The sequence below is a fragment of the Eurosta solidaginis genome, chromosome X, assembly GCF_040869045.1.
Source record: "Eurosta solidaginis isolate ZX-2024a chromosome X, ASM4086904v1, whole genome shotgun sequence".
NCBI lineage: Eukaryota > Metazoa > Arthropoda > Insecta > Diptera > Tephritidae > Eurosta > Eurosta solidaginis.
Genome location: NC_090324.1, coordinates 206,660,206 through 206,732,294, shown reverse-complemented (window position 1 = coordinate 206,732,294; position 72,089 = coordinate 206,660,206). Strand labels below are relative to the sequence as shown.

The following is a 72,089-nucleotide window of genomic DNA, read 5'->3' as shown; positions in this document are numbered from 1 at the left end:
TACCACGCTGGTCACAATCGCAAACAAACTACGTTGGTCATAGCATTACGCCAATCCACTTACTCGGCCACAATCGCACACACACTACGTCGGCCACAGCATTACGCCAGCCACTACGCTGACCGCGAGCGCACCACGCTAACATAGTACGTAGACCACATCACTACGCAAACATACGACGTTTGCTACAGCATTGCGCCAACCCACTACGCTGATCGCTAGCGCCAACATACGACGCGGACCACAACAGCGCTACGCAAGCACATTACGTTGGTCACCTGCACCACGCTGGCCGCAACAGCACTACGCACACATACTACGGTGACCACAGCAGAGTCACGCAAATACACGACGTCAACCACACTAGGGTTGCGTACATACACGCCAACGCAAGGCGTCACCGAAACACGTTTTAGACGCACTCAGGCAACGACCAGCCGGGCGTCCTAATGGGACGTTCCTAAAGGGACACGCACGCCGACGCAGTGCGTCACAAAACACATTTACACACACACAAGCAACGACCATCGAGGCGTCATAACGGGACACGAGTCCAGTTGGCCAACCACGCAGTATAGAGCAAGCATACAGTGAAACGAAAACAACAAATATTTCTTCTTTTGATTACGTAAAATTTTTCATTTTAATTATAGTGTACATACATATATAGAATTAGAGAAATAAAGTGAATTTATATGAAAACGATTTGCACGGTGTCCCAAATTTACAAATTTATTGTAAGCGAACCTTGCACACGGCGAGTATACCCCCAGCACTTATTGAAGAAGCGCCTAGACGGAAAAGCTTCGTTACAATTGGCGCCGAGCAGAGACCCTGCAAATCGTTACCGCGGCAGAAGGAACATTCCTGACGCGAAACCTAACCACAAAATGCGACCATCGTCGATACCACGTGGTTAGAAACAATTTCAAAGGAGCAGCTGATATCCATCACACAGGAATTGGGTATTGAGCAGACAGGTACCACCCGAGAAATCCGAGAGCGCATAGCAGCACTGGCCTCAAAGGCAAATACGGACTCGGAAATCCACGGAAAATTTGTATTCCTACAAGCCACTTACAAGGAAGCTACGCAAATGACCGACGTAAATGAGGTTAAGACACCGACTCCGTCGAACGGAGGAGGCACACCGAAGGTCGCCGTTACAACAGTAGAACAAATTCAATTCGCGTTTCCTCCCAGGAATACCGTACCCACACAACCGTACTTACCATCAGGAATAGCGGTACCACCCAACGGTACATCTAGGCACCTCCCAGGAGTACAGTACCCACACAACAACACGTACCATCAGAAATTACGGCATCATCAACCGGCACATCTCATGACAGCACCAGCCATGAATTATGAATTATACATGCCAGGTAACTCAAGCACCGACCGTGGTATTCGCGCCCATCATCGACCAGGTAAGAAAGTGGTCCCTAAAGTATGAAGGTGGACGGGACCCGTTAGCGTTCATCGAACGGTTAGAGGAGTTAGCCGAAGTATACGCGCTAAACGTGGACCTCCTGCCAAAAACCATGCCCGAGCTACTAGGGGGCGCCGCGCTACAATGGTACCACAATAACAATGCGCACTGGGAGAGTGGAAAAGCTTCAAAAAGGATTTTTTACGTTTCTTCCTACCATTCAGGTACTTCGAGCGGCTCGACGACGACATACGCCAACGAAGGCAGCACGACAAGGAGAGGTATAAGGACTACGTACTAGGAATGCAGAGCTCGATGATACACGCAGGGTACACCAGCGAACAGCGGCTGGAACGAATCTTCTGTAACAGCCACCCCGATTACCAACTTTACATCCGTCGGAGGGACTTCACTAGTCTCGCAGAGCTCCTGACACTTGCCGAAGAATACGAGAACATACGCGAGGACTATCGAAGATCATCAGGCGGACATCACCACGAAGTTACGCGACACATCTCCAGTGACACAACCCGGGTGTCGCCATCAAAACCTGCAACACAACCACCACCACCACCGAACCTAACGAACCGCACGCCTCCAGGCAATCAGAGATACGACCCCAACGGCGTATGCAGCAGATGCGGCGAACGAGGACAAGACACCAATAGGTGCCGAAACCCACACAAAATTTTTTACTGGGAATGTGGCCGCAACGATATACGAACCAACAAATGCTGTCGCCGACGTCAGGAAAACGACAGAGGGCTCCACGAAGAAAAGGCGCCGTGAGCCCAAGGGACCTAGCGTCGAAACGGTAGAAACGATACCCAGGAACCAAGCGTTGAAACGGCAGTAACAATGCACCAAGAGCATGGTCGCCTCTACGCTGTAGCCAAGCTCGGCGCGGAATCAGCCGAGGCGGTCATCGACACAGGGGCATCAAGAAGTTTCGTCTCGAGCAGCTTAGCAGAACGTGTGGTGAACTCCGGAAGCAGAGAAATGGTGAGAGTGGCCATGAAAATAACGATGGCAAACGGGACTAGCACTACCATCTTCGACGCCATAAGGACTGAAAAGGACTAGGTACGCCTCAGAGAAGCGTCACTCCACACTGTTTTAAACGTCATGCCCGGAGCGATCGACGACATCATACTGGGCCTAGATACGCTAGGAAGCATGGGAGCCACCATATCATGTGGAGAAGGCCACCTCGTGCTAACCAGACCCCTTGCCCAGCACACACCGAATCCTGGAGCCGCGCCAGACTCTATTCAGAGAAAAACACCAGCAAGAACGAATATCGTCAGGTACGACAGCCCTGGGACTATTCCAAGTTCAATATCATCAAGAAAGAATATCGCTAGGTACGACAGCCCTGGGACTGTTCAAAGTACACCATCAACCAGAACGGATATCGCCATGTACGACAGCCCTGGGACTATTCAAAATTCAACATCATCAAGAACGGATATCGCCAGGTACGACACCCCGGGGACTAATCAGAGTATAACACGAGCGAGAAAGGGTAACGCCGGGTACGACACCTCTGGAGCCCCATCTGGAACCATTCAGAGTGTAACAGCACCGAGCAGTAGTAACTTCAAGTACGACGGCATTATGCAAAACAACGACGACGACATACAAGAAGAAGCGGAACGAGTGCGCGGTTTACTGGCAAAGGAACTCCGAAAATTCGAGAGCATGAGTGGAGTGACGACAATAGCCGCGCACAAGATTGTCCCGACGGACGAACGCCCCATCAAGCAACGTTACTTCTCACGCAACCCAGATATGCAGACAATCATCAACAGCGAAGTTGCCGAATTGCTCCAGAAAGGATGCATCGAGCCATCCTTTAGCCCACACAGCGCACCGATCGTACTTGCCAAGAAGAAAAACGGGAAGTGGAGGTTATGCGTGGACTATCGGCAGCTCAACGCCCGATCCGTACCCGACGCATACCCCTTACCCAGAATACAACACATTCTGGACAAATTACGACGAGCGAAGTACATCAGCAGCTTGGAATTGAAGAATGGCTACTGGCAAATACCACTGGAGCCCAAGAGCCGGCCCTACACAGCTTTCACAGTACCGGGACGCAGATTATTCCAGTGGCGCGTTATGCCTTTCAGCCTACACTCTGCACCCGCAACGTTTCAAAGAGCACTAGATCATGTTATTGGGCCTGAAAGGGAACCCCACGCCTTCGCATACCTCGATGACATAATCGTCATAGGATCCACTGTGGAGGAGCACAATCGCAATCTGAGAGATGTAATGCTACGACTAAAGCGCGCCAACCTCAGAATAAATCCGGAGAAATGCGAATTCTTCAAGAAGGAAATCCGATACCTAGGACACCTAGTACGCGAAAAGGGAATTCACACCGACCCCGAGAAAGTCACAGCCATCAAAGACTTGAAGCCACCAACGAACGTGAAAGAGGTACGCCAATATCTCGGTATAGCATCCTGGTACCGACGTTTCGTACCCGACTTCGCCACGATCAGCCAACCACTCACAACCCTGCTGAAAAAGGGCAAACACTGGAAGTTTGGGGCCGAACAACAGAAGGCCTTCGAGGTCTTAAAGCAAAAGCTCACTGAAGCACCGATACTTGCCTGCCCGGACTTCACCAAGACCTTCATCTTAAAAACGGACGCCAGCAATTTCGGGCTTAGTGCCGTATTGACACAGGACCTGGAAGGCGGAGAACGCGTGATCGCCTACGCCAGCAGGAAACTCAACAAGGCGGAAACCAACTACTCGCCCACCGAGAAGGAGTGCCTCGCGATAGTCTGGGGAATACGCAAGATGAGGCCATACCTGGAAGAATACCGATTCAAGGTAATCACGGACCATATGTCTCTAAAGTGGTTAAACTCCATCGAAAGCCCTTCAGGCCGTATAGCACGATGGGCCTTGGAGCTTCAACAACACACTTTCGACATCGAGTACAAGAAAGGGAAGCTGAACCTGGTAGCGGACGCAATATCACGGCAGCCACTGGAGACCCTACGCTTAGCAACGACAACAGAGCCACAATGCAAGTGGTGGCACAAGCGCGTCGGCGAAGTACGCACTAACCCCAAGAAATTTTCTGATTACATGATACAAGATGGGCAACTCTACCGCCATATTCAATGCCGTTCACACGATGAGGAAACGGTCCCTTGGAAATTTTGTTTACCAACACCACTGCGACAACGAGTGTTAGAAGAAAACCACAACATCCCAAGCGCTGGACACATGGGCATCCGCCGGACGGTAGAACGGATTGCCAACCGGTATTACTGGCCCGGCATGTTTCGGGACATCGGTCGATATGTACGGCAGTGCAAGAACCATTCGCCACGGTATGCGTCGATTTCGTCGGACCACTCCCACGATCCACACACGGGAACACGATGTTATTAGTATTTTTCGACCGCTTCAGCAAATGGGTGGAATTGGCCCCCATGAGGCGTGCGACAGCAGAGGACCTTCGCCGCACGTTCAGAGAACGCATCCTAGCAAGATTTGGTGCTCCCAAGATACTGATATCGGACAACGGCGTTCAGTTCACCAGCACAATGTGGCAGCGTTACCTCAAGGAAATGGGGATACGACAACAATTCACGGCGCCCTACACACCGCAAGAAAACCCGACGGAATGGGCGAATAGAACGGTAAAGAGGATCATAGCGCAATTCACTAAATCACAACACAACAAATGGGACGACTTTCTCCCAGAGATCGAGCTGGCCATCAACACCAGTGTAACCGCGTCCACAAGGTACAGTCCAGCCTTCCTCGTACAAGGACGGGAACCGCGATTACCAGGCGCATTGTTTGACGAGGTCAACTTGGGGAAGGACACAGCCACCACCACGGCAGAAGAAAAATCCGACAGAATGCAAGAGGCATTCAGAATAGTGAGGCAGAATATGGAACGAGCAGCGCCAGACCAAGCACGGCATTACAATCTACGGCAGAGAAAAGAGACCCCCGTAGTCGGCGAACTAGTGCTCGCAAAGGAAAACCATCTCTCCAAGGCCGGCGAAAATTTCGCGGCAAAGTTGGCCCCCAAATATGACGGACCCTACCAAATCCTAGGATATGTAACCCCAGTGATACTCAAAATACGACAACCCAACGGAGGAAAGGAAAAAACTGTCAACATCGCGGAACTAAAAGCATATCATACAGCAGAGATCATCGCGTGAAACCAAGCAAATTCAGGGAGAACAATTTTTATATTATTAATTAATATCAAGGACTATCAAGCGCCGGTCATTCCAACGCAAACCACCGAGGTGACAACATCGTTTTCTTTTGCTACGAATTTTTTTCACAAACCAATAATCTACAATGCAGAACTATAACGCTAGACTAACCAAGAGCGTCAAGCGTATGCGCCAGCGCTACGAGGAGGAGGAAGCAAAACGCCCGAGGGCCGTATTGCTGGAAGGAGTTACAGGCGCCGACGTCAGCCACATGCGTGCAAGTATACGCGCAAACAGGTACGCTGACGCCGAACACATCATTACACAATTAAACACTACTGGGGCTGACGTCAGCCACACGCGTGCAACTATACGCGCAAAGAGGTACGCTGACGTCGTACACGGCATTACACCATTAAATACTACAGGCGGCGACGTCAACAACACGCGTGGAACTACACGCGCAAACAGGTACGCTGACGTCGCAGGCATCATTAAACTACCACACATCACGGGCACCAATGACAACACCACGAACACCGAACCAGTCACGGCCAAGGCCCACAATAAGACCGGAGCATCGCCGATAACATTCACACTCGGTAGGATAGAAGTGAAGGCAGGGAAGTTGCCGGCAGCCATCGAGTTCCCCTGCAATGAGGACACAGCTCCACCGGAATAGCCAAAGTCGCCAAAAATTATCGAGCTCTCCTCGGATGAAGACACAGCCCCACTGCCGAGAGACACGCCTAAAATAATATTCCCGGCAGGACCAGGCGGCACACCCCTCTATACCACTGACCTCGACACTGTCAGAGAATCGAAATGGTTGACCGACACCGTCATTGACGCTTGGGCAAAGGGACTGGAAGAGCAACATGAGCAACAAAATACGACTCTCAGCCCGTTCGTGATCTGGCAGAAGAGTAACACGGAGGAAGACTACCAACGCATACGCCGATGGGTCTGGAACGTCGACCTGTTTGGCAAGAGTGCGGTCCTAGCACCCCACAACACAGCTAACCACTGGTACCTGCTCGGTCTGGCAAACGCAGCAGTCACCCACTACGTCACCGATACGGAGTGCTGGCAGGAACGATATATATGGGTAGCAGACTCAATGCACAGGGCCAAAGTTCCCCACGCAACCCAGGTTTGGGCAGATTTCCTCCGGTGGGAATACATACAGCGGTACGGACACGACGGTTTTAAAGCGCAGGAACTAATACTCGAGGTGCCCCAACAACTCAACAACAACGACTGTGGCGTCTACGTAGCCGAGAATATGGAGAGGGTTTTTCGATACACAGGGAGCGGAGAAGGAATGCTCGGACTGTGTAAACAGCCGTTCACGGAGGAAATGGCGAGCAAGAAGCGCACAGAAATGCTGGCACGGTTCCTACGAGATGGCCGAAAGCCCAAAGAAACCATACAAAACACTACCACCACATACCACTCTCACGCAGCTCCACAACTAAGCACAGAGGACAACACCCACCCCATAATACCGAACACCAAAACGAAGCCACACACGACAAGAGAACACCTCCACGTAATAACCGTCGAGGCTAAAGACGCAGATGGACCAATGCTGGACCAATTCCCGGAGATAAAGGGCAGGTACGGGACAAATTCCGACGCATCGCCGAAGGCAGAACCCACTCCCGAACACGATTCTTGACAGAGAAATACGACTACTGAATACCGGGGGCTCACTCTCCGAAGTAGGGGGGGGGGAGTGTGAGGACCAAATATAACACCATTAATTTGGCCCACACAAAACGACCCCACCTCATATTCGATACAGCACTAACACAACAGCCAGTCACAAAAGGCTATAGCAACAGACCAACCAACAAGTTCAATACAGCATACATCATATTCGATACAACACTAACACAAAAGCCAGTCACAACAAGCTATAGCAACAGACCAACCAACAAGTTCAATACAGCATTGGCATAACAGCCAGTCACAAAAGGCTACAGCAGCAGACGAACCAACAAGTCTCAGCAACACAACGGGCAAGCACAACACTTTAATGCCAACACAACAAACTAACAAATCTCAGCAACGCAACGAGCGTTCGCAAAATCGAACAGCAACCATTTGAGCCAGCAATACCAAACAAAGCAATAAAAGGAGCAACACAGCAGGACAGAATTTAGTTAGCACGGAGCTGTGGCCGTGACCAGAGCTACTTGTGGAGCGTCCCTTGAAGTTGTCGGTTCTACCATGCGGACAGGTCGTTTCAGAGAAGTAAGTCGTGGCCTCAAGTGGTGAATGTGTCGGTTATACCACCAAACACCGCTTGAGACTTCGCCAGCAACGGCACTACCACAGAAACGCGCAACCGCGAACAGGCAGCGTCCGCCCGCCTGCACCGACAGTTTGGTCACCGCACCACGCTGGCCACAACAGCACTACGCACATACTACGGTGACCACAGCAGTGTCACGCAAATACACGACGTCAACCACACTAGGGTTGCGTACATGCACGCCAACGACCAGCCGGGACGTTCCTAACGGGACACGCACGCCGACGCAGGGCATCACAAAACACATTTAGACACACACAAGCAACGACCACCGAGGCGTCATAACGGGACACGAGTAACGTTGGCCCACCACGCAGTATAGAGCAAGCATACAGTGAAACGAAAACAACAAATATGTCTTCTTTTGATTACGTAAAATTTTTCATTTTAATTATAGTGTACATACATATATAGAATTAGAGAAATAAAGTGAATTTATATGAAAACGATTTGCACGGTGTCCCAAATTTACAAATCTATTGTAAGCGAACCTAGGACACGGCGAGTATACCCCTAGCACTTATTGAAGAAGCGCCGGGACGGAAAAAGCTTCGTTACAGTAGGTGAAACATTTGTACCTTCGAATTTAGCAGGGATACATAAAATTTGAAATTCACATTAAAAACTTACATAATTGTTCCCAAAGACGGCGCGCTTGTGCGTAAAGGTTTAGGTCTTTGAAATTCGCATCAGAAAACTTAGATAATTGTTCCCAAAGATGGCGCGCTTGTGCACGATAATGATTACGATATTTGTATGAATTGTTCGAATTTACAAATAAATTTTCTATTAATTATAAACAAATAGAGTAATATTTGTTAACAAATATATGCCTATGCACTGCGGCTGATCCATACGAATCGATTCATATAACTTTTATATGATTTTACGTATGCTAAGTATACGAAACAGCCTGTCAATTGATTGTATGGAAATTTTGTTAGCGTATTAATATATAGATAGTGGGTAATATACTGCCTATGCAAGACGGCCGCTATGATGCCGGTTGCCGCTCTGACCTAAAAGCAAAAAAGTTTTTGGAAGGTTTTTTTGTTTCGTAATTAGCATAAAAGGCAATATAAAAAATGTAATGTTATATTTTTGTAACTTTTTCTTTTTTGTTCAGTATAAGATGTACTTTATTTAAATGAGGATTAAATCTGCAAATGCAACAACATTTTCGAGCAAAGTTGACATTAATTGTTAGAAATAAATTAGTTAGTTTCAACAAAAGTTAACTCATTATTTGTGATTTCATGTTTTTTTGAAAACAACTAAAATAAAAAACAAAGAATCTGTTAAATAAAGACTTATGTATTTACGTGTAGGTAAAATTTGCCACAAAAAATGGGCCGGACAAAAATTAATTCTTTTTATGATTTTTGGTACGCTATAAATTATTTTGGAACAATTTTTTAGGATTTTGGTAGAGGCTATTATAGGTAAGCGGCAAAAATGGGAAACCATATTTGTATGCCTGTGAAACATTTGTGCCTTCGAATTTAGCGGGGATACATAAAATTTGAAATTCACATTAAACACTTATATAATTGTTCCCAAAGACGGCGCGCTTGTGCATAAAGGTTTAGGTCTTTGAAATTCGCATTAGCAAACTTAGATAATTGTTCCCAAAGATGGCGCGCTTGTGCACGATAAGTATGCTAAGTATGCGAAATAGCCTGTGAATTGATTGTATGGAAATTTTGTTAGCGTATTAATATATAGATAGTGGGTAATATACTGCCTATGCAAGACGGCCGCTATGATGCCGGTTGCCGCTCTGACCTAAAATCAAAAATTAATTCTCATTATTTGTGATTTCATGTTTTCTTGAAAACAACTAAAATAAAAAACAAATAATCTGTTAAATATAGACTTATGTATTTACGTGTAAGTAAAATTTTCCACAAAAAATGGGCCGTTCAAAAATTAATTTTACTTAAGGTTTTTTGGTACGCTGCAAATTATTTCGGAACAGTTTTTTTAGGATTTTGGTAGAGGCTATTATAGGTAAGTCGCAACATTGGGCACCTATAACTTTTATATGATTTTACGTATGTTAAGTATGCCACCGTGGTGTGATGGTAGCGTGCTCCGCCTACCACACCGTATGCCCTGGTTTCACACCCCGGTCAAAGCAACATCAATATTTTATAAAAAAAGGTTTTTCAATTAGAAGAAAATTTTTCCAAGCGGGGTCGCCCCTCGGCAGTGTTTGGCAAGCGCTCCGGGTGTGTTTCTGCCATGAAAAGCTCTCAGTGAAAACTCATCTGCCTTGCAGATGCCGTTCGAAGTCGGCATAAAACATGTAGGTCCCATCCGGCCAATTTGTAGGGAAAATCAAAAGGAGCACGACGCAAATTGGAAGAGAAGCTCGGACTTAGATCTCTTCGGAGTTTATCGCGCCTTACATTTATTTATTTTTATTTAAGTATGCGAAATAGCTTGTCAATTGATTGTATGGAAATTTTGTTAGCGTATTAATATTAGATAGTTGGTAAAATACTGCCTACGTTTTTTTTTTCGTTTAATATACAACGTGAAATTTTCCGATTCAGTTACGTTGCATTTAAATAATAATAAACTAAGTTCAAATAAACGAATATATAATAAAGTAAAATAAGAAATAAATAAATTAGCATAAAAGACAATATAAAAAATTTAATGTTATATTTTTGTAAATTTTTTGCTTTTTGTTCAGTATAAGACGTACTTTATTTAAAATGAGGTTTAATCTGCAAATGCAAAAACATTTTCGGGCAAATTTGCCATTAATTGTTATAAATAAATTAGTTAGTTTCAACAAAAGTTAACTCATTATTTGTGATTTCATGTTTTTTTGAAAACTACTAAAATAAACTAAAATAAAAAACAAAGACTCTGTTAAATAAAGATTTATGTATTTACGTCTTGATAAAATTTGCCACAAAAAATGGGCCGGTCAAAAATTAATTCTATTTAAGATTTTTGGTACGCTATAAATTATTTTGAAACAATTTTTTAGGATTTTGGTAGAGGCTATTATAGGTAAGTGGCAACAATGGGAAACCATATTTGTATGTAGGTGAAACATTTGTGCCTTCGAATTTAGCGGCGATACATAAAATATTAAAATCAAATTAAAAACTTAGATAATTGTTTCCAAAGACGGCGCGCTTGTGCTTAAATGTTTAGGTGTTTGAAATTCGCATTAGCAAACTTAGATAATTGTTCCCAAAGATGGCGCTTGTGCACGATAATGAATTTCGATATTTGTATGAATTGTTCGAATATACAAAAAACTTTTTCTATTAATTATAAACAAATAGAGTAATATTTGTTAACAAAAATAGGTCTATGCACTGCGGCTGATCAATACGAATCGATTCATATAACTTTTATATGATTTTACGTATGCTAAGTATGCGAAACAGCCCGTCAATTGATTGTATGGAAATTTTGTTAGCGTATTAATATATAGATACATATGGTACTATTCTGAACTAATTTCCGTTTAAAAGAAGCAAGAGGGATGCAGAGGCTAACACCAATGGCCTTGAGCGGGTAATAATGCAGTTTTCCTTCAGATATGGGGATTTCCCTATTGTTTATTTTAAAATAAAGATATAACAAAACAATAAACATAAACACATAAGTGCCATTGTACTAAAAAGCATTATTACAAAAAAAAGGGCAGGTTTATTAACAAAATTTTCCAACTTTTACTAGAAATATCTTATTACCTGCATCTACGCACTTTTACAAAATCTTGTATATAAAAGATGGCGATTTAACCGTTTTAGTCCATTCTTACTGAAAATATTTCCTGTTAAAAGGCATACATGTGCACCAAATTTTTCGTCGAGTTATGGCTCCAGAAAAGTTGGGAAATGTACTGTAAGAAAGGGGCAGTGCCACGCCCATTCTTCAAGATTTGAATTTTTTACCATTTCTTGTTATAATGGTACAAAGCTATTTTTCGCTAAAGTTTAGCTTATTATTTTTCCAACAACCCTTTTTAAAGTCATTTATATAAAAGGTGACGTGGTATTTAACCAATCTTATCCATTTTGACTAGAAATATTTCAAAGTAAAGGGGAGTGGAAGTGGTGGTGCAGTGAAAGAAAAAATCTTAAATAAAAAATTTCTAACAAAACGTGAAAAAACCTCTTAGGGATTCGATAGCTCTGTGGTAAGTTCCCAAGGGGTTTTTTGCGCTCGTTGAAAAAAAGAGAAAAAAACGGAAAAGAACACACAGCAGATTAAATTCAAGAATTTAACAATTTAATAACTTTCACTTCAAAGCTAACTCACAATATGTAATTCAAAAGCTAATTCACAATTTATTTAATTATATACAGGTTAAGTAAAATCTTACCTATAACAGGGCTGATGGCTGCAGTTGTCACTGATGTTTCCAAAAAAGAAGTGAAAGAGTTTCTTTCTTATAAAACGCGTTCACCCCTCAATTCCGTCGGAAAGCGTTTTTGAGGGGTGATTGAACGAAAGTAAGTTAAATTGGAAAGTCGCGCACCAACACATACACATACGCCTGCACGGATATATATAGCCATTGGTGTTAGTGCGCGAAAGTAGATAGAAGCAAACACAGATAGTTTACATTAGGCTGGGTCACTATAGGCCGTGCTCATTCTTGGGCTTAGCTTTATGGCCTAAACATGCCGGCCCCCCTTGATAGAAGCAACATCGGTAGATTCCTGCGGCCATCTTCCCTGATCAACTTAATACTAACTAATATATAAATGAGCAAAATTCATGGATGTCCCAATAAGGGCAGCAGCATGGCGGTCTTTTGCTTGACACAGTAATTAGCATTCCGGTTCCATCCGTAAATCGTGGATCTGTAGTAAAGAAAAAATAAACGTTAGGAAATAGTACGTGGTTGAGTTCAATTTTTTGCACCTCTTCTCACACGAATGACACGTGAAGCTAGTCCGAGGGTTGGGGAGGATTTAGGAGCGGCATGCCCCAGACAAGAGCCAGCCAAATATACTGCTCTGCGCTAAAAAAGGCCAAACGTAGATGGCAATGTGTCCGGCAGTATCAGCTCCGGATATATATCGGCTCCCAACACGAGTCGAACCGGACTTGACACAAAAAATGTTGGATCGGCGAGCTGCATATTGGTATACGGTGTCGCGGCCGCGGGGTCGACATTCGCGCATGGACTCACACGGCCGTAGTTGGGAACGATCGTAGAGTGAATCGTGAGCCTACGGTTCTGCCCATGTTTACCCCTTATGCGCAAGAGGTACCCTCGTTGTGATCCGTAGTTTTCCTCGTCGAGGTGTAACTGTCGAGCCAGGTCGCGTGAAATTATCGAAGTTGTGGCGCACGCGTCGATGAGTGCGCGTATCAGGTGCAACCGCCCTCGCGCCTCGATTTTGATCACGGCAGTTGGCGATATTGATGTAAAGGGCCGAAGTTCTGCGATCTCCCGCGTGATTTGCCCCGTTCTCAAGGCAGCTGGCAGTCGTCGAGAGTGTCGGTCCAGCTGGCCCTGCGTACCTATTCTCTCCAACTCGTATCCTTGACGGGGCGGAAAGTCCGGGATTCCTCTCCTCGTGTGTGTTGACGCCGGTTCGGGCTGCGGAAAGTCCGTGATTCCGCTATTCCCTTGTGACGGTCTGAGCCCCGCTTCCTCGCTCTTTGATTACGTTGGTGTGTAGTTGATGGGCGGAAAGTCCGTGATTTCGGTCCATCTTTGCGGCGTTCGTGTGCGAGTGGGGGCCGGAACTTCCTTGGTCCCACCTTCCCCCTGGTGGCCGGGCGGAAAGGCCGTGATTCCGCTCCGGCTTCGTCCAACTCTCCTTCTTCTAGCTCGCGTGGCCCACTGTCAGTTCCTATTTCTGATGCTTGAAGAGACAGAATGTGTTCGTCTTCGCTATCCATCTGTACGCTCCATGGCCTGGTATCAACTTCCTGGGGTTCCGGATTGGCGAAGCTCTGGTGCAGCGTAGTGTAATGGTCCCCTTAGCAGTGGTGACAACGTCCTTTGCTCGTGCAGTCGGCGGTGCGGTGTGCTACTGATAGGTAGTTGCCGCAGTACCGTCCTAATGCGGCTTCCCTTTGCCTTTCCTCGGGCGATTTGGCTCGGTAGACCGGGCATAACCAGATCGGGTGTCGTTTGTCGCACAGGTGGCATGGTTTCAAGTACCGCTGGCCAATGCGCTCCGCCCTCCTGCGTAGAGTTGTATACCGGGTCATACTGGACCTGAAAAGGGGTCAGGGGTCATTGGTCAAGGTTTAGAATTTGAGGGGATTTCATCATGCTTGAGGGTAGTTGGGTGTCGAGAAGATATTCACAAAAGGTTGGCAACAAGCTACAATTACTTAGGCAGTTAGCTGCAAAAGCGCCTTGATGTTGTGGTTTTTTTTTTAAAACACAAATTCGATATACAACGTGGTTTCTGTGTAAATCATCTTTATGTCCACGCGATTTGTTTAAAATGGCAATTACTTTTCTATGACGCCTCGTGTGCGATCTGACAGATTTGGCTTTGAGTGTAGCCACGCGGTAAGATTTTGGCCGGTTGTTAGTGTTTTGCCGACAGATTGCGCACGGGGATGACTTTTGTGGAACGTATTTGGTTGTGTGGCCAATTAATCATTTTAAAGCAGCAATCGAGGATGCCGAACGTGCCATAGAGAACAGAGGTAAGTTTTATTTATTCCTTATTTTGAAATAACCATTGATTGATATTCCCTTATTTTTCATTTGTTTTCTATAAATTGTGAAGCCAACACCACGAGTTGGACGGAGGAAGGAAGCTACGGAGCCTGCATGAGGGGCGGGGACGGCATCGGTTGAGGCGTTCCGCCCATATACGCCGCTACATCTAACTATTCATTTCCGCCCCTAAGTTTACATTTGTATAGTGTAATCAACAAAAAAATATTGTAAAGCGAGATAAATTAATTGTACATTAACCCCACTATAAGAAATCAGGTGTATTTGATCTGGGTGGTAATAGGATATTTTGGAGAATATCATTTCTTTCAGGTTATAAATTACCCTTTTTCGCCATAAAAAGGGTTGAGCCATCTTTTGGGAACATTTTAATAACCTTTGTTCAAATCCGTAAAAAACGGCCCAAAAAAGAAGAAGGAAAGGAGGGAAAAAATGTGATTGCGTTTTTCCCGATTTTGTGCCGCTTTAGCATCTGGCAACACCATTCGGAAAGTACATGTGGATTTTTTTGTAAGTGTGAATTGTGTTATTGTAAAAGTGGATTGTGTTACCCTTCAATGAATTTCCTGTCATTGATGGAAAAAAACGAGGTACGCATCAATTGTATTTTTTATACACATTATTAATTTTCATTTTCTTTCTTCTCTTTTCAGGTGAGCTGCGTAAGGCTTGTTTTTATGCATTACAGCTACAGGAGTTGTGTGATTCGGAAGCATTTGATGCGCGCACAAAATTGGAATGCGAAGCTTATGTTGCCTGAATGCATGGGACGTTACATTTTGAGCTTCAACTATGGGCACTCTTACTTTGGTTGTTGTGCTTTCTTCCTTTTCGACGCATTATGCCGTGGTAAAAAATAGGTATCACAGTCTTCAGCAGGGATGCGTGTTGGTACCCGGGACATGTGCCCCAAGATTTCATACTCTGCTAAGACCCTATTGTATTCTGTCGGTAATGGTGGGTCTTTAGCTAAACGCGTTTCCATTCGGAAAAATTGTGAACATGCAATTTTTAATGAGGGACCTAATTGTTTATATTTTGGAAATTCCTGTTTAAAGGCAAGGATACAATATATTTACCCTCATCATTTTGAATCGTTGTGTTCTTATACAATTTTTCACAATACCTGTCATCATGATTATACGACTTGTTCTTGGGGACTTCCTCTGTTTCCAAAAATGATCGTAGCTCTCTGTCTAATTGCACTTCACTGACAAAGGACACATATTTCTCGCTGGGTGAGATTGTTTCGGTTTGGCCGGTCAATATCCAGCCGAACACCGTCTCTTGGGCTAGCAGTGTTCCTAACACGTCTTTCTTTATTCCCCTTAACATCACATGTGAATAAATGTCGCCTCCTAATATCAGGTCGGCTTGATCATTGACAAAAAAACGTTTATCAGCTAATACTAAGTTCGGGAAGGCCTGTATGGCCATGGCATCCACCTTGCATGTTGGTAGATTGCCAGTTAGTCGCGGCAGCACAAGCACGGTGGTGGCGATATTTATTGTCGGATCAATTGGAGGCCGTAGTTGTATATGACACGCCTCCTTTACTTGTGCTGACACTTGATTGGTGATGCCTGACACGTGCGCAAACATCCGCTGAGATGGCAAGTTTATGCGACGTTTAAGTCTCTCAGTTATGCAAGTACATTCTGACTCCGAATCTATAAGTGCCCGCTCGGAGAAGTTGGTGTTGTTGTAGAATATATTGATGCGACCCGTACCTAGTAAAACCCCTTTACTTGTGTTTGAAAAGCAGGCCTTGCAGTGGTTAGTTCTATTGCTTTGGTTATTTCCACTGCTTTGGTTATTGGAATAGGTGCGTCTCTGTTGCGCTTGGGCTGATGGGCCACGGTGGTTATTATTGTTGTTTGCGTTTTGGTTGGTGTTCGTTGCCTGAATATGTAGGAGCGTATTGTGTCTTTGCTGGCAGGTGGCGCAATTGTAGGAGCTCGAACACCTAGACACAGTATGAGGATAGGCAGTTAATACACCCTTTTTTGTTTTAATGAAGGTGATTCTATCGGAAACCGCCAATGTGCGGAACCGTTGGCAATGTTGTAGTTTGTGCTCAGTGGATTTACACATCTTTCACGCACCTTTGGTTACACTCGTCTGAAAAGCACCTAGCTTTCTGTGTGGGTTTCTTGTGTTCCAAGCTATCCTCAGTTATGCCTGTCTCAAGTGTCTAGAAACGGTTCTGTAGGAATTTATCCATGTCTTCCCACTTGGACATTTCGGTTTTTGTACCGTTTGCTCCCATAAGGCTAGTGTGATTTTTGGTAATTTCGTTGAACACAAATAAGTTATAATCGCATCCCAATTTGACGCATCGATTTGATGTGTCTTTAAGGATGCGATGCAGTTGTTGATGTCTCGCTGCAGCTTTTTAATTAAAGTGTCCCATTCCTTTTCGACCGCCTCTAAGCTGAACAATGTCTTCAGCTGAGTGTTCACTAGTATGCGTTTGTTTTCATATCTGTCTACCAGATTTTGCTACTCTATACTTAACCCTTCGTTTGTGAGCGGGCACTTTTGCACTATCTCTTTAGCCTCTGGGTCTTTTGTATCAAGTGGTACAATCTTTCTACCGGGGTGAGTCGCTTATTTAAAATATATATAGCTGTAAAGAGGTCTCTGAAAGTAGGCCAGGAAAAGTAATATCCCTTTAACACATCAGTGTCACACGGGGGTAAGCGGATATTTGTATCCCTTTCGTGCTGTTCTTCGGGCTTAGGGTCGGGTTTGTTGAATGTGGCCTGTCGCGTTGATATGTTTGACATGCAACGCAAGAAGACTGCGTAAGCACTTTTGTGCTTTATCTTAACAGCTGATATTTTTTTTCCTTCTAGTGTGTCCCCTGCCAATATTTCATCATGGGCTGTTTTTGCTTTTTTCCATTTTTCCTTTAACTCATCTTGCTGGATAGCCAGAGTATACTTGGTATGCTCGGAGTCGGGTGTGTTGTTGAAGTCAACTTCAAACCCTATGATTTCATCAGCCACCCTGATATAATTTTCCATCGCTTTCGACATGACAGCAGTACTGAGATTAAAGGCAAAATGGATCTAACTTGTTAATAGGGTTGTTCACGAAGGCACGTTCAGCTTAAGATAGGACGATGTAGCTAGTGGGTATATGCCCAATATAAGGGATTGCCGCCAAGGGGTAAACACGCAAATTTTTCTCTGTGTATCTTTTTCTTTAATTCTTTCAGCTAATTGTGCTTTTGTGCGAACACTCTTGCCACCCAACTCACCGCAGAGTTAGTGTTGTGTATACAATAAAATAAGGTTAAGTGACTTTGGTTTAATGGTAGTAACGCTGATTTATGTCAGAACCTAAAGAATTGGTTCAATGGATTACACTTAAGTGTTTAATGGTTCTAAAATATTGGCAGTGACTTGCGATAAAGTGCATTAAAGTGTTGTTGCAAAGAAATTGCCACACTACAGTGAAAAGTGGGGTTATCTTGAATTTCTGCAGCTGGCTGCGATTTTCCTCGAAAAAATGCGTTACAGCAAACAAACTACTAAATCAAAAGACTTTATGTAAATCTGTGTAACTTAATTGCCACACATACGTATAATTGTTTAGTTTTTATTAATAAAATCGCGATATTGGTACGCCGGGAAGTTAAAGTAATTGTAATTTCCTTAATTGTGCAAAGAACAAAAAATTGAACTCAAACCACATACTTTTCTGCTTTTGCTTGACCGCTCGTGTTTGTTTGCTTGTGTAGTGCTTGTCGCTTTTGAAACGCTCAGGTGCTGCTAACGACTAGCTTTTGAAACGCTTTTGTGTGGTGCTGCTAACGGCTGGCTTTTGAAACGCTTTCTGTGGTGCTGCTAACAGCTTGGTTTTGAAACGCTTTTGAATGGTTATATTAATTTTTGCTTTTGCTGCTAACGGCTAGCTTTTGAAACGCTTATGTGTGGTTATATTAATGGTTACTTTTGCTGCTAACGGCTAGCTTTTGAAACGCTTTTGTGTGGTTATATTGATTTGCTGTGGTTATCCAGTTGGTCGCTGGTAATTCAATCGTTTCTATAATTATTCCGGCTCGAAGGACCATGAAAAAACCTCTTGGGGATTCGATAGCTCTGTGGTAAGTTCCCAAGGGGTTTTTGCGCTCGTTGAAAAAAGAGAAAAAAACGGAAAAGAACACACAGCAGATTAAATTCAAGAATTTAACAATTTAATAACTTTCACTTCAAAGCTAACTTACAATATGTAATTCAAAAGCTAATTCACAATTTAATTAATTATATACAGGTTAAGTAAAATCTTACCTATAACAGGGCTGATGGCTGCAGTTGTCACGGATGTTTCCAAAAAAGAAGTGAAAGAGTTTCTTTCTTATAAAACGCGTTCACCACTCAATTCAGTCGAAAGGCGGTTTTGAGGGGTGATTGAACGAAAGTAAGTTAAATTGGAAAGTCGCGCACCAACACACACACATACGCCTGCACGGATATATATAGCCATTGGTGTTAGTGCGCGAAAGTAGATAGAAGCAAACACAGATAGTTTACATTAGGCTGGGTCACTATTGGCCGTGCTCATTCTTGGGTTTAGCTTGATGACCTAAACAAACCGTTTTCAACCTTATAACAAAAAAAGAAGTAATATAATTTTCCTAATACAATATTTTCAATTACAACAAAAACGGAAGTAATACAATTTTTCTAACAAATATTTACAAATTTATAATAAAAACAGAAGGAATACAAATTGCTAACAAAAGATATGCAAATCTGTAATGAAAAACAGAAGTGATACAATTTTCTAATAAAAAACATGCATATCTATAACGAAAAACAGACGTAATACAAATTTTTAACTACAGGCCATAAATTCATAATTAATTTAACAAATTTTCACAACTAAAAACTTTATAAAAAGGAGCATAAATAATAAGAAAAATTTTGAACTAAATCTACGACTAAAAATGAATATAAAAAGAAGCAGAGATAGTACAAACTAAAAATAGCGGATATAATAAGAAATTTAAAAAAAAAGATAATTATAATTCGAAAAACTAATTCGCCTACGTAAGGGCAAACTGTACCACCAATAATCGGAATCAATAACGGCATTCCTCCACCTACCACTCAGTTTTCAGTTTTGGTAAAATTACCGTAAATTTAAATTTTTCCCTCAAACATGCTTTACATGTAGTAAATGAGGACTTTAATATTCCATCCGACGGCATATTGGGTAAAGATTTTCTGAAAATTAACAAATGCATTATTTATTATGAAAGAGATAGTATTTCCTTTTGGGTAGGTAATGGAAAAGTCGCGGTACAAATCCTGCACGGAACAGAAAGCGAAAGTTGTATCATTCCGCCCAGATATGAAATTTTCAGAATTTTTGATTTAGGAGATTCACCCGAGCCACTTTTCGTGGACTCGCAGGATATCGAAAAGGGTATTTTCACAGCTAGGTGCATTGTTAATTCGAGTAACCCAATAATTAAAGTCATAAACACCACGGATGATGTAAAGTATGTGAAAAGAAACAGCATTCGGACAGAAAAACTTTCAAATTACAAGGTTTGTACAATTAGCAAGACAGAAACAGAAGACAAACGTACTAAAAAACGGACCTCGGTTTTAAAAAATCAAATACCTCAACATGCTCGATCTTTGCATAGATTATGCCGACATTTTCGAACTTAACACGGACAAAATGACTTTAAACAACTTCTACGAGCAAAAATTAAGATTGACAGACAACGAGCCGGTATATGTTAAAAACTATCGATTGCCATACTCTCAACGCGAAGAAATAAAAAAAAAAAAAATAAATGTAAGGCGCGATAACCTCCGAAGAGATCTAAGGCCGAGCTTCTCTTCCAATTTGCGTCGTGCTCCTCTTGATTTTCCCTACAAATCGGCCGGACGGGAACTACATGTTTTATGCCGACTCCGAACGGCATCTGCAAGGCAGATGAGTTTTCACTGAGAGCTTTTCATGGCAGAAATACACCCGGAGTGCTTGCCAAACACTGCCGAGGGGCGACCCCGCTTAGAAAAATTTTCTTCTAATTGAAAAATCTTATTTCTAAAATTTTGATGTTGCTTTGCCCGGGAGTTGAACCCAGGGCATACGGTGTGATAGGCGGAGCACGCTACCATCACACCACGGTGGCCGCCGCGAAGAAATATACCGCCAAGTAAATAAACTGTTAGGCAACGATTTGGTTGAACCAAGTTACTCTAATTACAATAGTCTTTCGATTGTAGTCCCGAAGAAAGATACTAATGGTCAAAAAGCTTATCGTATGTGCGTAGATTTTCGCGCAGGAAACAAAAAACTCATTGCTGGTAATTTTCCACTAGCTAGAGTTGACGATATTTTAGACAATCATGGCAGGGCAAAGTATTTTTCGACATTAGATCTTTTTTCGGGATTTCATCAAATCCCTTTTCATCCTGACTCACGTGACATTACTTCTTTCAGCACTGACCGAAGTGCATTTAGATGGAATTTCTTCCATTCGGCTTAAATATAGCACTAAATTCATTCTCACGAATGATGACAATCGCTTTTTCGGGTATACCACCCAATGTCGCACTTTTGTACGTCAACGATATTATCGTCAAAGGTTGGAGTGAAGCACACCATATTAAAAACCTTTCAAAAGTTTTCAATATTGTAGGTCTTTCAATCTCAAACTTAATCCAAATAAATGCAACTTTTTACGACCAGAAGTTACATTTTAAGGTCACAAATTTTCAGCCAAAAGTTTGTTGCCAGAAGACTCCAAAATAAACGCAATTAAAACGCAAATACAAACCCGACTGATAAAGACGCGTTACGACGATTCGTCGCGTTTTCAAACTATTACAAAAGGTTTATACCAAATGTTGCGTCTCTGGCAGCGCCTCTAAATCGATTAAGCAGAAAACGAGTTGAATTTATTGGGGATGTTGAGTGCGAAAGGGCATTTTTATCTTTGAAAGCAGCATTACTTTCACCAAAATTATTACAATACCCAGATTTTACAAAACAATTCATTATTACGGTCGATGCTTCTACAACTGGATGTGGCGCTATTTTCATTCAAGAACAGCAAGGCAGTGATTTACCAATTTGTTACCTTCTAAAGCATTTAATAAAGCAAAGCAGAGAAAACCAATTATAGAATTGGAACTTTTAGCTATTTACTTCGCAATAAAGCAATTTCGACCATACGTTTATGGCACCCATTTTATTGTAAAATCAGACCTTAGACCCCTAGGATACCTATTCAACATAAAAGACCCATCTTCCAAACTTTCGAGAATTAAGCTAGAAGTAGCAGAATATAACTTTACTATAATTTATATAAAGGGTAAATCAAACGTTGGCGCTGATGCATTAACACGTATTACAATCGACGAAATTAGAAAATCTAACAACCAAATCTTGGCAGCAGGGTGCGCAAAAATTCGATCGCGATTGCTCAAAAACATGATTTTCTCGTATTACCTCATTTTACGTTTGCGATTTCTCGTGATAAATACTTCTAAGTACGAACGATTTCAAAACAATATATGTATACCTTTTTCGTTTTTGAGAGACTAGATAAACAACTTTTGACAGCAGCCTTTCCGCCGCGATCGATCGGTATGTACGCTCATTCGTTTTCGATGTGTATACACAAAATTATTGCCTGCGGTCTCTCAACTACGAAAAATATTTTAACAAACGTTCGTTGAACTTAGTTAGCATTTATCGTGAGAGATCGAATTTTTGAGCAATCGCGATTGTTCTTCCTACGGTGCGAATGCAAAAAGTTGAGTTTAGTCAGTCGAAAAAAAGTTATATATATGTGGTAGATTATTTTTAATCTTATTAGTATTACATTAATAAAAAAAAGCAAGGAAGGCTAAGTTCGGGTGTAACCGAACATTACATACTCAGTTGAGAGCTATGGAGACAAAATAAGGGAAAATCACCTCGTAGTAAAATGAACCTAGGGTAACCCTGGAATGTGTTTGTATGACATGTGTATCAAATTGAAGGTATTAAAGAGTATTTTAAGAGGGAGTGGGACATAGTTCTATAGATCGACGCCATTTAGGGATATCGCCATAACGGTGGACCAGGGCTGCCTCTAGAATTTGTTTGTACGACATGGGTGTCAAATGAAAGTGTTAATGAGTATTTTAAAAGGGAGTGGTCCTAACTTCTATAGGAGGACGCCTTTTCGAGATATCGAGGTGTTAATGAGTATTTTAAAAGGGAGTGGGCCTAAGCTCTATAGGTGGACGCCTTTTCGAGATATCGCCATAAATGTGGACCAGGGGTGACTCTAGAATTTGTTTGTACTATATGGGTATCAAATGAAAGGTGTTAATTAGTATTTTAGAAGGGAGTGGGCCTTAGTTCTATGGGTGAACGCCTTTTCGAGATATCGCCATAAACGTAGACCAGTGGTGACTCTAGAATGCGTATGTACAACATGGGTATCAAACGAAAGGTGTTAATGAGTATTTTAAAAGGGAGTGGGCCTTAGTTCAATGGGTGGACGCCTTTTCGATATATCGCCATAAACGTGGACCAGGGGTGACTCTAGAATTTGTTTGTACTATATAGTTATCAAATGAAAGGTATTAATGAGTATTTTAAAAGGGAGTGAGTCTTAGTTCTATAGGTGGACGCCTTTTCGAGATATCGCCATAAAGGTGTACCAGGGGTAAATCTAGAATTTGTTTGTACGATATGGGAATCAAATGAAAGGTGTTAATGAGTATTTTAAAAGGACGTGGACCTTAGTTCTATAGGTGGACGCCTTTTCGGAATATCGCCGTAAAGGTGGACCAGGTGTGACTCTAGAATTTGTTTGTACGATATGGGTATCAAACGAAAGGTGATAATGAGTATTTTAAAAGGGAGTGGGCCTTAGTTCTATAGGTGGACGCCTTTTCGAGATATCGCCATAAAGGTGGACCAGGGGTGACTCTATAATGTGTTTTTACGATATGGGTATCAAATTAAAGGTATTAATGAGGTTTTTAAAAGGGAGTGGTGGTAGTTGTATATGTGAAGGCGTTTTCGAGATATCGACCAAAATGTGGACCAAGGTCACCCAGAACATAATCTGTCGGGTACCGCTAATTTATTTATATATGTAATACCACGAACAGTTATCCTTCCAAGATTCCAAGGGCTTTTGATTTCGTCCTGCAAAACTTTTTCATTTTCTTCTACTTAATATGGTAAGTGTCACACCCATTTTACAAAGTTTTTTTCTAAAGTTATATGTTCCGTCAATAGACCAATCCAATTACCATGTTTCATCCCTTTTTTCGTATTTGGTATATTATTATGGTATTTTTTTCATTTTTAGTAATTTTCGATATCGAAAAAGTGGGCGTGGTCATAGTCGGATTTCGGCCATTTTTTACACCAATATAAAGTGAGTTCATATAAGTACGTGAACTGAGTTTAGTAAAGATTTATCGATTTTTGCTCAAGTTATCGTGTTAACGGCCGAGCGGAGGACAGGCGGTCGACTGTGTATAAAAACTGGACGTGGCTTAAACCGATTTCGCCCATTTTCACAGAAAACAGTTATCGTTATAGAATCTAAGCCCCTACCAAATTTCAAAGGGATTGGTAAATTTTTGTTCGACATATGGTATTAAAAGTATCCTAGACAAATTAAATGAAAAAGGGCGGAGCCACGCCCATTTTGAAAATTTCTTTTATTTTTGTATTTTGTTGCACCATACCATTACTGGAGTTGAATGTTGACATACTTTACATATGTACTTTCTTTTAAAATTTGACTTTAGAAAAATTTTTTTTTTGCTAATTTTCATTAAGCATATATATAGTAATAAGAGTAACTAACGTTCCAGCCAAATTCCATCATGATATCTTCAACGACTGCCAAATTCAAGCTTGCAAAACTTCTAAATTACCTTTTTTTAAAAGTGGGCGGTGCCACGCCCATTGTCCAAAATTTTACTAGTTTTTTATTCTGCGTCATAGGTTCAACTCACCTACCAAGTGTCATCGCTTTATCCGTATTTGGTAATGAATTATCGCACTTTTTCGATTTTTCGAAATTTTCGATATCGAAAAAGTGGGCGTGGTTATAGTCCGATATCGTTCATTTTAAATGGCGATCTGAGATGAGTGCCCAGGAACCTACATACCAAATTTCATCAAGATACCTCTAAATTTACTCAAGTTATCGTGTTAACGGGCGGGCGGACGGACGGACATGGCTCAATCGAATTTTTTTTCGATACTGATGATTTTGATATATGGAAGTCTATATCCATCTCGATTCCTTTATACTTGTACAACCAACCGTTATCCAATCAAAGTTAATATACTCTGTGAGCTTGCTCAACTGAGTATAAAAAAAATGGAGAAAACGTCGAATATTGACAAGGCAAAACTTGTGGCCTTTAATAAAGATACCAATTTGTCAAAATGCCTTTTATGCGAAACAGAGCTTAAAGGGCATATATTAGGAAACATTAAAAGACACTAAGAGACCATACATAAACATAGCTTTGGTGAAGTGGAACCATCAACAAGTGCAAGTAAGAACTCAAATCGTGTAAAATTAAATAAAAAAGAGTTAATAAAATGTTGTGTTGGACTGGTAACTGTAAAAAACATACCATTTCGAATTTTCGACGACGAACTATATTTAAGCAAATGATTGCACCCTACGATAAAAAGTTTAACTTGAATTTGAATTCTAAAAATATCGTTGAACACGTACACCTTATCGCAGATAACATAAAAAATATTTTGAAACAAAACTTTTCCAAGAAAATGTTATGTTTAAAGATTGATATTGCTACAGGAATGGGAAAAAGTATATTTGGGTATAAATATTCAATACATCAAAGATTTTAAAATTGTGATAAACACTATTGGTATGATACAACTGAAAAAGAGGCATACGGCACATTTCTTAAAAGAGGAAATATTAAAATGCCTACGGGAATATCAAATTGACACAAATTTATTCAACTACATCAGACACAGGGAGAAACATGATAAAAGCCTCCCAGCTACTCAAGCAGGAAATGTTAGACTTCCAAAATGATGAGTTGGAGGTTTCTTCAGAAAACGAGGATGACGACTGCGAATCAGTACACGATCGCTTAAATTCAGTGCTGGCCATAGTTAGATGTGCTGCGCATACAATTCAACTTGCAGCTCATGATTCCTTCAAGCATATGCAAGGAAAATTAGAAGATTGCAGAAAAATAGTGAAACTCCTAAGGGCTAGCATTAGGCGTGGTCGTAACACTGTGGACATACGTATGCCACCTTTGGACAACATCACCCGCTGGCACTCAACTTTTTAAATGATGAAGTCCCTGTTGAGTTTAAAAGATCACATAAATAGGAACGAGATCGAGTTTCACGTTGAAACTGAAATTGATTGGAGCATTGTAGAAAGCATTGTCGATGCATTCAAATCAATGGCGCAATGTACAAAGCAACTTCAAACTGAGCAATACATCATTGGTGATTTCTACAGAGATTGGTTAATATGTGAAGTCAAATTAAAAAGAATGACTGGAATTGCTTTTGCTGCCAAACTGTTAGAATCTATGGAAAAGAGAAAATAAATATTGATGAACAACGTCGCATTCCTTGCTGGTATATACCTCGATCCAAGATTTAACTTCTTAGATTCACCGTATATGACTTATGAGCAGAAGAAAAGTGCAGTGGCATGAGTAAAAAATCTAATTATGTGCTTTTGTTTGAAAAATTGTCATTTCCTCAGGTGCATATATTACGAACAAACGCACGCCTTAATTCCCTGAATGGAGAATGCAATTCGCCTAACGAAAGAAATGAATCAGAAGATACTGCGCTAGGTTTGCTTAATGATCCCTACAGTATTTTAGAAGAGGAGTTCAAAATCATGACCAGGTGTACATTGACAACTGATAGCAATGCTAGTATCCGCCAGAAGCTCGATAATTTAGTATACGGCGAAAGCAAGCCTTTTGCCGCTGATATACTTGATTATTGGAAAAATCTGTCCACAAAAGAAAAGGATTTGTATAAGCTGGCTGAAGTCATTTTAGCTGTTCCGTCAAGTCAAGTTTCCGTTGAGAGAGGATTTATGGCTGGATTCTGTAATTCAGTCTCATCTCAAGTCACTAAATTTGAGATTTTTCTTTAGAGACAATGTTTGTCATTTGGTATCATATTGGTATTCTATAAGGCCAAATCACAAGAAATTCACCAATTATATGTGGTGAGAACACACTGAGACAGTCAGCTGTTTGCATCTTACATTGAAGATGACAACAAAATAATTTTTTATCGATTTCATATGAAAATAGGGTTTCAAACCCATGTAATAAACAAAATTATTTATTTAAAACTTGAAGAATATGATTTGTAATAAGCATGTACACACACACGATTGAAATGTGTGTTTAAAAAACGTTTAGCCCGAATCGATGAATTGAACGAATACCATGGGGCCAGAAAATGAGTAATCGATAACAGCCGGTTTGCATAACTATTCGCATTGTATCATTATAATTTTATGTGCTGCAAAAAACGGCTGGAAATGGTAAGTAATGTAAACAAATGCAAAACGTTTACATTTAGTTAATTTTCATGCAAATAAATAATATATATTCTTTTACAGTTATGGATAAACAGTATCGAACAAGTAAGGAACAAATAGACTGCTAGTTAAAGGGAAGGATAATACAGCACTCACCTGCAGTCCAGTGGTTTTGCCAATAGTGATGTTGGTGTTGATGATGTTGCTGATGAGGATTAGGGCGATGTTGGCGGCAACTGACTCCTCCTAGACCTCTCCTTGCGTTTTGTGTGAAATAATACTGACGTCCAACGGCCAATCTCCACAGGTTGCTTCCGCACAATACGTCGGAAAGTATGCCAAAGCGAACAATTGTATATCTTTCCAATTAGGAATATTACCACGGACTTTGTTAAAAATTCTCAAACACATCAAAAATTTACAGGAAATTGTAGGTATTTGCTGCAGGATTATGCTGCGCTTTACTCTGCTTTGCTGAACGAGTTGGTTTTTCCTGAAACCTTAACGTTTTTCACCACCTTTTGCCTTATTCTGCACACGAAATGCAGTATTAATCCACTCAATAAAATACGATCCTTTTACATTAATCAAATATTTATCTTTAATTCGGATAATTTCAATATTAAGTTGAATTCACACATTTATATCTGCAATGTTTCACTTATTTGTATCCAGCTGAATATAATCAATTTGATTTCATACTAAGATTTAAGCAAAGCTATAAACTTCAAAAATCCACTGCAAACACAGACTATAAAAGGACAGCTAAGTCAAAATGGATTTCACATTGGTTGGAATTTAGACATAGGGTATTGTAAAGTTTTGTATTATTTATTTGAATAGCTTCTTTGTAGAGCTCAAAAGAGAAAAAAATCACCAGCAACTTTTCAAGATTTGGATATATAATGAAAAAATATGTATGTTGCCAAAACGGTGGTGGTTTTTTGACAGATTGGCGATCATGCCATATCGCCATCCTGCGTTTGCGGCGAATTAAATTTGGTGAATTTTCGCGGTGAAGGCTGCCGCACGTCCATTAGGATTCCCACTAGGGAATTCAAGGGTAGATACCATGCATTGATTCTAGGGATATTTCAATATAAATTACAATTCAATAGATCGAATACAATACAAACTATGGGTTGTAAATAAATTTAGAGATATACGTATTTACAAGGAGGAGAGGGGACGGGTGGCAGCCTACGCCGCGTAAACAACTGCTATTTGTCCTTTGTCCAAAGCCACCCCCGTATAAGGCAAAACAAAAACGACCCCACGAATCCTAAGAGAATGGAGGAGCTTGGGCGGAATTGGCAGAGGACCGACGTGAATTCCGGCGAAATGGAAAGTGGTAAATTGCTATATAATTATGAAATAGTGAAAAATAAAATGAACATATGAATGTCGTGTAGCTAATTTTATAATACAGCTTGCAACTGCTAAAGCACGGCCGGAAATGTTGAGAGGGGTATCAAAAGACGCGTTTTGACCTCGATATCATTAATCAATAAGCGGAAGTATTTTTTTCGGTAGTAGTGCAGTTTACGGTACCCACCATAAAGTTGGGCCAAGATTTTCGAGTGAGGTATCAAAAGACGCGTATTAATCTCGAGAACAAGAAATAAAATAAATTTTATCTCTGTCCGGAGATATTTGCAGTTGAAGTTGACGATTTTAATGTGGTTGTTGTTGTCTTTATACCCACAAAAAAAATTGTGCATCACCGCGGCGTTAGCCACAGTTATACCACACACCCGGACTTGGCATGGCGTAGCCCAGGGTTATTTTTTATAAGCGCGGCCGAAGGGCGCCAACGCAGAAAGGTGTTCTGCGCAAAAATACTATGGATCCCACCCCCAGTTTCGGAGGGACCCGGGATCTTTTTTCGGTTTTTCGTTAATATCTTTTGAACGGGTAAAAAAAGTTAACTTCCGCTTTCGGATTCTTGATCTAGACGTGAATACGCGTCTTCTGATACCTCACTCGAAAATTTTTGGCCCAAATTTCGGTGGGTACCGTAAACTGCACTATTACCATTTTTATACTCAGTTGAGCAGAGCTCACAGAGTATATTAAGTTTGATTGGATAACGGTTGGTTGTACATATATAAAAGAATCGAGATAGATATAGACTTCCATATATCAAAATCATCAGCATCAAAAAAAAATTCGATTGAGCCATGTCCGTCCGTCCGTCCGTCCGTCTGTCCGTTAACATGATAACTTGAGTAAATTTTGAGGTATCTTGATGAAATTTGGTATGTAGGTTCCTGAGCACTCATCTCCTGAGCACTCGGTTTCGAAAAACCGAAAAAGTGCGATAATTCATTACAAAAGACAGCTAAAGCGACGAAACTTGGTAGGTGAGTTGAACTTATGACGCAGAATAGAAAATTAGTAAAATTTTGGACAATGGGCGCGGCACCGCCCACTTTTAAAAGAAGGTAATTTAAAATTTTACAAGCTGTAATTTGGCAATCGTTGAAGATATCATGATGAAATTTGGCAGAAACGTTACTCCTATTACTATATATACGCTTAATAAAAATTAGCAAAATCGGAGAAGGACCACGCCCACTTTTAAAAAAAAAATTTTTTTTAAAGTAAAATTTTAACAAAAAATTTAATAACTTTACAGTATATAAGTAAATTATGTCAACATTCAACTCCAATAATGATATGGTGCAACAAAATACAAAAATAACAGAAAATTTTAAAATGGGCGTGGCTCCGCCCTTTTTCATTTAATTTGTCTAGGATACTTTTAACGCCATAAGTCGAACAAAAATTAAGCAATCCTTTCGAAATTTGGTAGGGGCATAGATTTTATGACGTTAACTGTTTTCTGTGAAAATGGGCGAAATCGGTTGATGTCACGCCCAGTTTTTATACACAGTCGTCCGTCTGTCCTACCGCATGGCCTTTAACACGATAACTTGAGCAAAAATCGACATATCTTTACTGAACTTAGTTCACGTGCTTACTTGAACTCACTTTATCTTGGTATGAAAAATTAACGAAATCCGACTATGACCACGCCCACTTTTTCGATATCGAAAATTACGAAAAATGAAAAAATGCCATAATTCTATACCAAATACGAAAAAAGGGATGAAACATGGTAAGGTAGTTGGATTGTTTTATTGACCCCAAATATAGCTTTAGCAAAAACTTTATAAAATGGTGTGACACCTACCATATTAAGTAGAAGAAAATGAAAAAGTTCTGCAGGGCGAAATAAAAAACCCTTAAAATCTTGGCAGGTATTACATATATAAATAAATTAGCGGTATCCAACAGATGATGTTCTGGGTCACCCTGGCCCACATTTTGGTCGATATCTTGAAAACGCCTTCACACCACTCCTTTTTAAAACTCTCACTAATACCTTTAATTTGATACCAATATCGTACAAACTCATTCTAGAGTCACCCCTGGTCCACCTTTATGGCGATATCTCGAAAAGGCGAACACCTATAGAACGAAGGTCCACTCCGTTTTAAAAATACTCATTAACACCTTTCATTTGATACCCATATCGTACAAACAAAGTCTAGAGTCACCCCTGATCCACCTTTATTGCGATACCTCGAAAAGGCGTCCACCTATAGAACTAAGTTCCACTCCCTTTTAAAATTCTTATTAACTCCTTTTGTTTGATACCCATATTGCATACCCACCTTTATGGCGATATCTCGAAACGGCGTCCACCTATGGAACTAAGGATTACTGCCTTTTAAAATACTCATTAACACGTTTCTTTTGATACCCATATTGTACAAACAACTTCTAGGGTCACCCCTGCTCCACCTTTATGGCGATATCTCGAAAGGCCTCCACCTATGGAACTAAGGATTACTCCCTTTTAAAATACTCATTAACACCTTTCTTTTGATAATCATATTGTACAAACAAATTCTAGGGTCACCCCTGGTCCACCTTTATGGCGATATCTCGAAAACGCGACCACCTATACAACAACCACCACTCCCTTTTAAAACCCTCATTAATACTTTTAATTTGATACCCATGTCGTACAAACAAAGTCTAGAGTCACCCCAGGTCAACCTTTATTGTGATACCTCGAAAAGGCGTCCACCTATAGAACTAAGGGCCACTCCGTTTTAAAATACTCATTAACTCCTTTCGTTTGATACCCATATTGCACGAACGAATTCTAGAGTCACCCCTGGCCCACCTTTATGGCGATATCTCGCAACGGCGTCCACCTATAGAACTAAGGCCCACTCCCTTTTAAAATACTCATTAACACCTTTCGTTTGATACCCATATTGTACAAACAAATTCTAGGGTCACCCCTGGTCCACCTTTATGGCGATATCTCGAAACGGCGTCCACCTATGGAAGTAAGAATTACTCCCTTTTAAATACTCATTAACACCTTTCGTTTGATACCCATATCGTACAAACGCATTCTAGAGTCACCCCTGGTCCACCGTTATGGCGATATCTCGAAAAGGCGACCACCTATACAACAACCACCACTCCCTTTTAAAACCCTCATTAATACCTTTAATTTGATACCCATATCGTACAAACACATTCTAGAATCACGCTTGGTCCACCTTTATGGCGATATTTCGAAACGGCATCCACCTATAGAACTAAGGCCCACTCCCTTTTAAAATACTCATTAACACCATTCGTTTGATACCCATATTGTACAAACAAATTCTAGGGTCACCCCTGGTCCACCTTTGTGGCGATATCTCGAAACGGCGTCCACCTATGGAACTAAGGATTACTCCCTTTTAAAATACTCATTAACACCTTTCATTTGATACCCATATCGTAGAAACGCATTCTAGAGTCAACCCTGATCCACCTTTATGGCTATATCCCTAAATGGCGTCCACCTATAGAACTATGGCCCACTCCCTCATAAAATACTCTTTAATGCCTTTCATTTGATACACATTCCAGGGTTTCTCTCGTTTCATTTTCCTACATGGTTATTTTCCCTTATGTTGTCACCGTAGCTCTCAACTGAGTATGTAATGTTCGGTTACACCCGAACTTAACCTTCCTTACTTGTTTCTTTTAGTGAAAGTTATTGGCAAAAAAAATTGATGCGAAAGACCCTTATGTGTGATGACACCAATAAGAAATTGACACAAAATTGGAATTGACAGAAAATTGTCAACTTCCATTGCAAATATCTCTAGACAAAAATAAACAAACGAATCTTCACTTTGGGACTATTAACATCGAGGGCAAACGCATATTTTGATACCTTTTCCGACGTGTTTTAACACTTAAGTTCTGTCGTATATAATTACCGGAGACTTTCCTGTAACTCATGCGTGTACTGTAGACCCACATGCATAGAAATACTGAGGCTATGACATTTAATGCTGTTGTTGTGCTATGCATATTACGGAAATCCTTCGCTTAATTTCGCCCAGTCTAATTGGGACGTCTGCGGAGCAAGCTTCAATGGATGCGCCCTTTTTAGCTAATTCATCCGGTTTTTCATTCCCATCTATTCCCATATCCCCTTTTACCCAATATATGTAGATGTATACTTCTCCCTGTCCCGATTCTCTCCAGGGACTGCTTACACTATAACACGCATTTAGATGCTGTGATATGCGAGATTATTGCCTTAATTGCTGCTTGACTGTTAACACGGTTGCAGCTTAAGCTATTCTCTTCCAGTGTTTGTACTGCTTTCGTTACGGCTACTATTTCCGCTTGGAAAATGCTACAGTAATCCGGCAACCTGTAGGATCTGTTTATTTGCGGATCAGCACAGTATACCCCAGACCCTACTCCTTCCACTACTTTGGAACCATCTGTGTACACATGTATCGCCTCGTCCGCCATTTGAGCACCCTTGCACCAACCGCCCTCGAAGCGCAGATAGGGAATCAGATAGTCTGTTCGTCTTGTGATTGATGACGCTATACTACTATGGCCATATTTCTCAGGACCGGGGTCAGGAGACGGACCCGGATTGGATTCAATGTAAGAGAATATGGAGCAGTGCTGCTACAAGGAGCTGCTGGGAGGATGACAATTTGTGCGAGGGACGAAACAAATTAAATGGGGTCACACTGAAATGACAGTCCTTGGCCGGGAAAAATCCCGAGTCGCTCCGGTACATAGAACCGACTGCCTTGGGAAGCGAGGGATCCCGTAATGCTAAGCATCGATAGTATGCATACCCCTCTAATTTTTTGAGGTGTGTTGTTTTTGTGTGATTTTCCGCCAAACAAGAACTCCATAGCATAGAATAGGGCTTACAATCGCTGTAAAAACCACGTATAACCCAGCATTCTTTTACATGCATAGAGTGCCGTTGAGGCCTTCTTGACCCTCTCCTCCACGTTGAGCTTCCATGAGTGATTACTGTCTAGGATGATTCCTAGATATTTTGGGCAAGGTTTCTCCTGTAAGGTCACCCCTCCTAACTTAGGACTGGTCCAATTTGGGACCTTGTACCTCTTTGTAAACAAGACCATATCCGTCTTCTCCGCATTGACTTTCAACCCGACATTAGATGCCCAGGTATAACTGTATCCTGAAGCACCCGATCCATCAAAGAACTAATCGTTGGAAGGCACTTTCCACTTATGACAATTGCAACGTCATCTGCGTAAGCCGTAAGTTTTACGGGTCCCTCATCGAATCGCCTGAGCATTTGGTTGATGACCAGCGTCCATAGCAGAGGTGATGTTGTTGTTGTTGTTGTAGCGATAAGGTTGCTCCCCGAAGGCTTTGGGGAGTGTTATCGATGTGATGGTCCTTTGCCGGATACAGATCCTAACCCGCTAGGGTAGCAGAGGTGATAGCTCCCCTCCCTGCGGCGTACCCCTGCCCCCTGATTTCGTGGCCTCGTACAATCCCCATTGTGATGTAATCTTCCTGCACTTTAACATGCAGCCGATTGAAGGCTTAGAACTTGAAAAATATAAAAACCCCTTAAAATATACAGTAAAATTAGTCCTATTCAAATCATTTTTATTTCAGTCTTTTAACCATTGGAAAAACCAGGTGCGATCCAGGGCGAGGAAAAACAAAGCCAATCGATTGGTAACGGGACGAGGACCGTTGGTAGAAGAAGATGTTTCTGAGAGTGAGCAAAGGGCATTAAATGCCATCGGTGTGGCGGTAGTACTTGGGGAACCAGGCGTACCAACTATTGGTGCAGAGGTATGACTTTACTCCCATAAAATGTATATGAATAAAAAACTAACATTCTTCCTTGATTTTTTTTAGACTGAAATTGTAATTACATGCGACCCTCTCAGTCCACCGGTTGAGTTCGATGAACCCATTATTGAGACCCCGTCCCCATCATGTCACCCTTTTAGTCCACCGGGTGAGGTACATGACGCCATTGTTGGGACTCCGACCACTTCACGTCGCCGCAACAAATCATCGTCAACTTCTGAAGAGATGTTTTCTAAGATGATGGAAAGTATTCAACGGAACAACTATTTCGGCAAGAGTCACTGAACTGCATGACAGAGTTTTGCGCTGCTATGAACAACATGGCCAATGCAGTATTGTCCCTTACGCGATCCCAAATCAACAACTAGGGATGAAGTGAAATGAAAATTCTGAGAAAAAAGTTTGGCAAACAATTTTAAAACAAAGTTTATAGTTTTTGTATTGCATCTTAATACACAGTTTTTAACAAAATTATTTAAAATAATTTTACTGAAGAAGAAATTAGTGAAGATTGCAAAAATAAGGTGGTCCAATATTTATTTTCGGTAATTACTTTTGTTAAATTACCAAAAATTACTTCTTTTTAAATAATTTCGCAAAATTTTTTATGAAAATGTACCTGAAAATACAATAAAAGTAGATTTGTAGCTCATTGAATTCTAGTACAATAAAATACTATTCTTACGCCGCTAACCAAATTACCTGAAGCTTAACTTTTTTATTTATTTATTATTTAATTTTTTGTATTTATAATTTATTTTTACGTATATTTTCATAAAAAAAAAGCGAAATATTCAAGCGAATTAGATTTTCGTGATATGCTGTATGTTACGAATAAAATAGTTTTAAATTTTGTATATCATCACATGAGCACCCTTGCACATGTATATTAAATATAAGACTGCTCAGTACCTCTAATTATTATTATTATTTTTTTTTAATGATCGTAAAGCTTGAAGCCATTTCTGTTTTTAATATACGTAATATTTCTATACGCCGTTACATAATTATAAGGTCACTCGTATTTTTTTAATTTTGCCTATACTTCCGTTTCAATTTTCATTTGTGTCTTAATTAATTTCAAGTTAATAGCCGTGTAAATTTACGTTCAAAATGTTTTTTAAATTGAAAAAAATATCGAGCGTAGATTTATACGGCTATTAACTTGCAATTAATTTAGACAAAAATGAAAATTGCAACGGAAGTATAAGCAAAATTACAACATGACAATACATATACATTGAATATTGTAAGCGACTGTCAGTTTTTTAAATCAGCGGATTCATATAAGCGTAGAACAACCTTGTAAAGCTTATAAACAGTATAAAGTGTGTAAACTTCTATGAAGTGGCTTTTATAAGTTGAAATGAATTCCCTGAATATTTTTATATTCATTTAGGTATTTTTGATATCATATGTAAGCAATTTTTTTTTCATCAAGGATTTTTTAAAAACTGTCATTTTATATACCGGTTGTGAATTTGTTATTGTATTGTTTTTCTATTTCTGTACTTTGATATACTATGTGCTTTTTAGCAATATAAAAGAAGTATTACATACATCTAAGCTAAAAATAATAGTAGATAAATCCGATGTTTCCTTTATCAAAATGAAATATTTAAAGGCTTGAAGCCATTTTTTTTCTTTATGTAGTTAAGATATTACTATTGAATTGAAATAACCTGTTGAGTTGTAGGCCAATATTTTGAAACAAAAACTTAGTTAAATTTTATATTCTAATTTTATTCGGTCAATATTTCGGCTACAGTGTGAGACCATCTTCGGAACCTGAATAAGCAATAAGACAATTAAAACAATAAGTGACTGTGTTTAATAATATAATTTTTATTTATTATATAATATAATATTTATCAAAAATGGAATTGAAATGTTTAACCTTAAAGCTATGAATAATAAAGCTGTTTTCAAAAGCATTTCATTTTATTTTTCTATTTCATTGAAAATATACAAATTTGTAAGCTATACCAAATTTGTTACGTCTAACTTTTTTTTAAATGTATTCTTATAAGCCACCCAGTGGGAAACTGAGTAATGCATTACCTTTTTCATCAATGAAAAGAAGCATGAAGCAGTAATCAATGAAAATATCTTTGAAAAAGCAAGCGAATGTATAAAATGTAATGTATGCTGTAAGGTTTATGTCATATGCATTACTTTCGTATGACATCGCTGTAGAAAAATTCATGCCTGTTTTCGTTCATAGCTTACATTGCCAAAAATTACTTTGTGAACGAAAACATGCATGAACTTTCTACAGCGATGTCATACGAAAGTAATGCATATGACATAAACCTTACAGCATACATTACATTTTATACATTCGCTTGCTTTTTCAAAGATGTTTTCATTGAATACTGCTTCATGCTTCTTTTTATACTCAGTTGAGCAGAGCTCACAGAGTATATTAAGTTTGATTGGATAACGGTTGGTTGTACATATATAAAGGAATCGAGATAGATATAGACTTCCATATATCAAAATAATCAGGATCGAAAAAAAATTTGATTGAGCCATGTCCGTCCGTCCGTCCGTCCGTCCGTCCGTTAACACGATAACTTGAGTAAATTTTGAGGTATCTTGATGAAATTTGGTATGTAGGTTACTGAGCACTCATCTCAGATCGCTATTTAAAATGAACGATATCGGACTATAACCACGCCCACTTTTTCGATATCGAAAATTTCGAAAAACCGAAAAAGTGCGATAATTCATTACAAAACACCGATAAAGCGACGAAACTGGGTAGATTAGTTGAACTTATGACGCAAATATAAAATTTATGTCATATGCATTACTTTCGTATGACATCGCTGTAGAAAAATTCATGCCTGTTTTCGTTCATAGCTTACATTGCCAAAAATTACTTTGTGAACGAAAACATGCATGAACTTTCTACATCGATGTCATACGAAAGTAATGCATATGACATAAACCTTACAGCATACATTACATTTTATACATTCGCTTGCTTTTTCAAAGATGTTTTCATTGAATACTGCTTCATGCTTCTTTTTATACTCAGTTGAGCAGAGCTCACAGAGTATATTAAGTTTGATTGGATAACGGTTGGTTGTACATATATAAAGGAATCGAGATAGATATAGACTTCCATATATCAAAATAATCAGGATCGAAAAAAAATTTGATTGAGCCATGTCCGTCCGTCCGTCCGTCCGTTAACACGATAACTTGAGTAAATTTTGAGGTATCTTGATGAAATTTGGTACGTAGGTTACTGAGCACTCATCTCAGATCGCTATTTAAAATGAACGATATCGGACTATAACCACGCCCACTTTTTCGATATCGAAAATTTCGAAAAACCGAAAAAGTGCGATAATTCATTACAAAAGACCGATAAAGCGACGAAACTGGGTAGATTAGTTGAAATTATGACGCAAAATATAAAATTAGTAAAATTTTGGACAATGGGCGTGGCACCGCCCACTTTTTAAAGAAGGTAATTTAAAATTTTTTCATTCTGTAATTTGGCAGTCGTTGAAGATATCATGATGAAGTTTGGCAGGAACGTTACTCTTATTACTGTATGTACGCTTAATAAAAATTAGCAAAATCGGAGAAGGACCACGCCCACTTTTAAAAAAAATTTTTGTTTAAAGTAAAATTTTAACAAAAAATTTAATATCTTTACAGTATATAAGTAAATTATGTCAAAATTCAACTCCAGTAATGATATGGTGCAACAAAATACAAAAATAAAAGAAAATTTAAAAATGGGCGTGGCTCCGCCCTTTTTCATTTAATTTGTCTAGGATACTTTTAATGCCATAAATCGAACAAAAATTAACCAATCCTTTTGAAATTTGGTAGGGGCATAGATTTTATGGCGTTAAATGTTTTCTGTGAAAATGGGCGAAATCGGTTGATGCCACGCCCAGTTTTTATACACAGTCGTCCGTCTGTCCTTCCGCATGGCCGTTAACACGATAACTTGAGCAAAAATCGATATATCTTTACTAAACTCAGTTCACGTATTTATCTGAACCCACTTTACCTTGGTATGAAAAATGAACGAAATCCGACTATGACCACGCCCACTTTTTCGATATCGAAAATTGCGAAAAATGAAAAAAATTCCATAATTCTATACCAAATACGAAAAAAGGATGAAACATGGTAAGGTAATTGGATTGTTTTATTGACGCGAAATATAACTTTAGAAAAAACTTTATAAAATGGTTGTGACACCTACCATATTAAGTAGAAGAAAATGAAAAAGTTCTGCAGGGCGAAATAAAACACCCTTAAAATCTTGCCAGGTATTACATATATAAATAAATTAGCGGTATCCAACCGATAATGTTCTGGGTCACCCTAGTCCACATTTTGGTCGATATCTGGAAAACGCCTTCACATATACAACTACCACCACTCCCTTTTAAAACTCTCATTAATACCTTTAATTTGATACCCATATCGTACAAACTCATTCTAGAGTCACCCCTGGTCCACCTTTATGGCGATATCTCGAAAAGGCGTCCACCTATAGAACTAAGCCCCACACCCTTTTAAAATACTCATTAACACCTTTCTTTTGATACCCATATTGTACAAACAAATTCTAGGGTCACCCCTGCTCCACCTTTATGGCGATATCTCGAAACGGCGTCCACCTATGGAACTAAGGAATACTCCCTTTTAAAATACTCATTATCACCTTTCTTTTGATGTCCATATTGTACAAACAAATTCTAGGGTCACCCCTGGTCCACCTTTATGGCGATATCTCGAAAATGCGACCACCTATACAACAACCACCACTCCCTTTTAAAATCCTCATTAATACCTTTAATTAGATATCCATATCGTACAAACACATTCTAGAGTCACCCCTGATCCACTTTTATGGCGATATTTCGAAACGGCATCCACCTATAGAACTAAGGCCCACTCCCTTTTAAAATACTCATTAACACCATTCGTTTGATGCCCATATTGTACAAACAAATTCTAGGGTCACCCCTGGTCCACCTTTATGGCGATATCTCGAAACGGCGTCCACCTATGGAACTAAGGATTACTCCCTTTTAAAATACTCATTAACACCTTTCGTTTGATGCCCATATTGTACAAACAAATTCTAGGGTCACCCCTGGTCCACCTTTATGACGATATCTCGAAACGGCGTCCACCTATAGAACTAAGGCCCACTCCCTTTTAAAATACTCATTAACACCTTTCGTTTGATGCCCATATTGTACAAACGCATTCTAGAGTCACCCCTGGTCCATCTTTACGGCGATATCTCGAAAAGGCGTCCATCTATAGAACTTAGGTCCACGCCCTTTTAAAATACTCATTGATACCTTTCATTTGATACCCATATCGTACAAACGCATTCTAGAGTCAACCCTGATCCACCTTTATGGCTATATCCCTAAATGGCGTCCACCTATAGAACTATGGCGCACTCCCTCATAAAATACTCTTTAATGCCTTTCATTTGATACACATGTCATACCAACACATTCCAGGGTTTCCCTCGGTTCATTTTCCTACATGGTTATTTTCCCTTATGTTGTCACCATAGCTCTCAACTGAGTATGTAATGTTCGGTTACACCCGAACTTAACCTTCCTTACTTGTTATTGATGAAAAAGGTAATACATTACCCACTTTCCCACTGGGTAGTGGCTACGGCTTACATCCCCAGAGCGTTTAGGCAGCTCTGACGTGCCCTTCTACCTTCGGCGTAATACTCCGTCGATGCAAATGAAGTGGCCGTGCCTGCATCACCAGGAGCTGTGCTTTCTGCCATTACATCCTCTGACAGAGTAATGCCACGTTTTATTAGAACGTTGTGCAATATACCACACGTATAAATAATAAAAGCGGCATTTCTGTGGGTGTACCTGAGAACGCGCTCTTTGGACAAGCACCTAAAGCGTGACTTTAGTACCCCATAGGCTCGCTCTATTAGGTTTCTTGCCTTGACGTGTACCTTGTTATACCGTTCTTCATTGTCTGACGAAGGGGTTCCTATTGGAGTAAGCAGCCACGGTTCCAATGGGTAGCCTGAGTCCCCCAAGAGCCATGTGAAGGACCCCGAAACATGCTCCCTTATGAGCTTAATACGTACTGGCGATGTCGTCCATATACCGGCGTCGTGGCATGAGCCAGGAAATCGCGCGTTAGGTTGGCGGAAAATAAGCTCATCATCGCAAATCTATGAATAACGTTATTTAATTGTAAATACTTCAACGTGTTTTTTTGGAAGCATGCATTTTGTATACTTACAGCTTCAACGTTCACGCTGTAGTAACCCTTCCTGTTCATGTAATCGTGAGGCACTACACCAACAGTCGAAGACGATGGCGCAATTATGGCAACATATGTGCAGTCAATAGCACCTATTACGCCTTTAATTCCAAATTTGCTATGAAAACTAAAAAAGCTTGAATTAAGGTAATCCTGTAAATGTTAAACCCAAATTACCCTCTTTTAATGCTGTTGTAATGCTCAGCCGTGTTTGGAAAACTAATTTCAGCATTTTTATGCTCAAACACTAGCCTACAAATATCTTTGATGTTCCTGGAAACGGAAGATTGGCCAACAGCTACAAAATGGCTGTTTCCAACGCAGCTTTGGTATGAACCATTGGCTAGGAAATAAAGCACTGAAATAAGCGTTTTATAAATGCTTTTTCCTTACTCGTATCTCAAACGGAATTCTCGAGTTCCGCACATAGTTGTCATGCGGCTTTAACTCTTGAATAAGTTCCCAGCCCAGCGTCTTGGGAAATCTCAAAAACCTCTGGAAAGTTTCTTCCTGCAGCAAAAAAGGGTCTTCCCTGTCCCGCAAACTAGCCAGCTTAAGCCTGCGGAAATTTCTACATCGCAAACAACCAGAACTTTTATAAATAATGCTTTTAATTAATAGTTTTTGTAAACAAAAGTTTTGGCAATGAATAATAGCATAAACAAGTTACTAGTTTCACCAAAACTTTCGTAAACTATGGTTTATCAATAAAAAACTATTAATTACCAAAGTTTTTTACGCTGTAACACTATTACCTTTCCTCATTTTTACGTTTTTGTAAAATTAGATACAAAATATACGTTTCTTCCTCCATGTTTTGGTTTTTGTGACCGACTGTAAACCACCTCACAAAATAGTGACTCTTTGTTTGAGACTTGAGATGGGAGATAGTTTGCTGAATACCAGATTGTCTCAAAACTAAATTTGACCACGAAATGTCTCTATTAGTGACTAGAGACAGCTTACAGAATTTACCTATTAGTGCGTTATCTACAATTCTCACTAAGCAGCGCTCCAGATTAAGCAGTAACACAATAAATTATTTACTTATAATTAAGCTCAATAATATTTTACTGGAAAAAGTAAATTTCTAAAAGTTCTATTCAAGTTTTACTAAATTGTCGCATGAATCTCTTTTAAATATTTTATATTTGCTTTGAATTCATGTTTTTAAGTTTATTTTCATTTTCTTGTACCTACTTGTAATTTTTCATTTACTGAATTTGGTTTTGAATTGCATATGTATGTATGCACGTATGTATATGAAGTGAATTGATATTTTAATAAATGGAAATATTTATAAAGATGTAGTTCCCTTTCTTGTACTTTGTTCATTTCAAAAAGAATAAAAGAAAACTTTGTTTTTCATGTGAATGTATCTATCTACTATTTTTACATTTGATGTCATCATAATAGAAATACGCTGTATCCATACTTAATCCTGTTGTGTATGTATGTACATGCATAATACATAACTACCTGCTACTGTTGAGAAGTTTTTTAAATCGGATATTTACATTTAAGAATGGTATACGGTAGCTACAGTAGGCATAATGTTTTGAGGGTTAGTATTTGCGTGAAAAACTTTAGGTAAATAAATTTATTTCAAAAAAACATATTAGAATCATACATATAAGTATGCTTGCATATTCACATTGGTAGCATATCTATATATATATATATGTATATTATGGTGTGCCAAACAAATTTTATTTTATTTTTGATATAGTGAAAATATAGTACAGGACATCCGAATAGCTAAAAAAAATAAATACCTGGCTCGTTTACCTCCGAGGAGATTTATATCGAGTTTCTCTTCCAATTTGCGTCGTGCTTCTTTTCAATTTTACCTACAAATTGGCGGGACTCCGAACGGGATCTGCATAGCAGATGAATTTTCGCTGATAAGGCTGTGTGTCAGTCGATAACATTTTACTCAATGGAAAAATGAGATGTAAAAATTTTCCATTTTGGTGAAAAATTTTCGATTTAGATGTGCTAATCCACATGCAAAGAATTTATTTTGTCTTACATTTAGTTTTTTACGCACGCTTTTCACATGCATTTCTACTTTTCGTATGTTTTTGGTTTGTTGGTGCTTGAGAAGCTACTATTTTTTTGCATTTCTGAAACAAAATATATACACGAGCACACAAAAATAATTGTGAAATTTTACCTAGCGATTATCAATATTTTACCCAGCCTCATTGGCTAGGGAAAATTCTGACGTTCGTATTCACCACGATAAGTATCAAAATTTTCCTCCGGTTTGTCAAAATTTTCCTTTTTCATGCGATTGGCCCAGGGTCTAAGTTTTTCATCGCAGAAATACCCTCAGATTGTTTGCGAAACTACCCTAACTAACTATGTAGGTATAATTGAGAAAACTCTTTTTGATATTGCTTTGCCCGGGACTAACCCACACTTTTTATATTTGTATAGAAAAAATAAGGTCGGTATGAAACTCTTCTAAACATAAAACAATAAATAAAAATTTGAAATTTTATACGGCTATATTTTTAGATGCCTTGAAAAACTTTTTCATTATTACAACACCCACCCCAATGTACATATGTATATGCATTTGTATAAGTTCTCATTAATGATAATTTTGTATGTACTTGTACCTACTCCTCTAGACGATCGCAATACATATAAATTAGAAATAAATTCTAGTAAATTGTTCAGTTTTGTTAAATTCTTATTCCAAAAATAGTAACTTTTCTTTGCGTTAAGAGGGGATAACCCTTTATTGCTTAATGTATGAGAACATTTAAAAAATATTTTTTAAATTTATTTACAATTTATCTCAAAATTAATTAATGAAATTTTTCACATATTACTTATAAAAAAAATATTCTTTTCATTATTTAAAGATTGTTTATTTTACAACATCATATTGATTTTCAAACGAACGATCGCGATCGATCTTTTTAAAACGAGAAAATATTTGAGTTTTGCAGTGGTTGCTCACAAATAACGATCGATATTAAAAAATGGAATCACCACGCTTGAAAATAAGTTTAGTCGCTCGTATTAGTTTGTGAAAATTGTTGTATCTTGTGAGATATTGTTTATTCATTCGTAGGCAAATTCGATTTCTCACTCGCGAGAGCCAAGCACTCAATTTTAATTGAGCGATAAGTTGTTCGATAGATCGTATTTTGAGCGTTCTCCGCACCCTGTTTTTTTTATATGTCCACTGACGCAAATTTTACCAGGGCTGTGGTATAAATCTTTTTCTTTGACAGCCTTCAAGGATGTTATCTTGATAACTTCCATGGAAACTACAACTGTGAGGTATGCAAATTATTGATTTTTGATTTGTCATTAAATTTGGGCAGGTCTAATGAAGCTGTCTTTAATGTCGTTTGCGACATTTTTAGGGCTACTGTTTAAAGGTTTATTAATTTATTTTTAATTATTTGTTGCTCTTCCTCAGCTTTGGGTTTGATTTTGAGTAAAATGTGCTAAAGTGGATGTGGATTGGAGGAAACAATTATAGATACGATCTTGGACGGGTTTTAGTTGCCTGTACTTATGCTTCATATATTTCTTTAGTATTGTAGCTATTGTAATGATCAATAGCCCGATTATGCAAAGCAAAACGGCTAGCCAAACATCTGGAATATTTGGTGTAATTCTTGTCTCTGGTATGAGACTCTTCTAAACACAAAACAACAAATAAAAATTTGAAATTTTATACGGCTATATTTTTAGATGCCGTGAAAAACTTTTTCATTATAACAACACCCACCCCAATGTACACATGTATATGCATTTGTATAAGTTCTCATTAATGATAATTTTGTATGTACTTGGGACCTACTCCTCTAGACGATCGCAATACATATAAATTAGAAATAAATTCAAGTAAATTGTTTAGTTTTGTTAAATTCTTATTACAAAAATAGTAACTTTTCTTTGCGTTAAGAGGGGATAACCCTTTATTGCTTAATGTATGAGAACATTTAAACATAATTTTTTAAATTTATTTACAATTTATCTCAAAATTAATTAATGAAATTTTTCACACATTACTTATAAAAAAATATTCTTTTCATTATTTAAAGATTGTTTATTTTACATCATCATATTGATTTTCAAACGAACGATCGCGATCGATCTTTTTAAAACGAGAAAATATTTGAGTTTTTCCAGTGGATGCTCGCAAATAACGATCGATACCAAAAAATCGAATCACCACGCTTGAAAAGAAGTTGTGTCGCTCGTATTAGTTTGTGAAAATTGTTGTATCTTGTGAGAGGTTGTTTATTCATTCGTAGGCAAATTCGATTTCTCACTCGCGAGAAATGCCAAGCACTCAATTTTAATTGAGCGATAAGTTGTTCGATAGATCGTATTTTGAGCGTTCTCCGCACCCTGTTTTTTTTTATATGTCCACTGACGCAAATTTTACCAGGGCTGTGGTATAAATATTTTTCTTTGACAGCCTTCAAGGATGTTATCCTGATAACTTCCATGGAAACTACAACTGTGAGGTATGCAAATTATTGATTTTTGATTTGTCATTAAATTTGGGCAGGTCTAATGAAGCTGCCTTTATTGTCGTTTGCGACATTTTTAGGGCTACTGTTTAAAGGTTTATTAATTTATTTTTAATTATTTGTTGCTCTTCCTCAGCTTTGGGTTTGATTTTGAGTAAAATGTGCTAAAGTGGATGTGGATTGGAGGAAAAAATTATAGATACGATCTTGGACGGGTTTTAGTTGCCTGTACTTATGCTTCATATATTTCTTTAGTATTGTAGCTATTGTAATGATCAATAGCCCGATTATGCAAAGCAAAAGGGCTAGCCAAACATCTGGAATGTTTGGCGTAATTCTTGTCTCCGGTTCAGCTGGTGGTTCATATTTTATTAGTCTATTCTCTGGTACTTCAGTATTTTCTTTCCCTATTTCGTATCAGGCAATCGGTATCAGGGTGATGTGGGCAATCTTTGTCTACCAAGCCATGTTGAATTTTTCCTATAATTATTTTGCCTGCTTCTGTGTGAAATGAACTAAATTTAATTGTTAATAAAAGTTTTGGTTTTATTCTTTATTATATGCATTCCATTTTACTTCATTATCTTTTTTTCTCTTATTTAATTAGCATTGTTATTAGTAAGAAAAAAAATCTTTATTCTTAAAGAAAAATTTTGTTAAATTTAACATTTCTAATTCAGATATTTCAAGTTTTCTTACAAAATTTTCAAAATATTAATTTTACAAAGTATTTAAAAAAAAATTTATTTCAATGTTTTTTTTTGTTTCTTCTATGCCACTTTGGGCTTCAAAAAAAATTTTTTTTCCATTTTTAGGCTGGATTTATGTCATTTTTCAAGGAAATTTTTAGAGATTTTGACAAATTACTTGAAAAATTTTATCACATTTAAGCAGTTGTATGAGGCATGACATTTTTAATTTAAAAAAATTTATTTTACGTTTAATTAATTCTTTTTTTTCTTTAAGTCTTTACATATATATATATATTTTTTTGTTTACATTATTTCTAATATCTCCTATTGTACAAAAAAAATCATAGGCAAAAATATAATTTTTGCCAATGGTTAACACTATTAAGCACACACAGGAAACAAGAACAGCATTTCAAGTGTACAGCTGAGTATTTAAAGTTCGGATTCACCCGAACTTAAACTTCTTTACTTGTTTTTATTAACACGCATTTATTAGCATTACCTGTATGTTTATTTATTTGTTTGTAATTCTCCATTCGCTTCAAAGTGCGTGCTGCCTTATTAACATGCTTTTATAATTAGCTTCAACTTATTTGTAATCCGGTCAGGGTCATATCGAGACCCTTCCGGGATCTTTCCAGGATGGTCTTCGGGATCATTTCGGGATCACTTTGGGACTTTTCCGGGGTAATTTCTGGATGGTTTTCGGGATCCGTCGGGGTCAATTCGGGACTTTGTAGGGACTATTTCGGGATCATTTTGGGACTCTTCCGGGATCATTTCTGTACAGTTTTCGGGATTTATCCGAGATCCGGTAAAGGTTATTTTGGGACATTTCTAGATGGTATTCGGAATCCCGTCAGGTTCATCTCGGGACTATTTCGGGATCATTTGGTAACCCTTCCGGCATCATTTCTGGATGGTTTTGGGTATCCGTTCGGGATCCTGTCTGGTCATATTGGGAATTTTTCGGGACTACTTCGGTATAATTTTGGGACCCTCCCAGTATCATTTCTGGGAGGTTTTCGGGATCCGTCTGGGATCCTGTCGGGGTAATTTCGGGACTTTTTCTGGACAGGATAATTTCTAGGTTGTTTTCGGAACTTTTTCCGGATTATCTCGGGATAATTTGCGGACCTTTCAGATATCAATTCTGTATGGTTTTCGGGATACGTCCGGGATCCCGTCAGGGTCATTTCGGAACTATTTCGGGATAATTTTGGAACCCTGCAGGAATCATTTCTTGATGATCTTCGGGATCCCGTCGGAGTCATTTCGTGACTTTTTCTGTATTATTTCGGGATCATTTTAGGACCCTTCCGGCATCGTTTATGGATGTTTTAGGGGATCCGGCCGAGATCACATCGGGGTAATTTCGGGACTTTTTCTCTACTATTTCGGGTTCATTTGCGGATCCTTCAGAGATCAGTTCTGGATGGTCTTTGGGAGCTGCCCGGGATCCCGTCTGGGTTATTTCAGAATATATTCGGGACTATTTCGATGCCATTTTGGGACCCTTCCGGGATTCATTTCTGGATCCGAGCGGGATCCCATCAACGTCATTTCGGGACTTTTTGGGAACTATTTCCGGATCATTTTGGGGCCATTCCTGAATTATTTCTGTATTGTTTTCGGGTTCCGTCCGCGATCCCGTCATTGGAACTTTTCCGGGACTATTTCGGGATCATTTGGGTACAATTCATGGATCATTTCTGTGTGGTTCTCTGGATCAGTCTAGAATCGTGTCGTTGTCATTTCGGGACTTTTTTGGGACTATTCCGGAACCGCTTGGAGACCCTTCCGGGAGCATCTCTGAATGGTTTTCGGGATCCGTCCGGGATCCCGTCAGGGTCATTTCGAGACTATTTCGGGATCATTTTGGAACCCTTCAGGAATCATTTCTTGATGATCTTCGGGATCCCGTAGCGGTCATTTCGTGGCTTTTTCGAGATAATTTCGGGATCATTTGGGGACCCAATCAGGTTATCATCTTATTTAGTTATTTTCTTTAATCTATTACCAAAATAAAATACATTCGACGGAACCAAATTTTTAAAGAGATAACTTGATAAGCAGGTTAATGTGAACAGCCCATATATTTCATTTTCCCCTTGCTGAATTTTGTTTTTATTTATTTATTTATTTTTTTAATGCAGGACAAGTCTCAAAAAATTACCGAAATGATACTGACGGGATCCTGGACGGATCCCGAAAACCATACAGAAATGATACCGGAAGGATCCCCAAATGATCCCGGAATATTTCCAAAAATTTTCTGAAATGATCCTGACGGGATCCCAGACGGATCCTGAAAGGATTTCCGAAGGGTCCCCAAATGATTTTGAAATAGTCCAGAAAAAGGTGCGAAATAACTCCGACGGGATCCCGGACATATCCCGAAAACCATCCAGAAATGATACCGGAGGATTCCTCAAATGATCCGGAAATAGTCACGAAATGATCCTCACTAGGGTAGGCAACTTGTCGTTGGTGTGAGGGCTTAGCCGATCTCCCGACTATGAGGCGGAGCTATTTAGGACTGGCATCTACGCCGTTTCGCCTCATAGGAGGGCGGCGGGGTGTCGGTGACCAAGAACTGCCAACCCCCTAATCCAGGGTGTTATGCGAACCATGCCTATTGGACGATTTTCAGCCACGGGATAAATTCGGCCTTACCACAATAAGGGGCGCTGCTGTGGCTGACGGTTCTTTCCCCGTATATAATACTGGACCGCTGATCCCGCCTTGTCAGGCAGGTAGTCGTACGACCAAGCTGAACGACTCATTACCAAATTGTAATAAGGAGGATGATAAGTGGAGGACTGAGTCGTAAGCCAAGGACGACGAATACGCATTAAGCGATGCGTCGGACTTGGGGAGCGAGAGCAGTGCTGATTCAATGAACTCCGTGTTGGAAAAGCACACAAATGAAAACGGAGTAGAAGATTGGAGAAGGGTATGGAGCAGAGGAAGTAAAAGAGCTCTCTCGCAGTACCGTGCAGCACTAAGAATTGTGCAAAGCCTGGGAGCAGTGGTTGACCCAACAGAAGTGTAGATCGAACGCTTAGAATGGTCCCTTGAGGCGATAGAAGTAGGTGGAATGCAGTTCAAAAGGTTTGCTGCTAGAAACCCTCGGTTCTGCAACCGGTACGAGGAGGAAGAAGCGTCGAATGGCAGAATGAAGAGGCAACGTTCGGCGGAATTCGACAAGCCTGTTTCAAGATGCAGAAAGGACCCAGTCCCAGAGCCTCGAGGCAGGGCTGTCGCATAGACAAGACAAGTAGGCCCAAAGCTGTAAGACAGATGGGCCCCAATAGCGAGGTAGCAACTACCTCGAAAGCTGCGAATCAGAGGTATGTTCCAACTACGGAAGTAGGAGATAAGCCAAAGGGAGATAACGCTAAGACTCCGGCTTTCTCGGAGGTGCTAAAGGGAGTTAACGCTAAGACTCCGGCTTTCTCGGAGGTGCCAAAGGGAGATAACACTAAGACTCCGGCTTTTCCCGAGAAGATGAGTGATGTGGCAAAGCAATCACTGACTGTGGCCCTGGTTGATCGCAGCAGTCCTTTCGGACAAATGACTACCGAAGGGTGGAGATCTGTGGAAAGAGAGCTTTTTAGCTTAATGCTTAAGATCATGTGGGAACAAACAAGTAAGCCCCTTCCAACCTTTGATTCGGGGGGATGGTATAATGGTGTAAAGATGATAGCGTGCGACAACATCGCGAGCTTGCGGTGGCTTGAGGAAGTGATTCCAAACCTCCAAAGGCAAGGCACGAACGCGCGGTTTGAGGTGGTGGATTAAGCGCAAATCCCCACGGTACCAAAAGTTAAGGTATGGATACCATGCGTGATGAAGAGGGAGGATACACTGCGACTTCTGCAGAATCAGAATCCCAACATACCGACACAGGATTGGAAGGTACATACTGTATCTCGGCCTACCGAGGATGGTCAGTTCTACATCTTCCAAATAAACAAGCAGGCGGAGGATATTTTGTACACGCAGCTTGGCAAAATGTCCTTTGGCACTGGCAAAATTTACATGCGATTCAAGAAAAGAAGTCCCGAGGATAAAAACCCTAACACGCTAGAGGTGGGCGAAGTCGAAAAGGACCTCAAAAGCCAAAGAGAAAAAAGACATGTGGAGGTCCCCGACGTCACCACGAAAGTGTTAGAAGAGGAACAACCGCCAAATGGTGCTGTGACTCGCACAGAGGAACACCCGGCACAACAGTCACGAGAGGCTGAAGGGGGCCTCGAATACTGTAAACCAAAAGGGCAAGGGGAGGACGACGACGTCAAGACGAAGTTTCTGGAGGGGGACAAACAGACCAATGGTGCTGCGAGTACTACAGATAAATCTCCAACACAGTAAAGTGGCGTCGAGCGAACTCCTCCTAACCCTTGAGGAGGGTTCGTTTGACGTGGCGCTAATCCAGGAGCCGTAGCTCTCATCGGAAAGAAAGTTTTCTGGACTTAGGGGGCACGGGTTTGGCGTTTACTACGCGCAAACGGAAGGACGGATGCGAGCTGTAGTAATGGTAAGAAACAGCTGCATTCATATATGCTGCCTAATTACACCACTGAGGATCTCGTAGCGGTGGCCGTTGAGCAAAAGAATAACCAGGTATTTATCCTGGCGTCCTGCTACATGGCCCATGCTGCGGAGGTTCCACCGCTGGAGTGCAAAAGCTATTACAAGAGGGAGGGCGCAAAGGGCGGTTGGTCATAGGCACAGACGCAAATGCGTACCACAATGCGTGGGGAGGAGCAGATAGGAACGAGAGAGGCGAATCTCTATTTTTTTACATCCTGCAAACCAATTTGCAGATAGCCAACAGGGGAAATGTCCCTACATACATTGGTCCAGCATCCAGCAATGTTTTGGATATTACACAGATCTCCGAACGTGATATATCAAGGTATGATTGGATGGTTCTTGATAGACCATCCTTCTCCGACCATGCTTATAGTAGCTTCAGCATTCCTCTAAAGAGAGTAGAGAAGGGAGGAACCTTTAGAAACCCTAGGTCAACATACTGGACTAAATTCCAGAAACAGGTAGAAACGAAACTGGGACAACCCAACGAGGTTGCCAATGTGGAAGAACTGGAGGAGTCTAATGAATTCCTAACTAGGACGCTTATGACTGCGTATAACAAAGCTTGCCCTCTGTGTCGGGACGAGTACAGGGATTTACTGAGGATCTACAAGCGTGAAATTCCTAGGGCGAAGAAAATCTCATGAAAAGTTTCTATACGGACATAGAGTTTTCCAGCGAAACAGCACGGTTGAGAAAAGTCCTAGCAAAGGGAAATATAGTCCAGGGACTAATAAAGAAAGATAACGGGGAATGGTCGCGTAATAGTGGGAAATCCCTTGAGGGGCTTCTCGATACACATTTCCCATCGGAAGATGGTTTAGAAGAGCCAGCAGGCAGCACTCGCACTTCGATCACGGAGCGGGTAGTGCCGGCTTGGTGACCGATACCAAGATCGAATGGGCTGCGAAGACGTTTTCTAAGTTTAAATCGCCGAGCCCAGATGGTATATTCCCGGCTATGCTACAAGTCTCAAGTAGCGAGGTCGTGGAATGGGCTAAAATAATATTCCCCCCCCCTCCCCCCCCCCCCCCTCTATAGCTTTGTAACACGTATTTTCATTATTTTCGACTGTGAAAAATTATGAGAGATATTTCGAACTAAAAAATATATTAATTGCTCTTAAAAATGTTAAAATATTAATTTATACAAAAGTGTGCAGAATTTCATTGTAGTTTGAAATTGACGCTAGAAGCTAAATGAATAAAGTTTTCCGAAAATAGGGCCACTTCGTCTTGTTTTATGATTTTATTTTTTTCAACAACTGCATCATTTACAGAGTAAATATTGACTGTAATGAAATATATAATACTAATATATATAGTAGTTCCTTATCACAAAACGTATTTTTATTGATTTTTAATTTTTCTTGCTTAGTCTACTATTTTACGCTATCACTATATATTTAAAAAAAAAAAAAAAAACCAACTGCTCAGGAGATTTGAGGAGGGACCCGTAAAACTTACGGCTTACGCTGATGACGTTGCAGTTGTCCTAAATGGAAAGTGCCTTCCAACGATTAGCTCTTTGATGGATCGGTCGCTTCGGGATATTCATACCTGGGCATCAAATGTCGGGTTGAAAGTCAACCCGGATAAGATGGATATGGTCTTGTTTACAAAGAGGTACAAGTTCCCAAATTGGATCAGGTCTAAGTTAAGAGGGGTGACCCTACAGGAGAAACCTTGCACAAAGTATCTAGGAATCATCCTATACAGTAAGCTGTCATGGAAACTCAACGTAGTGGAGAGGGTGAAGAAGGCTTCAACGGCACTTTATGCATGTAAAAGAATGCTGGGGTGTACCTGGGGCTTATCGCCCTCTCTTTCTCATTGGATTTTTACAGCGATTGTAAGCCCTATCCTGTACTATGGAGTTCTTGTTTGGTGGAAATCCACACAAAAAACAACCTACCTCAAAAAATTAGAGGGGGTATGCAGATTATCAAGGCTTAGCATTACGGGAGCCCTGAAAACAACCCCGACGACTGCACTGTATGCAATTCTGCACATTCTACCTGTAGACCTGGTAACAAAGAACATAGCGTCAACAACTGCAACCAGGCTCGGTGACTCGGGCAGCTTGAGCGCCGACCATACGGTCATAGTAGTATAGCGTCATCAATCACAAGACGAACAGACTACCTGATTCCCTATCTGCGCTTCTGGGGCGATCTTAAGGCCACAATAGAGGTGGACGGTTGGCGCAAGGGTGCCCAAATGGCGGATGAGGCGATACATGTGTACACAGATGGTTCGAAAGTAGTGGAAAGAGTAGGGTCTGCGGTATACTGTGCTGATCCGGAAATAAACAGATCCTGCAAGCTGCGGGATTACTGTAGCGTTTGTCAAGCAGAAATAGTAGCCGTAACAAAAGCAGTAGAAACCCTAGAAGAAAATATACCAAGCTGCAATCGTGTTAACTTTTATATTGACAGTCAAGCAACAATTAAGGCAATAATCTCGCATACCAAAGCATCTAAGCGCATCCCTTGAAGCTTGCTCCGTAGACGTCCCAATTAGACTGGGCGAAATTAAGCGAAGGCGAGAGGTGCACATGATCGACCAAGCAGAAAACGCGTGGGTTCAAGCGCGGGGCTGTAAAGTGTCGAAGATTATGTGCAGGTCTTACAACCTTAGACTAACAAAGTTGCTTCTATCATTAAAAATAGAGGACTGTAGACTAATGACGGGTATTCTGACTGGACATAGCCTTCTGGCGTCACATGCCTTTAAATTGGTCTTGGTCAGTAGATGTAGGAAGTGCGGGCTGGGGGAGGAAACGATCGACCGCGTTCTGAACTGTTGTCTTGCGCTTGCCAGGCTAAGACTCCAGCTATTAGGAGTGATACAGCTGTCAGATCTAGAAGCAGCAAGCGGCTTAAATCCTAGGAAGCTTCTAGTATTTGCCAAGAGGATGGAGTTATTTTATAACATAGGTCCTAGTTTTTGATAGGGTTTTTCAGTTTGGTCCTTAAACAAACTTCTGGTAACACTACGGACTATTCAGTTTATGTGAGGTCCTCATGGACCGGTGCTTCTTTTCAATTTTACCTACAAATTGGCGGGACTCCGAACGGGATCTGCATAGCAGATGAATTTTCGCTGATAAGGCTGTGTGTCAGTCGATAACATTTTACTCAATGGAAAAATGAGATGTAAAAATTTTCCATTTTGGTGAAAAATTTTCGATTTAGATGTGCTAATCCACATGCAAATAATTTATTTTGTCTTACATTTAGTTCTTTACGCACGCTTTTCACATGCATTTCTTCTTTTCGTATGTTTTTGGTTTGTTGGTGCTTGAGAAGCTACTATTTTTTTGCATTTCTGAAACAAAATATATACACGAGCACACAAAAGTAATTGTGAAATTTTACCTAGCGATTATCAATATTTTACCCAGCCTCATTGGCTAGGGAAAATTCTGACGTTCGTATTCACCACGATAAGTATCAAAATTTTCCTTCGGTTTGTCAAAATTTTCCTTTTTAATGCGATTGGCCCAGGGTCTAAGTTTTTCATCGCAGAAATGCCCTCAGATTGTTTGCGAAACTACCCTAACTAACTATGTAGGTATAATTGAGAAAACTCTTTTTGATATTGCTTTGCCCGGGTCTAACCAACACTTTTTATATTTGTATAGAAAAAATAAGGTCGGTATGAGACTCTTCTAAACATAAAACAACAAATAAAAATTTGAAATTTTATACGGCTATATTTTTAGATGCCTTGAAAAACTTTTTCATTATAACAACACCCACCCCAATGTACATATGTATATCCATTTGTATAAGTTCTCATTAATGATAATTTTGTATGTACTTGGGACCTACTCCTCTAGACGATCGCAATACATATAAATTAGAAATAAATTCAAGTAAATTGTTTAGTTTTGTTAAATTCTTATTACAAAAATAGTAACTTTTCTTTGCGTTAAGAGGGGATAACCCTTTGAACAAATGCGTGGTGGCAACGGCGCGCACCCACGTATTTGTTAAATAATAGTTAAGGCGAAAAAAGGGGAAGAAAATAAAAACACCAAAAAGGTTTCGTATTAATAAAAAAAAGGAATTCACAGTGTTTTTTTTATTCAATGTATGTAAATACAACAAGTGTTAAGGAAAATTTTAACAGATGTTGTGAAAATGAAAATATTAAATATATTTTCAGAAATTATTACATATATTTTATGAAATTGACAACTTACGTGAACGGGCGATTACGTGTACCTTTGCTGGCTGCTGGATTCAAAGAGGACGAGCCTCTTTGCGACATGAGCCGATGAACCCGAGATACAGCTCCTTCGTTGGGTTTCCCGGCAACAAAGTTGCTATACCGCGGGCTCACAGCGGTAAAAATCTAAGATACATGCGTACCACCACTCACACATGCCTGTGTGTATTAGTGATCACAAGCATATGTGGGTGGTAGTAAACGAAGGAAAGAAGAACATTATGTTACGAGGGAGGGGAGATATATTTAGGCCTGTAGCCTAAACATACCGGCCCCCTTGCCGTAAGCAACAAAGAAAACATTAAAAAAAGGGGAATGCCACGTGATCGCACGTCCAGTAAGGCGGTGTAATGAAAGAAGGCAGTGCAGATGCGGACTGCAAGCACTGCACGCCAGGTAGTTGACCTCACGGTTCGCTCTCCTGTGGAAAAAGAAAAGAAGTTAATAGATATACGTACGTGGTTTTAAATTCCGTGCATATTTACTTAAATATATATATAATATGGCGCATGTGTGAGGCGTGAAAGTCGGATATTTATTTTTGGCAGGCTCCCGAGACCACCAACCCGAACACGGTCGGTTGGGTCAGGAGACCGCCAACTGTCGATGCCGGTGTACCGCTCGCCATCATTTCGGCGTAAATGTCAGCGCCGAGTGTAAGCCGTATCGGTGATAAGCGGTAGAATTGCGGATCCGCCAGCGGCATGAAACAAAGGGCGCGGCAATCTTGGGGCCCACATTGGACGGTGGACTCAAACGGAAATGGCTTTCGACGACGTTGGGTTGTTATGCGCGTCGACGCTCCGAATTTGCCGCGCAGTATGAGGGTGCATTGTCCATGCCCTTGGCGCTCCAATTGTAAGTCACGTACCAGCTCCGCATCGACGATCGTGCTGGTGGCGCAGGGATCAATAATGGCCCGAACCAGGTGTAAATGCCCACGCGATTCGATTCGTACGATGGCCGTCGGCGCAATGGGCACGAAAGGCCGCATTATGGGCGATGGTGTAGCCTGGAGCAGCCGCGCTGTCCGGAAGCCTTCTGGCGTCTCACGCGTTAGCTTCATTGTACTTTGGGCTTCGAGAGAGTATGGCGTCGATTTCTTTCGCCGTTGCTGCCTTGCGAGTTTGGACGATTTAGCTTCCTCCGCCCTTCGTTCGTGCTGCAACAGCGGTCGGAAACTGCGCATTCCATTCCTGCTCGTTGACGGCCTCACTTCCGCTTTCGCATGCTCTTTTTCCGCTCTCTCTCTTTCTTCTTCCATCTCTTCTTCTTCCACCTGCTGAGCCCAGGATTTAGCCGGTCCCGAGAGGTTTATTCACAACGCGTCGTCGGACGTGTTGTCTTCGCCGTTTGTGGTCGTCTCGTCGCATACCGCTCGACGCTCATCTAAATGAAGCGTGGTGTGGTGCTTCTCTTGGCACCTCTTGCAGCGATACTTGCTGTTACATTTGTCCACGCGGTGAAAGAGCGACAGACAGTTTGGACATTACTTATGCAGAAGTACTGCCCGCAACCTCTCTTCTGGGGATTTTTTTTCGATACTCGGCACAGATCCTAAGACTATGATCCCTGCCGCAGAGCTGGCAAGCAACGTCGAAACGTTTTGCGCCTCCCTCTGACTTGGCCAATAAGGTTTGGTAACGGGTCATGATCTGAAAGAATATTGGTATCATTGATAATGCCCAAATTGAGGTTGGCGGAATGTTGTTTGGGTGGCGTAAACAAAAAGGTATCTCTAATATATTTTCGCAGAAGGAAAAAACATTTTTATTGAAATAAAATTTAATTGAAATAAAAAATTAAAGGCCATAAGTAAATACTTATGCGCGCAAAGAAAGGAAGAAAAAAACGAATTTCGCACGCATCCATGCGATGTGGCTGTTGCTTTAGCGCCTTTAGTACATTTTATAATTTGATTTATGTCGGTAGATGCACCGAAGTAGTCCTAAAATTTACTTTTGATTTGTGGTGAACTTTGTTTTCACAACAAGTGGCCTGCCACCACACGGAACGGTTCCAAACCTGGCTGAAAAGGTATTACAGAGTTGCACTTCCACCATTCAACATAATTTTTGACGTGTATTGTCGATAATGTTGAATTAAGTATTTTAAATCTCGACCAAATGAATGATTGGCCGAGATATGTAATACGCGACATGTGTGGCGTGTTGTGCTCGATATGTCGTGCGGCAAGCAATGCCTGACGTGTAGTACGTGACGTGGAGTGCGGCGTGTAGTGCATGACGTGTAGTGCGGCGTGTAGTGCATGACGTATAGTGCGCGAGATGCTTGCGCATGAGGCCTAACGTTTGTCTTGCAATAATAATTGACAGTCAGACATTAAATGTAGAGATTTTGACGTTTTCTACAATTTCTCACTTCCTGAATGAAAAAAAATGTCATTCATATAGAAATCATCAAGGTCAACTTCTGATATAAAGAGCAACAGTGGTGGTGCTACCGGTGCTACTATTTCTTCTGTTACTGGAACATCAGCTGCAGAGTTGCTCGACAAAGTGAATTGTACTGGTTCGGGTGGAAGCGGTGGCGTCAGCGGCAGTGGAAGACGCACGTCTGGAGTAGCGAAATTAATAACCTGCTGAATCCTGATTTATCGTTATCTTATAGCTATTATTAGCGCTTCTTAAAATATTGTACATCTGTATTAAACGTATTCACTTCCAAAATATTCTACACTTCTCACCAACGCCAACTCCTTTGCATTAGGGACCAAATCACTTTTTTGCACTTTCGCAAATAGTAAAGGCTTTTGTTGCGTAACAATATGATAGTAAATATTGAGAATTTTCATCACGTGCACCAAGGGCTGATCCAACTGTTGTTGCAGCATACGTTCGGGTTGGTCTGCCGTCAGTGTGGATGCCAGTATGTAACCTGCCATAAGGTTGCACGTAACATCAATCAAATCATTATTGGTGTTACGGCGGCAAGACCGCAGATAGGGCGCGCTCGTAATAATGGTGGGGAGAGAAGAAAAGAAAATACACAAACGAATTCGTTATAGAAAAGTGAACAATAATATTTATTAAAATAAATGGAAATGCAGATTCAACGCAAGATAATCCACTTACATTCAATGTTTCCGATGACGGAAGTGCAAAAATGAACTTTTTTAATGTTAAAGAGAATTGAAGGGCTTACCTTTGGTGGCTTGGCTGCTGGCGGTTTCTTAGACGTTCGCAAAAGAAGTGAAAGAGGTAAAAAACCTTTTGTTCGCGGTCACCGCCGAATCCTAGGCTTAACTATTATCCGGCGGGGTAAACGGTTATCGGTATAAACCGATATGTATAAATGAAAGATGTGAGGTAAAAGGACAACGAAAAGAAAAAGTTAAGTAATACGAGGGTGCACCGCCATATTTAGGCTTGTGGCCTAAACATGCCGGCCCCCTTGCGGCGAGCAACTTCGAAACGATCGCAACGCCCCAACAACCAAGTCCCCAAGGGCTCGCGAGAACGATTCTCAACTTAAAATTAACGAATCTCAACTTAAATTTAGGCCATGCTGTAACTGCATATGGCAGATAAATAGTGTGACCAGAGTACATAATTCGCCGACGCCAGACGCTTCTCCGTGGGATTCCTGTGAATAAAGAGATGTTAGTCGAAATAGACATGGGTTGATTTTAGTGCACTTTACTTATTGAATGGACATATACCCGATTATTGCTGGTGGGCTCCAGACACTACCAACCCGAATATGGTGGCTTGAGTCAGCAGCCCGCCGACGTTCGACGGTGGTGTGCCGCTAACCATTAGGCTGGCGTAGACGTCGGCACCTAGTGTGAGCCGGACAGGTGTAGACCGGTGGAAAGATGGATCCGCCAGCTTCATAAATTGGAATGGCGTGGCTACCGATGGATCCAGAGTTGCTGTCGGAGTAAGCCGTGAATATCGCGACACCACTGTGGCCTGGGTCGTCACTGCTCCCGTTACCCCGTATTTCCCTCGCAGAACAAGCGTGCACTTCACGTGATAGGACGTGCCCGTTCGCTCTAACCCGAGGTCCTTCGCGAGATTCGCATCGATGATTGAATTGGGAGCGCACGGATCGATAAGGGCGCGTACTGCGTGGAGCTTCCCTCCTGCTGCTATCCGGACGACCGCCGTTGGAGCTATGGCTACGAATGCGCGTGTAATGGTCGTTGATAGAGGAGTCTCCCGGAGGCGTCCCGTTCTGAAGCCGGCTGGCGTTGTTGGTTGGCGCGCGAGCGTTGTTGGTTGGCGCGCGAGCGTAGTTACTTGGGCACGAGCATTATACGGGGCCGCCCTGCCAATTGAGCGGCGTGACGAGCGGGACGGACGCGGTTCCGCGTCGCCACGGCGCCGCCCGGCAGAGCGGTGCGATGGGGGGAAAGGACGTGTCTCCCCGCCATCCCCGCGTTGTAAGTTTGAAGGCCTTTCATGCCGTAGGAGCGGTCGGAAACGTTGTGGTCCTGAACCGCCCGGTGGTGTCGTGGCTAGCATTGAAGTAGGATCTTCCCGTCGTTCGACCTCTTCCTCGGCGACGTCCGCTTCCCACCACAGGGTTTGTTCCGTGACGTGGATGGATAGGGCTCCGTCGGAGCTCTCTTCGCCATCGCTCTCGTGGGACGGTGGTGGAACGTCGTCGAGGTGTGTTGACGTGTGGTGCTGCTCGTTGCACCGATGACAGCGATCTTCGCTGGGACATGTTTTCCGTTGGTGGAATGGCGATAAGCAATTTGTGCAATATCGCAAATCTATGATCGTCTTTAGTCGATCCATGTTCGTCATGCCCCGGTAAATCGGGCAGAGCCTTATGCTGTGCGACTTTTGACATAGCCGGCAGGGGGCGCTGAATGAGTTGCCGCGTGCCTCCGTCTTGGCGCGTTTGTGGGACAATCCAGTCATTCTGGAATATCAAATTGTTAGTAAAATATTCGTAGATGCCCTTAGATTGGGTGGCTTATGAGCGGAGACAAGGAGCTCAATTGGCTGAGCTTGTGGTTGGCGTACTCGGGATAAAGGGTTGTGTGGAACGAATAATCTTATGAAGTTATTATGTCGATGTAATGATGTGTTTGTAGTGGTTGAAACCACTGTTATATTTCATATAGTTTGATCGAGATACGCCTAAAGGTATCTTTAGTGTTGGTAAATATTGTCATCATAACGAAATTCTGATGTTGATAGCAGTCACCAATGGTGAGGGAAAAATATAAGTAAAAAATTAACAAATTGTTGAATATAGACTGAAGGCAAACTATATTCTTTAGTGTTTGCTTATACAGGCAATATGCGGTAATACACGCTACATTTGTGTCGCAGATGGTATCACGAGTTACCCGTGTATTTTCACGGCTCCTTGTAGTTGCCCTGCAAAAATTTCGTCACAAAACTCACCCACGCCGATACAAATGTGGCTGTGAATATAACCTATGAATCCCTGTAAAATGACTAGTCAAATGACGTCGTGCATATAAATGTGCAACAAATGTAAAGAGGCCTTTACTCGCTGTCTGGGAACACTCTTTGTGTTGATTTGGGCCATGTTGTGTGAGAATCACAAATTGTGGTGTGTTTGTTGATTTCAACACAAATCTGCGGGAATAGCCTATACTAAAGAGTGTGGCAATTTGTAGAGCTGTCAGTTGTTCATTCTTCCAATCGTTGGAAGGAGACAGCTGTGTTGTGTGAGAATCACAAATTGTGGTGTGTTTGTTGATTTCAACACAACTCTGCGGGAATAGCCTACACTAACGAGTGTGGCAATTTGTAGAGCTGTCAGCTGTTCACTCTTCCAATCGTTGGAATGAGACCGCTGTGCGGTGCTGCCCATTGCAATGTAATGATACATAATGGTCATGTCATGCCGGTATTTAGGGACAGCTTGCGTCTGAGTCCTGACGCGACATTAAATTTAAATTTTGTTCTAAAAAGTTTAATTTCTCCCTTGTTTGTACCATCGAAAGCATAGATGACACTACTTTATTCCTGCTGGGATTTCAAGCTAAAAAAGGGACTGACGAAAGTCTGTCGAAACTTTAATACACAAAAAAGCAATTTTCGTCATGAAAGCGAGACCACTATTGAGTGTGACATGTTTAAAATGTAAAACACAAACAAAATCATGCACAGATAGACCGCGAAAATTATTTCGGTCTCGAGTGGTTAACCCCCCTTTTTTCCAAGCAGGCTGATTTTGATTGTGTTTTTATGCCCAAATTTTCAAACTAAAAACTTTTCTCAAAAAAAGAAAGAAGCAAAAAGACGGCCGAATGTCAGGAAAACTATCGAAATACAACCTGGCGCGTGTGTTTTCAGTGAACCCAGGCTGTATCTTCAGGGTTTTCGTTAGTTGATTTTTTTGTTCGGTTATTAACACTCGAATTTGTTGGATCCCGCGGATCCGAGTTGTAATACTCTTTGGATCGCGCGCAATGTGCTTACTGTGTAAGAACCGAGTGGCAACTTTGTTTCGTCCATTCAAAATGTCATTCATTCATGGAAATGAGTATAGAGACATTTTGAATGAATTTTCACTATGAAGAAAACTGGTGATGGGTAAGTATGAGTATCGTTCCCTTTTTTGATAATTTAATAAATATACTAATTTTTTTTTATTCTTTTATTTCATTTCAGGTACACAGCTACGATTTAATGATAATGTGGGTCATCTTTTAATGATCGCACTTGTGTAGATAGTTCATCTAGATAGTAGTTGTGTCTTGGTATATGTCACACATGCGGTGATAAGGGCAAAGGTGCTGGTCAAGCTTGTCAAGCTATGGGAAATTTATATCATACCAATTGTTTTATTTGTTCTTGTGGATTTGCGCATATCGACATAATATTCCCCACTTGCAACACTATACTTTCAGTCATGGGCGTTGAACAAACGCTAGTGCGTCCAATAAACCGGGATATGAATCCGTTTCATCGAAATTTATAGACGCAATTCCCGATTCCGGCAAATCTTTTGAGCTGCTCATGTTCTTGCGCTGACGCAAAGGCAAATGTGTAGGGTGGATCATTAGGGATTTTGGACGCATGGTGGCAGGCGTTTGTGGTGGCACTGCGGCAGGTGCGGCTGATACGCACTCCACATTTTCTCCAATTGTTGTAGAAGAACTGCCACCAACAGTGCTGCTACCTTCTTCTGGTATATTAGTGAATATTAAAGATTTATCCCGTTTAATTTTACGTTTCGCATATTGAAAGGGCGGCAAACCCTGTGACAGCTGTGTTGTTTATAAAGCTTGTGCGCGTTGTGCATCAGCGTATAATCGGTTATGATGGTACGTCGACATAAACGATGAACATTTGTACGCCATTAGGTATATGGAAGTCATTGATGTGTATTTGTTCGGCTGTGGTGCGTATATGCAATGGATCGGTGAGTACAAGTTGTTTGGTAATATCATCACCCAATTGGGATGCGACAACTTTATTATGGTAGAGCACGGCTCCGCCTAGTACACCCTTTGTTTGCTGACAACATTGTAATGTTTGTATAGCATCCAAAAATATATTGCTGGCCGTCTTCGGGCTGCGCAGTTTTGGTACGTCTTGAAAAACATGGCCATTACGTTGCAAAATCGGTAGATGTTTCGAAAATATGATATAACTTTTCCATGACGTTGCAAAATCGGTATATGTTTCGAAAATATGATATAACTTTTCGGAGAGATTCTTATACTGCGCTTGCTGTGGAAATTGATCGAAAACGCTTTGCAAATCACGATGAAAAAATTTTACCAGCGAAGCGAGCAAATCAGCGCGTTGGTCAAGTAAACGACCGGAAATATTGCGATCGGTGCCGACGGCCAACGTAAATCTACCAAATTCTTTGAGCACAAATTTGCCATTTTGCAACGCCATAATTTTGGGATTGAAGAAGCAATCTTTAAGAAAGTATGAAGTTCCCATTAGTTGACCACACAATGCCACTTTCTGGGTATCCGACACCCAACTGGGATGGAAATAGGGTACTGCCTTAACCGGATCCTCTGCTTCATCTTCGAGGCACTCAGTATCGTAGACAAAAAACGATCATCGTCTCTTTGGCCATTTTTGCTCCTTTAATTTTCCGCACCGTATTTCTCTGCTACGAATCTTCTTTGTGTGCACTTTTAATGCAACCAAATTCCCTTTTAATTTAATAACATAATCTCTGTACTTTAACTTTCCCTGCACGGCTGGTCGAACTCAAGAGGGTTGGAATTTTTCTTATCAGTGCTAATTTCTACCTTTACTTTTAGAGTTGCTTGCAAAATACGGTGACTTGTTGTTATAGCTAAGGACATATGTATATGCATGCTTGGCAAAAGATCTGTTTGTACCTATGTTTAATAGCTTTTAGTCTTATCTGCTATGAATATCTTTTAGGATTCGGGGTGCTCCAACATTTGAAAAACCATTCCGAATCTAAAATAATAACATTGAAAAATTTCGAGTGCATTTAAGCAACCTTGATGTGCGTTCGCTATTACTGATTGGTGGTGTTAAGTTAGAAACGCAGAAAAGTTCATTACAACAAGGTGTTCATATTGTAGTCGGTACACCTGGACGGCTTGAATGATTAGTAGTGGGTTTGTGTCGTTGACACATTGCAGATTCTTTGTTCTGGATGAAGCGGATGCATTGCTAAAACAGGGTTATACCGATTTAATCGATCGTCTTCATAAGCAAATACCAAAAATTACATCCGATGGGCGTAGTTTACAAATGGTTGTCTGCTCGGCTACACTTCATGCATTTGAAGTGAAAAAGATGGCTGATCGTTTAATGCGTTTTCCTACATGGGTTGATCTTAAGGGTGAAGATGCTGTGCCAGAAACTGTACACCACGTTGTGTGTATGGTCGACCCTCAACAAGATACCACTTGGCATAATCTAAGACAACATATACGAACCGATGGTGTACATGCTCGTGATAATGTACAACTACAAAATCCTACACCAGAAACATTATCAGAAGGTGTTAAAATACTTAAAGGCGAATATTGCATATCTGCAATTGGGCTACATAAAATGGATCGTGCCATTATCTTTTGTCGCACCAAATTAGATTGTGACAATTTGGAAAAATATTTTAAATCGCGTGGTGGAGCTTGATGTTGTTGTTGTGGTGGCGATTGATGCTGTTGTGGCGGTTGCCGTTGTATCTACCAGTTCCACCCGAAGACAAGCACCCCGATGATGGGAATTAATTTATGATGGTAAGTAGGTAGTAACGATAGCTAAAATCACCTTAATTTCAAAATCAGTTAATTTAACAGGTGGAACAACGTTGACAAACCAACTACCTCAAGTGCTACTACAGCCAAACCACAGGAGCGTGCAGAACCTGCGCACCACATGACGGAGATTGATACGCCAAACGGATTTAAAGGTATGATGGTAAACTATATTACGTTAAGGTAATAAAATATTAGCAGCCCAATTCCCTTCTTCCATTCCTCGTATTCTAAATAAAAATTCCTTGTGAGTTTTTTTTCACTTCTCGCTTTCCTCCTATTCGGAACAATATTCGAAAAAGAGGAAACTAGTTATGGGAGAAGAGTAGGTATTATGAATGTGAGGGAGAGGGATATTTCCTTGCCATCATAGGAGGTTTTCCACTAGTTAAAGGGAATGCATCAAAATAGTTAAAGGAAATTGGTTCTTTTAAGAAAGAACACTTAATTGTACAAATGTGTGCCAAAATATGTATTTGCATTGTACCACAATATTCTCACGGTTAATACAACCGCATCAACAACCACAATATTCTTTATTTTAAGTCAAAAGTATCATAAGCAACGGAAGAGCTCTTTGTATACTTGATGTAGCCATCCAGAAATTGCGCAAGGATTTTAAGAAGGCTTAATTAGATTTTTGTATATGGCGAAGGGCGGACTCAACTCGACGTGGCCGCCGGAAATTTGCTTTGCAAAATGAGAGCAGGCCTCTCCGGCGGATTTGTGTTATCCCGCCGTCTTCTTCTTATGCTCCTCAGTTGATGTTGCTGTGGCACCAATTCATTACTCATTTCACATGAAATGCAATAATGTGCGTGGTTTACACCTTATTTCTTAATTTAAAACAAATTAGCAACAATCATTAGACCTTAAAAAAATTTTTTTTTTTTTTTTTACAAAATAAGAAATGCGCAATGAGATTTCAATTGACAAAACAGCTGACTTCGAAAATTCGAAATTCCTATTCCCCAATTTTCTTCTCCCTAGGAGAAAAGAATTGGAGGAATTTTTCCACGGGAATATTTAGAATTGGTATGTAGATGTTTTAAGACAAAATCATGATTATTGATTCACTGGTATACTGTGGCAGATAGCGGATCTGCGGTAGGGTTCTGTTGGCCTCGTTCGTGGTGAACGAGAGCTGGGTTATGGGATTTGTTGGCCTCGTTCGGGGTGAACGAGAGCTGGGTTACGGGGTTTGTTAGAGCGGTTGGGAGTTACAAGTCTCCCTCACCCTCACTGGAGGGTGGCAGTAGGACCAATTTCGTGATTGGTCTGGTGGTTTGTCCCCTTGCCGTATCCAGTTCGACGACTCGAACTCGGTTATCGGGGCCATAATGAAGGGTGGCTATCCGACCTAGTCTCCATTCGTTGGGGGGCAGATTATCCTCCTTAATGACGACCAGGTCCCCCTCTTTAAGGTTTGATTGTGGATGTTTCCACTTGACGCGCTTCTGCAATTCGGTGAGATACTCAGTTTTCCACCGTTTGCAGAAGGTTTGATGCAGCGCCTTAAGCTTATCCCATCGATTGACGAGTGATGCGCGATTCTCGCTGACGTCGATCTCTGGTGGAGCTAACAGGTGCCCTCCCACGAGGAAATGGCCTGGAGTAAGTGGCTCCAAGTTGGACGGCTCGTTGGAAGAGGGGCTTAACGGTCGAGAATTGAGACAGGACTCGATTCGACAAAGTAGTGTGCTGAACTCTTCAAGGGTAAATTTGTGATCCAAAGCGATCTTCTTGAAGTGGTTCTTGAAGCTCTTGACCCCTGCCTCCCATAGTCCGCCCATGTGAGGAGCTCCTGGTGGTATGAAATGCCATGTCAGGTTTTGGTGACTGTACTTAGATAGAGTTTGGTTGCGAGCGTCCGCCAGGAAAGCTTTGAGTTCTGAGCGGAGAGCTCTGGAGGCTCCGACAAAATTGGTTCCGTTGTCGGAGTAGATGTTCTTTGGACATCCTCGCCGCGCAACAAATCTGTCGAAAGCTGCCAGGAATGCGGCAGTGCCGAGGTCACTAGTGGGTTCCAAGTGAATAGCCTTGGTTGCAAAGCAAACAAAGAGGCAGACGTAACCCTTTGACATGCGGCATCCTCTTCCACTATAAGATTTGATGTCAAATGGTCCGGCAAAGTCTACTCCCGCATTGGTGAAAGCCCGGGAAAAGGTGGTTCGTTCTGAGGGTAGGTCTCCCATAAGTTGGGTTTGGGTCCGCTTGCGGAATATTGTGCACGTTTTGCAATTGTGTATGACCGATCGGATCATATTTTTGACCCTAGGGATCAAATATTGTGTGCGTAGGCGACGAAACATAAGTTGGTTCTCCCCGTGCAGGGTGTCTTTATGGATGAACTGGACAAGAAGTCGTGTGAGCCGGCAGTCATACGGCAGAATGATCGGGTGCCGTTCACTGTAGGGAAGATCCTTGGCCCCTGACAGACGACCGCCAACCCTCAATATGCCCTTATCATCGACGAGGGGGGTAAGAGGGAGGATTTCACTCTTTGAACCGATGAGCTTCCCGGAATTTAAGCTCGAAAGTTCCTCCGTATAGTGCCTCCGTTGGTAGAAAGCTATTAACTGACTTGTCGTGGCCTGGATTTCATCGGGTGAAATGAAGTGCGATGCCGGTTTAAAGGAAGATTTTGTCTTAGGATTGGTTCTTTGGATAAATCTTCGAACATACGATATGACCCTCAAGGCCCTGGACAAATTGGAAAACCGTTCGAGGATGTCGTCTTTCTCTTTTATTTTTGAAGTTGTATGAACCTGCACCCGTTTTTCCTCTATGTTAGTCCGATAGTCCTTTTCTTGTATTGGCCATTCTGTCTTATCTTCTTGTAACCAAGAAGGTCCCTGCCACCACAAAGAGTTATTCACTAACTCCTTCGCTGATAGTCCTCGGCTAGCCAGGTCTGCAGGATTGGATGCGGATTCTACGTGGTGCCAGGATTTGTTTCCTACCTTTTCTACTATTTTCGTTACTCGATGAGCGACAAAGGTTGACCAAGAACAAGGGGGTTTTCTTATCCATGCCAAAACAATCGTGGAGTCTGTCCATAGGTGTAGATTGAAATTTTCTAAATGCAGATTTTCACGCACTGCTTCGATGGTTTCGGCCAGCAACACTGCACCGCATAGCTCTAATCGGGGTAAGGAAACTGTTTTAACGGGTGCTACTCTTGTTTTTGCTATTAATAGGTTAACGTAGACCTCATCCTTTATCTTTGCTCGTAAAAAGACTGTCGCGGCGTAAGCTTTTTCCGAGGCGTCGCAAAAGCCGTGTATTTCAATGTCGTTGGTTGGCGTAAAATACACCCAACGTGGGATACGAATTCCGTTAATGGAGGGGTATTCCTGCATAAAATTATGCCATCGGTCTAGGGTTCCTGCCGACACTGGTTCGTCCCAGTCAGTCCCCTCTAGCCAAATGTCTTGCATAATGATTTTTGCAACAATGACGACTGGGGCGAGCCAACCTAGGGGATCGAAAAGTTTAGCGATTGCAGAAAGTATTGTCCTTTTCGTTAACATATCCCGATTTTCAATTGGTTTTGCCGTGAAGTAAAAATAATCCGCATGCGCGTTCCATCGAATACCTAGGGTCTTGACCGTACTCGTGTCCTCGAATTCCAAAAAGTCTTCGTTGAGCAGATGAGGTTTGGGTATTCCTTTAAGTATTCTTGAGCAATTTGACGTCCATTTGCGGAGGGAAAAACCAGCGGACTGTAATGCATCTGTGATTTCATCGCGAGCTTTGAGTGTGGATTCGATGCTATGTCCCCCGGCTAGAACGTCATCGACGTACATACCTGTCCGTAAGATATCTGCGGCAATGGGTAATGAAGTTTCAACGTCGTCTGCTAGTTGGTGCAGTGTCCTTATCGCCAGATAAGGAGCACAATTGACTCCAAAGGTGACTGTCTTTAATTCGTAGACGCTGATAGGGTCACTAGGATTGTTGCGAAAAACTATTCTCTGGAATTGTGTTTGGTTTGGCTTTACCAATATCTGCCGGTACATCTTTTCGATGTCGCTATTAAAAACATATTTAAAGAATCTCCATCGCAGGAGTAGAATCGTTAAGTCGGCCTGAAGCACTGGGCCTGTATAAAGTACGTCGTTTAGGCTTGTGCCATTGGATGTGGGACACGAAGCGTTGAACACCACACGAACTTTGGTCGTGGTGCTTTCCTCTTTTATAACCGCATGATGGGGTAAGAAGTAGCAATCGGTCACGTGGGGTGGTATGATCTTTGGAACTTTTGACATATGTCCCAATGTCTCATATTCCGCTAGTACCCTATTGTACTCTGTCTGTAGGGCCGGTGTCTTGGCTAGGCGCGTCTCATTCCGGTAGAATTGGGAGCAGACGCCGTTTAGGGAAGGCCCTAAGGAGATGTTGTTGGGAAAATCCGGTTTAAAAGGAAGGGCGACAGTATATTTGCCATCGGAATTTCTTTCTGTTGTAAGTCTGAAAAGTTCCTCGCAATAGGCATTATCTTCGTTAAGTGCCCTTTTCTTAGGTACGTTTTCAAGTTCCCAGAAAGCGGTTAGTTGCTTGGCTAGGCTGATTTCATTAAAAAAAGATACTCGTGTATTGGTTGGGTGAGGTGCATCTGCACGACCGGTTAAAATCCAACCGAAGACGGTTTCTTGTGCGAGAAGCGTATTTAGAACGTTCTTCCGTATACCGTTTAGTATGATCTGGGGATAAATATCGCCTCCAAGTATGAGGTCAACTGGTTCATTAACGAAGAACCTTTGATCTGCCAGAGTCAAATCAGGGAACGCTTGCTGAGTCGTTGCGCTCACTTGGCAAGTCGGAAGGTCCCCTGTTAATCGAGGCAGGACTAGGGCCACTGTATTGATGCTTACTAAGGGGTCTGTAAGCGAACCTAAGTTAATCGAGCATGATTCCTTTACCTGTGCCGATGGTGTATTACTTATTCCTGACACCTGCACATGCAAACGTTTGGACGGAAGGTTTATTCGCTTCTTTAGTCTTTCAGTTATGAAAGAGCATTCGGACCCAGAGTCTATAAGCGCTCTGGCGGAAAATTTCACTCCGTTGTGGATTATATTAACCCGTGCTGTTCCTAATAACACCCCTTTAGTGGTGTTAGCATGACACGAAGAGACGTTATTAGTATTATCTTGTCTTTTTTCAGACTCCATCCTTGCCCTAGCCTGCTGTGAGGTTGAAGGTGAATTGTCGGTGGCGTTTTGAGTCCACCTTTGAGGAGTTGTCTTTGATTGTGCTGTCGGAAGATGGAGCAAGGTGTTGTGCCTTGCATGGCACGTGCTGCAATTAAATTGGCTAGTGCATCGTGTCACGGTGTGTCCACCCGACAGACAATTCAGACAATAACTATTGTTTTTGATAAATTCTATTTTTCCTGACGTGGACAACCTACGGAATTTTTGGCAATTTCGTAATTTGTGCTCTGTACTGTTGCACATCTTACATGCCGACTTTGGTATGCTTGCTTGGTAAACCCCAAGTTTCGTAGAATTTTCCCTAGAATTCGAACTCTGACTTTTGGGTGCTTTTGTTGTTTTATTACCCCTAAGATCGGAAACCGTCTCCAATGTCTGGAAGCGATTGGACAGGAATTTGTCCATATCCTCCCATTTCGGGATATCTGTCTTCCGTTCTACGGTCTGTTCCCAAAGAGCCAATGTAGATTCAGGGAGTTTTGTGGAGCATAAGTAAGTTATGATTGCGTCCCAATTTGTGATGTCAATATTATGACATTGTAGCGCAGAAATGCAATTGTTGATCTCACGTTGCAATTTTTTAATTGATGTTCCACACTCCTGCTCGACTGCCGTCAGATTAAATAAAAGTTTTAATTGTGTGTTGACGAGGATACGTTTATTTTCGTACCTGTCGCTTAGATTCTTCCAGGCGGTTGCAAAACCCTCGTTTGTTAATGAGCACCTGCCCACTATTTCTTTTGCCTCCCCTTGAGTTTTTTGTTTTAGATAATATAATTTCTCGACATCTTTCAGATCAGTATTGTGGATGTATATCGCGGTGAACATATCTCTAAAGGCTGGCCAGGAGAGGTAGTCGCCTTTAAATACATCGGTGTCACAAGGCGGCAGCCGCATTTTATGTCCACGGCGCGAAGAGTCGTCATCCTTTGCTTCATCTTTCGCCGGCTGTGGGGTGATAGCTTCGGCTTCAGCCGCCACAGCAGACATGCATTGTAGGTAGCATGCGAAGCAACTTTTGTTCTTTCTTCTTAGCGAGCTGAGTTCCTCTTTGGACAGCTCAGGATTGCTGAGAAGACCTTCATATGTGGATTTGGTCTTCTTCCATAGTGCCCTTAGCTCCTCTTGCAGTAGTGCAAGGGTGTGCTTGTTCCGGGATTCGGCCGGGGTGGAGTTGAACTCTTGTTCAAACTCCACTATGGAATCAGCCAATCTAATGTAAGTCTCCATTGATTTTATTAATTTGAATATTTTGTCTCTTTGAAGGTGTCGAGCTCGGAGGGAAACGACTTAGTGGCTTTGGTGTAAATGCAACCACAACAAAAAATTATAAGAGTGTTTTCGTTTTTGCTGTGATTGCGCTGTATAAGTAAAAGCTTTAGGAACACACGAATTCTGATTGAATGTGTTAACACAGATAGCAATCTTATGTGAATAGTGCTAAGCAAAAATTTAATCAAATGTAAATTATGATATGAACCACTTATAGAAATCCTCACGAGGATTGTGCAAGCCGCAGATAGAAATCCTGACGAGGATTTAATGTGTATGCAGTGATATGGAAATAAACACAAATAGAAAACCTGACGAGGATTTAGTGTGTATAAAATGATATAAATGTAGTGATATGCAGCACAGATAGAAATCCTGACGAGGATTTAATGTGTATGCAGTGATATGGAAATAAACACAGATAGAAATCCTGACGAGGATTTAGTGTGTATAAAGTGATATAAATGTAGTGATATGCAGCACAGATAGAAATCCTGAGGTTCTAGTCGGTGCAAAGTGATATTAAGCACGGATAGAAGTCCTGAAAGGATTTAATGTGTCTACAGTGATATGCAATGCAGAGAAGAGAATTCGTCTGCAGGTATTTAATGTGTCTAAAGGGTGTGTTGGACACAGATAGAAATATTTTCTGAAAACTTAGTGTGTCTAAAAAAAGTTTAGAAAACGCAGATGTAATCCCGATGTGGATCTGATGTGTAATCCTCGAGATTTGAAACACAAATAGAAATCCTTATGTGGATTTAATGTGTTTAAAAGGGTGAAATTTGACCCACAGATAGAAATCCCGACGAGGATTTAATGTGTATACAAGTGAAAGTGAAACACAGATAGAAATCCTGACGAGGATTTAATGTGTATACAAAAGGTGTTATGTGAACGTTGATGAGTATCGCCGAGTAGCCAACCAGGGTATCTTTCCCAATATAAATAAGACAATAACTTTGTTTATCCAACTTAATGTGGAAAATTACACTTTTAATTATTTATTATAAAAAAAAAAACGCTGAGAACATACAGCTATGTAATAGTAAACGATGAGTATAAATTGTGTTTGTGACCAATTGTGATGAGCCACTAGCCACTCAACGCAGTGCTAAATTTTGGCTTTATGGTATTATTTCAGTTCGCAACTGATTAAGAAACTGATTTCCGTTCAAAGATAACGCAATTGATTATATGTATATAATTCGGTGAAAAAATACTCTATATCAAATGCCTCCGAATTAATCTGAATTAAGTGTATTCACAAATGAGCGATTTGCAACAATGTTATTGATTGTCGCAATTAAGCAAAAATGACTACAAGCCACCCAACGAAGGTGAAATGTTTTTGAAAAAAATTTTTCTGTGGTTGCAGAATATTATGACTGCGTGAATATTGTGGTATTTCTTTGCAAGTTCATCAACCAAGTGAGAGTGTATGTAGATTGTTGCCGAAAATCAACAACCGAAAAGACTGTCTATAGAAACCGAGTGTGGTTGCACAGTGCAGTGATAGTTTTGTTGCAAAAGGAGAAAAAAAAGATCCACTGACTGTCTTGCCTTGAGTTGTGTCGGAAAAGTCTTACCACTGGTGGGGGACTTAGCCGATAATCAAAAGG

General features: G+C 40.9%; 2 protein-coding genes and 1 pseudogene across 4 annotated transcripts; 1 reads left to right on the top strand and 2 right to left on the bottom strand.

The window, feature by feature from the left end:
* Positions 1-27,720: 27,720 nt before the first annotated feature.
* On the bottom strand, positions 27,721-41,530 carry LOC137235384 (putative nuclease HARBI1). The gene is given in 6 exon segments (XM_067758367.1): positions 27,721-27,818; positions 40,144-40,624; positions 40,696-40,843; positions 40,894-41,108; positions 41,110-41,287; positions 41,472-41,530. Coding segments are annotated over 6 exon segments (1,179 nt in total).
* A 19,848-nt stretch (positions 41,531-61,378) lies between these two features.
* On the top strand, positions 61,379-64,073 carry LOC137234296 (ATP-dependent RNA helicase Ddx1-like). 3 transcript variants are annotated; one of them, XM_067757901.1, is made up of 3 exons: positions 61,379-61,405; positions 63,126-63,958; positions 64,019-64,073. In XM_067757901.1, exon 2 carries the CDS (start codon positions 63,315-63,317, stop codon positions 63,852-63,854), a length of 540 nt encoding a protein of 179 aa, XP_067614002.1. In that variant the 5' UTR covers positions 61,379-61,405; positions 63,126-63,314; the 3' UTR covers positions 63,855-63,958; positions 64,019-64,073. The 3 variants fall into 3 exon arrangements, with proteins under 3 accessions (XP_067614002.1, XP_067614001.1, XP_067614000.1); XM_067757900.1 differs by having other exon boundaries at positions 61,379-61,409; XM_067757899.1 differs by lacking the exon at positions 61,379-61,405 and having other exon boundaries at positions 62,970-63,958.
* On the bottom strand, positions 61,539-62,808 carry LOC137235383 (BLOC-3 complex member HPS4-like; annotated as a pseudogene).
* Positions 64,074-72,089: the final 8,016 nt, after the last annotated feature.

Bases quoted from the DNA above. Each gene is read 5' to 3' on its own strand.
- LOC137234296 (XM_067757901.1), top strand. From the start codon at position 63,315: ATGATTAGTAGTGGGTTTGTGTCGTTGACACATTGCAGATTCTTTGTT.